Consider the following 72,089-nt stretch of genomic DNA (forward strand, 5'->3'; position numbering starts at 1 on the left):
CGGTGTGATCAGATGCTTTCCCAGTTTACAAATGGCGCTGTTTATATCCTGAGAAACTGAATAATGTCTTTTATTGGTATTTATATATTTTTTTTATTGGATTTTATAAAGTTAATGCACTATATGAGTTTCCCTTTTTCTTGAGGTTCACATTTCCTTTGGGAGCCAATAGGAGGGCTCGTTATTAAAGATCCGGAGATTTTCCATATTGGAATCAGAGATTGGAATGACTTTTACTTTTGGACACGAGTGACTTATTTCATTATATTTATCTATTATTGATTATATTCCTATCTCTTCAGGGAAGCCTACCCCGCCCTCTGCTAATACTGGTATCCTCTACGCTTCCAACCACTCCATCCCCCACAGTTTTACCTATTGTACCCCTCCCTCCTAGATTGTAAGCTCCGAGGATCAGGGCCCTCAACTCCCTCTTGTACTGAACTGTATTGTTGCTGTATTGTCTCCCGTTATATTGTAAAGCGCTGAGCAAATCGCTGGCGCCATATAAATCCTGTATAATAATATAAATAATATATTTTTGATATAATTTTTGGGTTATTGTATGATATTTCACTTTTTTCACATTCTATATCTGTATGGTGATACGTTTCTGTATATTGGGGTACTATTAAGATAAAAAAAAGTATTCTGCGACATGTCTTTGCTAAAAAAAATCCCAATACGTCTAAATTTATTGGTTTACGTGAAAGTTATAGCGTTTACAAATGGCGGTGTATATACTGGACATTTTTTTTTGTATACTAATAGTGGAGGCGATTAGCGACTTATGGAGGCGATCAGCGACTTACGGCGGGACTGCGGCAGACATTCTGACACCTGGGGGGGGGGGGAACTGACTTGGGGTCACTGACATCCCCAGTGACACCAATACAGTGATCAGTGCAAAAAAAACCACTGACACTGTACTAATGGCACTGGGGAGGAAGGGGTTAACATTTGGAGGCAATCAAAGGGTTAACTGTGTGAGGGGAGTATTTTACTAGGGGGCGGGGGGTGTGTACTTCACAGTAACACACTGATCTGGAAAGCTGTGCTCAGTGATCCCGAACAGTGTGCTCAAACTGACAGGGAGGAGAGCTGCAGTGTAAACACTGCAGCCGTGCCTCCTGTCAGTGATTGCCGGTAATGGCCAGGCTCTGGCGGGTAATCACCGGCCAGGACCCGGTGATTGACACCCACGGCCTTGATCAGCGGCACGTTTAGGGAAGTCGTGTGCTTCACGCGTGCCCCCTACCCGAAATGCAAAATCACGCATATATAAGTGATTTTGCATAGTAGTGCCGCCCTGCCGCAGTGTATGTACTGTGGTTGGTGGGCAACTGGTTAATATCCCTAGAACGAGAATCTCCCAAGATGAAATTAGGACGGCTCTAATGAACACAGCGGGGGGGGAAACGAGCCCGGGCCCTGATGGTTATACGGTGGGATACTATAAAAAATGTAATGAGTTATTGGTCCCTAAACTTTGTAGATATATGAATGCGTTGGGAGAAGGAACAGAAATGAGAGGAGAATCATTGCACACATATAACAATCATTCTCAATGAAGGGAAAGATAGCTCACAATGTAATAGCTATAGACCCATATCATTACTAAATACTGATGCCATATTGTTCGCAAAAGTATTAGCTACCAGGTTGAAGGAACTGATGCCGGAATGGGTACATTTAGACCAGGTAGGTTTTGTCCCAGGTAGGGAAGGAAGAGATAACGGTTTGAGGACATTACTCCTTCTACAAAAAGCAAAGAGAGGTAGGCAGTCGACAATAAATCTGTCAATAGACGCAGAAAAAGCCTTCGATAGGGTAGACTGGGGGTTTATGTTAAATACATTGGAGGTGCTGGGAAAAGAGGAACAAATTATGAAGTGGATAAAAGGGCTTTATAATAGCCCTTCAGCAGCAGTGAACGTTGACAGGACCCTGTCTGGGACTTTTGAAATGCAAAATGGAACTAGACAGGGATGCCCACTATCCCCGTTATTGTTTGTATTATCCCTGGAACCTCTTCTGGCAGCGGTAAGAAAGAATATAGATATTACAGGAATAAGGAATTAAGATAGGAGAGGTGGAACATAAGGTAGCTGCATATGCAGACGGCATGCTGTTTATATAGTGAACCCTAGGGTGGCACTACCTAACTTAATGGCACTTAACAGTGTGGAAACAGTATGGAGAGTTATCTCATTTAAAAATAAACCCTACAAAATCTGAGATTTTGAATATTAACGTGTCAAAGGCAGAAAGGAAGAACTCACAAGAAAAATTCCCATTTGCATGGAGGGAAAGAGATTTCAATTATTTAGGAATACAATTAACCCCTGAACAAAGGACCTATACCAGGTTAATTATATCGCACTAATAAATGAAATTAAAGAAGAGCTGACAAGACTCTCAGGAGGGTGGGCTTCATGGATTGGGCGGATAAATCTGGTTAAGATGGTAATAGTCCCAGAAATCCTGTATAAGTTTCAGATGCTCCCTATAAACTTACTCAGATCATTTTTTAGGATAATAAAAAATTGATATCGAGGTTTATATGGGCTAACAAGAAACCCAAGAATTAAGTATGAAACCATATGCTATCAGAAAGAGAATGGAGGACTACATTTGCCTGATATGAGAAAGTATTATTTGTCGGTGTTATTATCACGGGTGGTGGATTGGACACATAATTCACAAGAAAGAAGGTGGGATAAAATGGAAGGCATATCAAGCAAATCACAGTTGGAGAGGATCATATGGAGCCCACGAGAGTTTTGAGCATTGGATAAAAATAGTAGCACATTGACATGGGAAGTATTGAGAGTCTGGGATGGTTTACACAAGTTTATGGGATGGAAATATAATTCATTACTGTTGCCCTTGATGGACACAGAATTTGTTCCTCCGGGGAGGGGAAACATTTCGGGAAAATAGTTTAAAGATAGAAATGCACATTTGGGAGATATAATAGACAAAGGGAAGTTGTGCGCTTTACAATAATTAAAGAATAAAAGGGATTTGATTTTGTCTTAGATAAACTGAGATATTGCCAATTGGGGCATTTTGTCTCAACGAGGTAACAAACATGAGCACGGTGGAAATGAACTATAAATGTAAGGCTAGATGGTATATCACACCGAGTAAAGCACATAAACAACAGGTTGAGATTTCACCTTTATGTTGGAGAGGTTGTGAGGGAAAGGGCACGATGGCTCATATATGGTGGGAATGTCCAGATATACAAGAATATTGGAAGGAAGTATTACAATATATTCAGGAAATAAGTGGGATTACTATACAGAGAGATCCGTTTGATGTGTTTATTTTATAAATTTGAATCTTTGATTAATCTACGTAAGAACAGGGTACTATACCATCTAGTTAGTGCGGCTAAGGACCTGATTCCCAAATTGTGGCTTGCCTCTGATCCACCAAGTATGAATGATTGGGGAAATAGAGTAGAGAACATTTATAGGATGGAGGAGTTGTGTCATATTGAAGAGGTCAAAATGGAAAAAGTTATGAAAACATGGAGTAAGTGTTTGGCCTTTTAAACAACAAAAAGATATTTGAACAGCTTGGAATATAAGTAAATGAGTACTGGGGGGAGCTTTTAAGGATGGCCCACAGAGAAAAAGGGATAGTAGGAAGGGAATACAGATATAGACTGATAACGATGATAAGGTTGGGAAAGTGGTGTGGTTTTAGGGAAATAGGGGGGGAGAGGGGAGGGATGAGGGGGGCAGGGAAAAATATGATATGAGGTAATTGGGATACATGGGAGAAGTTTGTTATCATTTTGGCTTTTGTTTTCTGTTTCCAGATTTTTGTGTATTTAACATAATTTTTGTAATGAAAAAAATCTAATAAAAGAGAGCAGAAGAGGGCACTATTATACTGGGACCACCTACAAAACTACAGTCCCAACTCATATCATTATTAAGCCCTACTCACCAACCAGGGACCAGTCCAGAAATGTGGCCTGCATCAGCACCTTGTCCATCACAAATATTGCAGGCTGACAAATTCCAAAAAAGGCAGAATAAATGATTTCAAAGGGAAATATGTCATAGATTTGGAAATGAAACAACAAACTCCAAGAAATTAACTACTTATCATCAACTAGAGAGAGACAAACTGGCCCCATACTTGGACATTCTACCCGACCCAAAGATAGACAGACAGACCATGAGCCTGTACAGACTGAGCTCCCACAGCCTGGAAATCGAATCAGGACGGCACAGACAGAACTACAATCCCAGGGAGAGTAGACTGTGCCAGCAATGTGACTAGGGGGTCCTGGAGGACAAGGACCACTTCCTGCTACAGTGCCCCAAGTACTCATTGTGACGATCGCAGCATCAGACTCCCAGCCTTTCTCACCAACTCGTGACCGAAGGACTAGCCAATCTAAAACTGTGCTGTCACGTGCGTAACAATACCACGCTCAACTGCACCCTGCACAAAGATTTTCCAGCTAATGGACCACAATCTATGTACCGCAGCTAGAGATGAGCGAATTTTTCAAAAATTCGATTCGGCTGATTCGGCGAATTCCAGTATGAAATTCGATTCGATGCGAATTAATTCGCTACGAAGTTAACTTATAAAAAGGGTTTCTAGGCTTCAGAGAGCCTTTAAATTAGTGCAGAACACTGTACCTTTAATTTAAATGCCCTTGGAGATGAGGAAGGAGAAGGAGAAGGATGAGAAGAAGGAGAAGGAGAAGGATGAGAAGAAGGAGAAGGATGAGAAGAAGGAGAAGGAGGAGAAGGAGAAGGAGAAGGAGGAGAAGGAGAAGGATGAGAAGAAGGAGAAGGATGAGAAGAAGGAGAAGGATGAGAAGAAGGAGAAGGAGAAGGATGAGAAGAAGGAGAAGGATGAGAAGAAGGAGAAGGATGAGAAGAAGGATGAGAAGAAGGAGAAGGATGAGAAGAAGGACAGTTCTGTGACAGTTTCTGTCTATTTCTGACAGTTCTGTGACATTCACTCCATACAGCGGTTTCAACCGCTGTATGGAGGGAATGTCCCAGAACTGTCAGAAATAGTCTATTTCTGACAGTTCTGGGACATTCACTCCATACAGCGGTTGAAACATTGTATCTATTTGTTTCCATAAATGGATCCATTTATGGAAACAAATAGATACAATGTTTCAACCGCTGTATGGAGGGAATGTCCCAGAACTGTCATAAATAGTCTATTTCTGACAGTTGTGGGACATTCACTCCATACAGCGGTTTCAACCGCTGTATGGAGGGAATGTCCCAGAACTGTCAGAAATAGTCTATTTCTGACAGTTCTGGGACATTCACTCCATACAGCGGTTGAAACATTGTATCTATTTGTTTCCATAAATGACATTCTGCAGATACACTTAGAGGAGCTCTGCAGATACACTTTTTGCCGGCTTGGAATTATTCTTATTTTCATCCTACTTCTTCTTCTTCTTCATCCTCATCCTCTTCTTCTTCTTCTGAGGATGAGGATGAAGAAGAAGAAGAAGTAGGATGAAAATAAGATTAATTCCAAGCCGGCAAAAAGTGTATCTGCAGAGCTCCTCTAAGTGTATCTGCAGAGCTCCTCTAAGTGTATCTGCAGAATAGAGGAACTCTGCACATACACTTTTTGCCGGCTTGGAATTATTCTTATTTTCATCCTACTTCTTCTTATTCTTCTTCTTCATCCTCATCCTCATGCTCTTCTTCTTCTTCTGAGGATGAGGATGAAGAAGTAGAAGAAGAAGAAGAAGTAGGATGAAAATAAGAATTCCAAACCGGCAAAAAGTGTATGTGCAGAGTTCCTCTATTTCTGACAGTTCTCTGACAGCTTCTTCACATGTACAGCGGTTGAAACATCTGTATCCTAAATGGAAACTAATAGATACAATGTTTCAACCGCTGTACATGTGTTCCTTCTGTCAGAGAACTGTCAGAAATAGCGGAGCTCACTGCAGGGACACTTTTGCCGGCTGATCGGGAAATATTCGATTCGCGCACCCGAAGTAGGCAAAATTTCGGATTCGACGCGAATCGAATATTTCCTGAAATTCGACTCGAATTCCACTTCGCCTGGTTCGATTCGCTCATCTCTAACCGCAGCCTGAGAGCGATTGTTACTGGGTCAGGTTAATTACGCAATCAACCCTTTCCATTAACAATCGCTCTTAGGCTGCGGTACATAGATTGTGGTCCATTAGCTGGAAAATCTTTGTGCAGGGTGCAGCTGAGCGTGGTATTGTTACGCACGTGACAGCGTGGTTTTAGATTGGCTAGTCCTTCGGTCACGAGTTGGTGAGAAGGGCTGGGGGTCTGACACCACGATCGTCACATATTGGTGGCAGCGGTGGGATTTATAACCATGAATCTGTCCCGCTGGGCCTGATTGCCTGTGCACTTTTGAACCCAGCACACAGAGACCATGTGTCACTCAACAGAGAGCTAGGGGGGATTGCAGGGGGAGAGATACAAGATGGAGGATCCTTAGCAAAATGGATGACCACGTCCATCTCTGTGTGCACAATTGCTACACCTCCCCCCTCAGGTGGTTGCATGGGAGGGAACTGCAATTTTCCTCCTGACGCAACCAACTTCTGCTGCTGGTTCGGCTGATCAGGGCATAGATACATTTTGCCCAGAGGTTCACCTTGGGGTGACCTGGTACAACTGCACTGTGGGAGAACCAGGTTCCTTCTGAGAAGGGTGCTGTTCTCCCCAGCAACACTGGTGTGCCAACCAAGTGAGTTGTCAGGGGTGAGAACCAGTCGGCTGTGACTACCCAGATATCATGGCAACTGCCATGGTGCCCACCTGTTCACAAAACACTTCTGTTCAGAGGTGTCATATGCTAACATATTGAGACGTAGCTTCTTGTCGAGGTAGAGAGTGAAATTTCCCTCTTCAATCTCCTTCCTCAGGCCCAGGGCTACATCTGACTTGAAGGTAGTGGTGCCTGTGTGCACCGGAACCGGACAGGCAAATTCTGGAACTCGCCTTTCAGATGTGTCTACGGGTACCTTCATCCAGGATGAACAGTCCTCTTTACCTGCTAGCATCCAGGACACCATTTCCATCAGTTTCCTGTCTGCTAGGTCAGTCACATGTTCAGCTGAGCCATGATAGTTGCACCCAGGCGTCTTACCGTAGCCAGCTGTACCCAAGACTGACGTAACCTGATTTTTGGCCTGGGGAGTAGGCCAGGCCATAACTGCCTTGGTCTCCCAATTTCAAGACCTCTGAGGGTCTATTCCTACCGGTGGTTCCCAGTGCTGAACCACCGACATGCCCCTCTGACAGTTACCATTCTCGACTGTCAGACTAGGCACGGGCAGTTTGTTCCTGACTAGTGACAGGGGTCCAAGTTGCTCTGCCCAGGCAGGGCCGAACACCGCAAGGCCCCTAAAGTGGGCAAGTTCCACTCCACATTGTAGGTCATTCCTGACCCCTGGGGAGGTGGTTGGTGCATTCTCAACCCCAACTAGCTTTCCCACGAATTCAGGCAAGCCACATGGGGTGGTGAAGGTTGGTTAGACAGCGGGCACCTGCCGAATGCTTCATTACCTCGTGGCTCCTGGGCATTGGGTAGGCCACAACCACAGGGTTGGCGCTCAGTTTTCCAAGGTCCTCACAAAGCCTGGTCATCTGATCCGGTTTGGGGACCGAGACTACCGGTGATGCCCAGACCCTGCGGGACCTCTGGATCCCTGACTGCGATATTCCCTCTGTCTCTTTGGCCCATTCAGTCTGCACCTCCTGTGAGATGAGGTGGGCCGAAGGCATAAGTGAAGGATACCCCCTGCCGTCCAACTCATGAAAAGCACAGTGAGCTCTCCCAGGGTTTCCCTGAACCCAGACACCATCTACCATAGGCCTTGCCAGCAGCTTCTTTACCTGAATGGAAAGAAAAGGTGATTGGAGCTGAAGGCCGCAGCTCCCTCTCTGAGGGCCGGCTATCAACTCCAATAGGGCCCCTCGCACTTTCAATCCCGGTGTGCTGTCACTGCCTATGACATACATGGGTCTGCCTGGTATTTGGGGAGTGAATCTAAGCCAGTAACAGTTGGAGGTGACTTCCTCCCTAGCTTCAGATTTTCCCCACACACTTTGGCAGGCTAGATCGGGTGACACTCTTTCAGTCGCCTAGTCCCCTGCTGGTAGACCATTCATTTCACTGTCCCTGTCAAGCCATTGTTTATCTTTCTCAGCAGGGAGGCTCACAGCTAGCCTGCTGATGAATGCAACATTTTGGTCATTCCCCGTGCTGCCTTGGCAGTGGGGCTACAAGTACCAACCAGCTGTCCAGTACCAGACAAAGACAACTGCTGGGGGGTTATCAAGGTAGAATCCTTTGAGCAGGAGCAAGGAAAAGGCCTATCCAGACCATCCCTTTGCTCAGCACCCAGAGATTGTACCTCTGCCCACTTCACAGCACTGAGGGTGACCCCCAACAATGAAAATGCATCATCATTATCATCAACATTATCAGTATCAACATCATCATCATCATTATCATCATCATTATCAACAGTTACATTTGTAATATCAATGACACATGAGTTCATTACCTCCCCATGCAAGGGGATTTCCTCTCCTTCTCCAGCTAATGGAAAATCCGGTAATCCCAGTTATTCCCAGCCCCCTCCCTCTGTCCATCCACAGGTTGTCCAGACATTACCCCAACATCTGCACACAGTACCTTGGCATGTCCAGAGAGTTCCAGGGGGCCCTTCAGGGTATTCTTGGCAGGGGCATAATAGGACACAAGAGTACCCAAATCGGCACCCAACAAAAACGTGTGTGGGAATTTCATCCCAGACCCCCACCTCCCTCATCCCCCTTCCCGCACCCCAATCAATGAATACCTTTGCACAGGGTATGCGTGAACAGGTTCCCCCCAATGCCAGAGAGGGTAAGGAACTTTCCTAGGATGAGGTTCCTTTGCTCAATTACCTCTGGTTGGATCAAGGTGACTTCTGCTTCAGTATCATGGAAACCAGTTACAGACCCCCACAGTGACTGGCTGCAAGTTGACGGGGGTTACCCACATCTTCCTGCGGACAAGCAGCACTGAAGAAGAGTTGCTGGCCGGCTGACCAGGTGATGTCATCTGCTTCTGCTCAGGACACTGCGTCCTGAGATGTCCGGATTTCCCACAGGTGTAACATCTGCGGTTGTCAGGCAGGGATGGTTTGGCACCAAGTACTGCAGGTGTTGGGTGAGGGGAAGCTTAACTCACTGGAGTAGTAGGGGTTGCTATGGGTAGTTTCCCTCCTTTGCAGCCATTCGGTGGAGCCTTGCGATGGTCAGACACCTGTGTGTGGATGTAGGTATCTGCCAGATCTGCTGCCGCTTTGGCAGATGCGGGTTCTCTCTCCAGTACAAACTGTCTGACGTCTGCTGGGCAGAGATGCAGTAGCTGATCTCATATCATGAGATCCTCCAGAGACTCGTAGGAGTCAGCTTTCAGTCCTTTGGTCCACTGCCGAAATGTGGTGCATAAGCGACTTACCACATCCGTGGAAGAGTCCCCAGGTCCCTTTTGCAAGGACCTAAACCGCTTGCGGTACACTTCTGGGGTCAGCTGGTATTTCCGGACGATGGCTTCTTTTAGAGCTTCATAATTGTCATCCTACCCCTCTGGCAATTTGATAAATGCATCCAGGGCCTTGCCTTGTAGCCCTGGTGTCAGGTACCGAGCCCATTGTGCTTGGGGCAGATGGTACTGACGGCACATTTTTTCAAATGACAGTAAATACGTGTCAATGTCACTATCTTTTTCCATCACTGGAAACTTGGCTGCTGTGCTCACAGCCAGAGAGGTGTCCCTGTGCTCTAGGGCCCCGAGGTTCTGAACCTGTCGCTGCAGCTGGAGCCTAGCCATCTCCAGTTCGTGCCGACAATCAGCTTCCCTCTGCACCGCCTCTCTCTCAGCCTGGCATTCCGCAGCCTCTCTGTCAGCCTCTGCCTGGCATTCCGCAGCCTCTCTGTCAGCCTCTGCCTGGCATTCCGCAGCCTCTCTGTCAGCCTTGCATTAAAGGAAACGCATGTATGCCATAGGATCCACCTCCTTGATGCATTCCATGGCTTCCTACATCTGAAGAGAGTCTCTGCTGGTTACAGGCACTCCGGTGTTGACCCACTCATGCTGTGGTGTGGAGGCGACATGCGGTGGTACTCCAGTGTCCGTCTCTGTATGCCCATCCTGCTAGGCCATCTCTGAGCCACTGGGATCGGAGGTGGCGGGAACCCCTTCATCTTCAAGTTCTCCCGAGTTATGGTCTGTTAGGATAGCAAGCTCCTGTAGGTCACAAATCAAATCTTCACGAGTTTTGCGACCAACGTCAATTCCTCGTGAGGTACATTCAGTACTCAAATCACATTTGCTCATTTTCTTGTGTTCTGCGTCACCAGGCATAATTGCAAGCAAAGGTAGAATAGAAAGCAGAAAAAGGAAGGAGCTGTTGCTATGTCTCTCAATATGTGACGATCACAGCATCAGAGCCCCAGCCCTTCTCACCAACTCGTGACCGAAGGACTAGCCAATCTAAAACCATGCTGTCACGTGCGTAACAATACCACGCTCAGCTGCAACCTGCACAAAGATTTTCCAGCTAATGGACCACAATATACCCGACCCAGTAACAGTCGTTCTCAGGCTGCGGTACACAGATTGTAGTGCATTAGCTGGAAAATCTTTGTGCAGGGTTCAGCTGAGCGTGGTATTGTTACGTACGTGACAGCGTGGTTTTAGATTGGCTAGTCCTTCGGTCACGAGTTGGTGAGAAGGGCTGGAGGTCTGACACCACAATCGTCACATATTGGTGGCAGCGGTGGGATTTATAACCATGAAACTGTCCCGCTGGGCCTGATTGCCTGTGCACTTTTGAACCCAGCACACAGAGACCACGTGTCACTCAACAGAGAGGGAGGGGGGATTGCAGGGGGAGAGATACAAGATGGAGGATCCTTAGCAAGATGGATGACCACGTCCATCTCTGTGTGCACAATTGCTACACTCATCAGTGAGGGACACTCACTTTCAGAGACCCTCCACTCTCATCCCGGACTTCACTTCAACAGAAAAAAAGAGAAAACTCCACATTCTCCTGGGAGAAGAGGAACCAACGTGGAAAATAGCTCCGCATTTGTTACAGCATGTCACAGAATAAGAGGGACATGAAAAACTGTGAACTTATAAATCCTCTACATATGCTCCCCCCTATCCAGTTTATATTACTCCCCCCCCCAACATTGCCCCTCCCTTCTTCCCACCTATCCCATGCAAACTCCTCAAATGTTTTGGCAATTCTAAAATGTATATGCTCCTGACAATAAAATGTATTTGAATTGAACTAAATTGAGAGACAGAGATGGGAGGAGGAGAGGGAAAGAAAGAAAGAGAAAAGGAGAGGGGAGGAGACAGAATGAGAGAGGGAAAAGGGGACAGGAGGGTTGACAGAGAGGAGGGGAAGAGAGAGAAAGAGAGGGTAGAGGAGAGGAACAGAGAGAGGTGAAGGGGAAAAGAGAAAAAGAAACAGACAGGGAAGGGCAGGACAATGGAAATATAAGAGACAGAGAAGGGAAAGGGAAGAGAAATATTGGAGAGGGAGAGAGAAGGAGAAGGGTAGAAAGAGAGAGGAAAATGAAGAAAATAATGAGAAGTGAAGAAAGAGAGAGGAGAGGGGAAGGGAGATGGATAGGAGGGGATGGAAGTGAGAGAGTAAAGGGGTAAATAGAGGGAAAGAGAAAAAAAGAGAGCAAAAGGAACCGATAGAGCAGGAAATTGGGGGGGGGGGAGGTAGATGAGAGAGAGGAGAGAAGATGGGAGGAAAGGGGAGGAGAAAAGGGGAGAGGAAAAATGGTAGAGAGAGAAATAGTGGAGTGGGAGAGAGAACAACATCTGAGATACTTAGGTACATCTTCAGAATGGAAGGCCAGCAGTGACTGAATGTCCTACACAATTCTGGTGGGTTTGCTGAGAAAGAAAGAGATGATGAACCAAATTCATGCAAGATATATGGCAAAGTGGTTGACTAACTAATATATATCCTCCACATTACAGAGCAAGGCATGCCTTTCTAAACCTGGCTGACAGCATTGCTTGGAATTTCAGTGCAGCAGAAAACGTGTTAGCTCAAACAGGAATTTAAGAGCTCACTGGACTTCTGGCAGGATCAACATGCATGTTTCTGTACAGAGAACAATCAAGAGCACCACCCAGTGCATATAAGGAGTAACTAGTCATATATGTACAAGTTACATCCACCGTGTACCAGGCAGGGGCCTTGTTCATCCATTGGGGATAGTCCAGACTTGTCATCTAAAAAAAATTAAAGAAATATTTTTGGAAAAAATATAGAAATTATATGTGAAATGCAAAAATGAAAATTAAATTTATAATGACAAACTGCATGTGGTCAGTTCAGCAGGACAACTTCTCTATAGAATAACTGAATATCCTGCATTAAATGATGTTATAATGATATATAAAATGCTAATAAATTATAAGGTCACAGACACGAGCTTTATAGGTGTTTTTTGTAATTCAGAAAATAGTCCTAAAATAGACAATCCTAGTCATTAAAGCAATATATAAAGGGATAGAGACCTGCACCAACCAAGAAGGACACAACCTTCAATCAGTTCACTTCTATAGGTTGGTTAACAAATCAAACTCAGTTTCCTACACTTTACTGCAAGTTACTGCACTAAACATATATCAATTGGACTTGGCAATGTCATAGCACAATGGATCTGTCAACCAATTAAAATATTTAATAGCGAAATGCTAAGAGTGTAAAAAACAAGACTCCTGTTATTATCATTGTTCACTAGAAGGCCATTTATATCAGACTCTTAAATTCTGATTTTACCTTAATACTTGTTACTACAAGCCTTAACCCCCACCAGTCTGAGAATTGCTAACAAGAGTTCCATCATCTGCAAAACTCCCAACTTTCTGAAATGAAAGGGGGACACATAGCACAAAGTATGTAACCATAGAACACCCCCCCGCCACACCTGCAATAATTTAGAGGTTGGATGAAAGGTTTAGTGTGTTACAAGATTCCAGGTAAGGAACAGAAGGACAAAGGGTTTAGTTCCAAAGAAGGGGCAGTCTCTCTAAATGTGGAGAGCTGCGAGTTATTCTCTGGACATGGATGGGAAAAAATAGTGATGGTGGGACAGTAGGAGAGTAATGCCTACATACTTAGCCCAGAACTGGCAGTGTGGCATGCCCCTAACGTTAGAATTGTGGAGCTGACTACTACAAAATACATATAGGATCTTATGATGCCTTTTTTTCAAGATAGTCACATACCTGAGAATTTTGACCATATATGATGTTCTTTCAGAGGCGCCATCACTCACCAATCTTCTTTACCCAATATCTACCTCTGCACCAACATTTAAAGAGAATTAATGGTCAAATATGATTAGTGCCTCTGCCATGTCATCCTTAGGTGGCTCTGGAGTCATCTCTGACTGGGATACAGAAGTGTCTATGATCAATGGGCCAGACGTGGAGCTGAAGCTAGACATGATGGATTCCCTGCTCTGTGAGGCGTTCAGGTGCAGGGCCTCACACAAGAGTTCTTCATATACCACAGAAGAATAGCTTTCTATGTTATCCTCATCCTCTCACCTTTTGGATGAATCTGGGCTTTTCTGCTATCTAGCTTTCCCTTGTACATTTTAGCACTTCCGTAGTCTGACTCCTTATGGTATAGTCAATGGCCAAAAGATCACTAAACATCCTTCATATCCCAGAGGCAACCTTGGTCAATGCTTTAGGAGGATTATCAATCTGGACATTGTTTTGCCAAGCAATAAAACCTTTTTTATTTTTCATTGTCTGGAATGGCATCCTCCCATGGAAGCTCTCCTGTAAGTAAACAATAGATGACTACTCCAAACACCCACGCATCAAGGCTGTCACCCACAACCAGGAAATATGAAGTATCAATTTTGCACATTTGGAGTCATGTAAGACACAGTGCCACGCCTGCCTCTAATCACTGTGCCATTGACCTTAGCAAGGCCAAAGTATGTGGGCTTGATGGAATGGCAGTCCCGGTCAAACACTAAAACATTGTCTGGCTTCACATCCATGTGTACCAGTCCTTTCTCCACAATGAATTCAAGAGCACTTGAGATCTGCACATCCTACCTCTTCACTGCGTCTTCTGCAATTCCCACCTAAAAAAAAAAAAAAAAGGAATTCAGAATACTTATCAAGAAATGACAGAAACAATTGAGTACTGACGTGATACTTTTTTTTATTTGCACTAACATACAATTTTGAGGACAAGCTTTTGACTTATAGTACTGTTTGGACCTTGAAGAAGGGGACATACCCCGAAAGCTTGTCCTCAAAATTGTATGTCCCCTTCTTCAAGGTCCAAACAGTACTATAAGTCAAAAGCTTGTCCTCAAAATTGTATGTTAGTGCAAATAAAAAAAGTATCACGTCAGTACTCAATTGTTTCTGTCACAAATGCACTAATACGGCTACAATCACCTCAAGCTATCTATAAATGAGAAATTCAGAATATTTAGCTAGAAACAACTGAATTATATGTATATCTATAACTATTTTAGTTTTAGACTAGGGATGGATTCTTTTGTCATAAGTATGTCTGTATGTGCGCAGAACAAGTATGAGAAGTCAGAACAAAAGGCAAGTGTACATTTTTCAACATGGACACCTCTACTAATGTCAACTAAAGGAATTTCCTCTCATTCACTTCCTGTTGCAACTCTAGGAGAGGGCATGAAAGGAAATCTTTTCAAAAGCATACAAATAGCATAAAATAATTTGACAGGAATTTTAACTTTTCTTAACTCTATCCAAACCAAAGAAAAAACAATTCTTAATACTTAAATCTTAATGTACTTACATGTGTTATAATCATGGAGAGTAGATCACCAAGACGTGCCAGTTCTTGGGCAAATACAAAGTGGTTGGTGGTGGTGAAGGCATTTCCACAGCATCTGATGATGTTGAGGTGAACTGAAAGTAAGGATGAAATACTGAACTCCCAGAGGAAAGACATCTGAGTGGTTCTGTTTTTCTCCATGACCTTCAATGCCATTTTTCTACTTTAGATCAAGAATTGGAAATGTTAAGCTGGTAATTTCTGTATGTTTCACTTGAAAATCATTCTAATATGATCTGTTGCATCCAGATGTAGTCCTTTCATAGAGATGTAATACATTCTATCATTGGGCCATATAGGTTCACTCCATATTCCTGCTGTTCTATATATAGAGTGTTACACAGGATTCTACTTTACTTCTCCTTTTAATTTAGAGTAAGTCTACAATTAGTGACCTCTTGGAAAAGTCTGTCTTGCAGATCAAATTTACATACAATACATATACATAAATATTTGTAGAGGACATTGCAATGGTGATTAGATTTATTCACTGACCTGTTTTCCTGTCGTTTGCCAAGAATACTTTCCCAAATCCACCTTTTCCAAGTTCCTGCAGAATGAGGAAGTGTTCCTGTATGTCTACCTTCTTTATTCCTTGTGAATTGAAGGAGAACAATCTATACAGAAGATGGTCCACATCATGGGCAATGGAGGCCATAGTGTTCTAGAGAGCAAAAAAAAAAATCAAACATGGTACATTATTAGGCAGTAAACACATTTTTGATGAGAAACCATAGAAATGTGTCCAATGCGAATACGGTTACCCTCAGTTATATAGCTATAAATATGAAATGCTCAATAGACCTCCACATCTGTATGTATGTGACTCGGGAATAAAGTTTGAATTCTAAAGTGAGAGTTCAAACAAAACAACAGAAATTTATGGAGTAGAGTTAAAAAAAAATAGAAAACCAGCAATCTATTTATATACAAGAAAATTATCAAGCAAGGTTATAACTAGACCAAGAATAAAAAAAAGTATCTAAAAGCCAAGACATATAGCTATACATAAATAAGTGCTGGGATATATCCAATAGTTACCAGTTCAGTTGTGTGTGGGGGTCCTCTTAGTAACTAGTGGTCAAAAGACTCATTTTTTGCTAAACGTCCTTCAGGAAGGAATGTAATAAACATTGGCCAGCATTGATGGAAAGGTGTATCTGCTGCCAGAAGTAGCTTGGTGGCCACCAATATTTCTGGCAGATACTTCCATCATATAAAACCATCATATAAAACATGGAAAATTGTTGCTTCACTTTTTGTACCCAGTACAAGATAGGAGACGCCATGCTAAAGGCCATCAGAAGATATTAGTGGCACTTCTCTAGAACACTCTCTCTAAAACTATGAAGTCTCAGAATGGACCACAATCTCTTTTCAGGAACCTTAAAAAAAACATTTTCAGGAACTTTCCCGGTCAATGTGACCTTTATGTTCTCAGCAAGAGCTCATAGCATTACACCTGTGAAATTTTTATGTACAATGTTGTACTCCTGTTGAATTAAACAAAAGGGTCCACATGAGTTACAATATAAATGTATGTGAGATCTCCATTGACAGATATAAATAATTTTATAATAGAAAATATATTTTATTTAGAGTTTGATCGATATGGTTGTGTAATACGTTGTCTTATCTGTCCAGGTTGTGAAGATAGATGGGAATTGTATAATTGTATGTAAGCTGCCCAGGGGGGATATTCTATTAATTACAGGTGATACTGTATGCTAGGTGTGACAATAGACTGAGACTATTTGGTGCCTGGATTGTTATGTAGACAAGGGGGTCCAGATCTCTTTGTTTTCCAGATACCCATTTCAAAGGATCCTCTTGGTTAGATATGCAATAAGGGTGTCCAGCCTTTCAGGAATGCCTAACTTGACCATTGGAGACCCTGTAATTTTCCCTCCAAAAAGATGTGCTGGAAGGTTGCTATAACTATGAACGTTCTCTGAGATCTATTATCTCTAGTGATATAATTTAGTAAAGCATTTACATTTTGGGTAACTTAATTTGTGTCCATTTGTCAGAACACTCAAGTGAGGGTTTTCCATGTAGCACAGATAAACTAGGTACCTTTTGTTTTATTAGCTGGTATTAGAAAAACTCCAAATCAAGGAGGGAGAACTCAACAAATATGGATACACCACAGAATATTTAAAAAAATATTTAGATATCCCAAAATTATATTGGAAAGTCCATTAAAAACAGATCAATATAATGGGAGGATATCATGAGTGGGAAATCTTGGGTTTGATTTGTTTCTTTTTTGCTCAACTTACTTCAGTTTCTTGGATTTGTGTTTTTGTTGGTGACATATTTTTATTAGGAAGGCACAGAAAGCTGTTTTGTTTTTGTAAAAGTGTTTACTTATTTTTATTTTCTTGGATTTTTTTTTATAAGGCAATAAAGCTTGACTTATTTTTTTGTTTTTAAATAATATCCCTAACAGTGTTTTTTTTGTTATTATTTATGTTAATGAACACGTATTTTGCAGGGAAGTGAGAGTTACAGCAGTAGTGTATGAGGGGAATTTAAATGTTTTCAGCATTCTCAAAAACGGAAATTCATAGAAGTTACATCCAATTATTTTAAATAAATATGAGTTTTGGTCTTTCTGTGTGAGGTTAAAACATGTTCTAGGGTATGGAGCTGTGTATGTGTGATCTGTTTGGCAGATACATATTCATTGGATTGTGTTTTTAATATCTGTTGCATCTAGAATACTTTATTATAAGTTCAGATTGACTTTTGATGTCCTGCACAGCTAACATTGTCTGTTGAATTGGTTGTGGTAGTCATTAGGATAACACTGCCAGTGTTTACTGTTCCTATTGTCTTCCTGGGGGGTCCACCTGTACTATTGTCCATTGTATGCTTACTGTAGGTACTGCATCCCATCACTTTTGTTGATCATGTTCCCTCTGTTTTTTTCTATTTTACTTTATTTTTTAGTGGTGTACTGTTGTATAGTTACTAAAATGTTTGTGTATTATGGAGAAATTGAAGGACAAGACTGGTAAAGTTGAAGATAGGATTGTAATTATAAGAGTAATGAAGGATTCCATAAGCCCATGGCACCAGACACAGGAGGATGTGACATTAAAGCTTTTAGAAATAATTCAGTAAATGTGATGGAAAGACAAGACTAACATTTGCTGCTGTTGGATGGCTGAGCAATGTGAACATTAAAGGGTCAAAAAGAAGAACTTTGAATGAGTATCCAGTATTTTTAGATTGAACGGTATCATGTAGAAGGGTGTAGACAGGACCACCCATTGCTTGAATTTTGGGCAGGTCATCAGAAATGTTCAGATTTTCTCTCACTTTTATCTCAGTCCTAGTGTCTATGGTCTCCAGGGCAATTGGTTTGATCTCTCCAGTGAGGAAACAGACAGCAATAAAACCATTACAGGGGTTCTAACCCCTCCCTACATTATCCAAAATTGGAGACAAAATAAAAATTTTCAGATGCACAGTGGCTGTGTATCCAATCGCCTACTGAGTAGTTGTATAAGCTAGGACTTAGCCATTGGGTGGTTCAGTGGATATGCAGCTGGCTATAGGATAGATACCAGAGTGTGGTTGTAAATGGGGTTCACTTGGAAAATAGACCAGTCCCTAGTGGTGTATCACAAGGCTCCATACTAGGTCCTTTTCTGTTGAATCTAATCTAATATAAGTGATATAACTAAAAGTTTGCTGGGTAGGGGATGTCTCTTTGCTGATGACACAAAGGTGTGCAATAGGGTTGCTATCCCTAGAGGTGTCTGTAACATGGAACATGATTTGGCATTGCTGGAAGATTGGTAAAAAAAAAGTGGCAGTTCAGTGTTTCTAAATGTAAAGTTATGCACCTAGGGAAAAATAATCCATTGTGATAGTACAACATTGGGGGTACAGTGTTGGCCAGAATTACAGAGGAAAAGGATTTGAGGGTACTTATTTCAGATGATTGCAAAATGATCAGTGTGACCAGGCAGTAGGGAAAGTGAATATAATTCTAGGATGCATCCTTAGAGGGGTCACCAGAAGGAGAAAGGAGGTCCTGATTTCCCTATATAGATCTTTATATCACTAGAGGGGTCACCAGCAGGAGGAAGGAGGTCCCAATTTTTCTATATAGAATTTTATATCTCTAGAGGGGTCACCAGCAGGAGGAAGGAGGTTCTGATTCCTCTACATAGATCTTTATATCATTAGAGGGGTCACCGGCAGGAGGTGGGAGGTTCTGATTCCTCTACATAGATCTTTATATCACTAGAGGGGTCACAAGGAGGAGGAAGGAGGCCTTGATTCTCCTTTATAGATCTTTAGTTAGACCTCATTTAGAATATTGTGTCCAGATCTGCAGACCTCACTTACAAAAAGATATTAATAAAGATAGAACGAGTCCAGAGACAGGCAACAAAAATGGTGAAAGTTCTGGGGGATAAAACATATCAAAAACAACTTCAGGAACTTAACATGTTCAGTCTGGAGGAAAGAAGGGAAAGGGGAGACTTGAAACTGAAACCTTTAAACACATCAAAGGGGTGAATAAGGTTCAGGAGGGCAGGGTTTTAAACATGACACCAAAATCTAGAACACGGGGACATGACCTCCAACTAACTGGAGGAAAGTTTAAAACTAATCTCAGAAAGTATTATTTTACTGAAAGAGTAGTTGATACTTGGAATAAACTTCCAGTAGAGGTGGTGAGCCAGTCAACAGTATATAGCTTCAAACATGCTTGGGACAAACATAGATCTATACTCAGACAAAAAAAATGACAAACCCCAAAAACAACCCCCCCTGAAAAAAATATCTTAAAAAAAAACCCGGAAGACTCGATGGACCACTCAGTCTTTTTCTGCCATCACTCTGTGTTTCTATTCTGTGTTTCTATCCGGAAGGTTTAAAGCTGGATATATTGATCTACACAATAGTGAGTCCTTTTTACTAAACATGGACATTGAAATGTGATGGTCACACCCACCCTTCTTTAGAGGTGTAACTGAGGCAGGCCATAAAATGATGCGACTTTCTTTCCTGCAACCATGGGTCAGTGTTGATGGGGAGTCCCTCCTACAGAGCCATTGTGTTCTCTCTGTGTGGGGGTGTAGGGAGCAATCCCTGCCGGGAGAACACAGTGATTACTGCTAGCAGCTATAGTTGCTGGTAATAATTGTATGTAAAAATCCAAAAGGCTGGTTGTGCCCAAATCATACATCAATTCAGCTGGGTACAATCAGCCCGCCCATTAATGGGTGAAATCTTGGCCGGTTCAGCAGTGACCTATGGCTGGCTTAAGAATCATGAAGCCACATGACTTAAGCAGGATTAATTTTTTTTTTAAAAATCAATTTTTTTTTAAAGACAGAATGGGGTCATATCTATGATTTCACCCTTAGTGATGAAAAAGTAGCAAGATGGAATTTTTTTTCAAGAGGAATCAAATTCTAATCGTGAATTTGATTTTCTTTTGGCAAATTCAATTTATTACAAAATTGAATTTTAAAAGCAAACAAAAAATTGGAAGCTCCATCAAATCACTTTCATTAAAGTCTCTGATGCGTTATCAAATATGCTGACAACATTTTTACAAACATTCATACAAATGATTACCACTGTATGGCCAGCTTTACTCTTTCTGTACAGCTTGCAGTGTACAATGTGCCAATCCTGTCATTGATCCTCACATAAAGTATTCCTAAATCAAGGACAGGCAGCAGGAGAGATATCAGCACTAGTAGTAATAATAATAACCATCATGATATCGGGCATCCTATAAGGTTTTAGCAGAGGATCATCTCTGGGATTGGTGACTCCATTAGACATTCAGGGTCCATGTCAGTCTGTAGTAGAATTCAGAGGACAATACATCTACACTGCTAAGACAAATCAGCAAACACCTCTTACTGCACAGAGGGGGATGGGTGACTAGTGATGATTCTGAGGTCCGACTTCAGACTTTCTATATTGGAAACTTCATAAATTAGTTTCCTTCACAACCTCCCTATAGGGGCCCCCTCCTACTCCAGGGCCCCATAGGAGATACATGTTATACCAATAACCATCATATTACCATATGAATGTACGGGTCAGTCTCTGGGGGGATGGTCAGTTACATTCTGTAAATGTTCTTTCTATTCTGTAAGTAGATTATCAGTGTCCAAGTTTTTAGTCTGTAATTTGATTTATTAACACTCATCTTTGCTACAAACGTATGAAACACCAAAAAAATCTACATTAACAATTTAAAGCAAGTTTGTATGCATGATTACAAAGCAAAGTCACCATGTAGACAAACTTGATATTCAGACCTCGGCTGGAAGAAAAGTTTAGTTACCGGACCTCCTTGAAGTTTAATTCAATCCCCCTGATGTAGATCATTACTTCATTATAGATCAAAGAAACTGAATTATGTTTCAAACAGATATGTGAACTTGTTTGGTTTTGTTTTATAATTTCCAAATTTTGGTCTATTCATACATCATTTCTGGTGAAGGTTTGCTGGATATTCATTCATCTGAATTTTTTATGTTTTCTAAGGAGAGTCACTCTCTTTGGAAAACGCAGTAATGCAGGATAATCGTGTTTGACAAAGATAAACAAGATTTGCCCATCAGCGTCTACTGTATGTACACCATAATAGATTTCATTAGAAAAGAAGATTTGTTCACATTTTATTTTAAAGAGAATTTACCCATCAGCCCCGGCATACAAAATAATGGAGTCATGTGTTGGGGTTCCATTCCAAATGAACAACACACGGCACTGCAGATCATACATATCACGTGTTACTGTAGGGAAGGGTTAACACCCATCAGTTTATTTTTTCAAAATTTAATGAAAGTTCCTTTTCACTTCAATAAAGATAGACAGATCTTCCAGAGTATACACCAGGGGTTCCCAACCTCAGTTCTCATGTACCCCCAACAGGTCATGCTTTCAGGATTTCCTTCACCTTGCACAGGTGCTGTAAATAATTGTCAATGGCTGGAATTTATGAGAGCTCTATTTTCCTAGGGAGACCAGAACATGGCCTATTGGGGGTATGTAAAAACTGAGGTTGGGAATCGCTGGACCAAACACATCTTGCCAAACCCAAAAGTAGTCAATTCAGTCTGGTGAGTGTGTATTCCTGGTGGGAGAACATTTGGTTTCAACATATTTGAAAATGTAGTTCCACTTGCATCTTTTTAATGCAAATTGTTAGACAATTTTTTGTTTAGCTGGCTGGTAAGTTCTGCTCTGGGAAATGATGTTTGTTGTTTGCAAAGCCCTTCCATGTGCACCTTTCTTTAGAAAGCTAATTATAAATTGGAGTGGTTACCATTTTTCTTTAGTTTGCTGGAATTGGAGCCGGGACACGCAGGCTTCCTCCAGACATACTGACCATAATTTATTTATTGCCTCCAACATGGAGGATCTCCTAGACTACAGTCTATGACTGACTGCAGACTGCGGCTTCCACATATATTTAAATGTTGTACAACTAAAACCTCTGTTTATAACACAGATAATTAGACTGAATGGTTTGATTTTTACTCATTTGCTGTAAATGTGCTGGGAAAGTTTATTTTTGTTTGCTTGTTCTGTACAAATATTTATTTAATGTATTTATTATATTTTACACTATTTTATTTTTTAATCTTTGTATGTGTTGTATTTATGTTCCTTCTTATACTGAGTGAATCATGCACATTTAGCATTCATTGAGGGCCAAAGTTGGACACACCTAGTCCCAACAATGGAGGTCAACTTCCATAAACATGGCCATTGTGATGGAAACAGTATTGGCAGTTACACCTCAGCCAGGTATTCTGCCTCCTCTTTAACATGTCAATTCAGAAGCCCATCACCATTGAGATGCTCAGTTCTGTCCTGGGGGGTAAAAGTTCTCAATTCTGCAGTCATTGTTCAGGTTTAAAGCGAAACCAAAGTATATATTTTAGTTAATAACACAATCTCAGGTGTCCTACAATTACCATCATTTTTAAGCTGTTGCTGTTTGAATTTGTACTTCATTTCAGATTTTCAGGTGTTTCTCCATGCAGTAGGTATCCCTGATGAACAATAAGTAACATATAGGGAAGGTAACAGGCAAGTGTGTTGCTTTTATACAGTCAGTTCAGAATTGTAGATCTACATTGAGATGAAGGGAAGTCAATCAAAATCCATAAAATGGAACCAGATTCTTCACATGTAATGAGCAAATATGACCACCTTCTTGTACACATTCACCCAGAACATCATCAGTATGAAATTTTCCATGACTTGATATACACATGGCTTGTTCTAGCTCAATGACCCACCAAGTAGTGAAGAAATAATCGGGATGTTTGGAGATGAATATCTAGAAAAAAATCCAGACATAGCAGCTCCAATATTTCTATCCTGACAGGTTCTGCAACCTATTCTATGCCGATCACATTTTTATGCTTATTTATTATTTTTATTTTCAAAAAATCCTTTTTAAATCCATTGGTGTACAATGTTACTGGAAATAAGACATAATGGTATAAAAGAACAGCAAGAACCTACTGCTGATGTACAAGGAGATTTTTTTCTCAATAAATGATCTGTTTAGTACTCTCTCTTGTATTAGATGTTCAGTCTACAATCAATCAGGTAAAAAATTTAATCTTATAAAACAAAAATAATTTGCTATTGTATAGTTCAAATGTTGAAAATTGTTATTTTACAGCTCTGTAAATTATTTGGGTTTCATCTTGTTTTACCCTATCACCTATTCCCTAGAATACCTGTTTATATGCAAATTGGAAATAACAATCTGGAGTCATTTACACAACATTTCCATTAGAAGTCAGCTGATGGAAAGCCTCCAATCTCTGCCTTCCCCGCCCATCTCCCTTGTATAAAGTGGGCCTCTCCCTCCCCTGATCAGTAACTCTACTTACAGAGACCCTGTCCCATCTACTACAACACAGCTGCAGATTTGGTGACCGTGTCCCATTTTGATCAGCAAAGGAACCGAATATTCAGGAAACCTAATCCATCATCATCTCAACTGAATCTTCCACCACATTGAGGTAAGGTCACTTTCATCTAACCAATCAATGGATCTTTATTATTTAATGAACATTCTGATAATAATCCTGCAGAGATTTATGAGGTGTATATTAAATATATAAAAACCTAAATCATTGAGAAGGAAAATGCCTTGAAAATGTTTGTAAGGTTCCTGAGAAGGGATGTGACTATTGAGTGTTTGGATGTTCTGACATCACTCATGGTTATTGGGGGTCATTCTGGGACTTCACAGTTTTGGCGGGAATGTTTTCGGGAAGTTTCAGGGCAGGTTCACTCATATCTTCTGTTATCTTTTAGCATGGCCTCTGCTGTCTTGTACTGGGTACAAAAGGAGAAAACTATTTTCTGATTAAAATTACACTTCTTAATTGGCTGAGCTCTGTGTACATCCTCCTGATTTTGTGCAATGAAACTGGAAACTAGGCATTCTGGTATGTTTAGTCTTTACTTTGCAGTTTCTTCCAGGAATTTTAGGGTCACTAAGGTGTTCCTGGCAGCAGATACACCTTCCCATCAATGCTGAACTATGTTTATTATTTATTTTATTACTGTATTGGATGGGAAATACATTTTGGTTATTTTTGACAGACCTACTGATTCAGTCAGTGTTTTTGTGTATGGCCCCCCCAATGGAGTAAAATGAATATTTTAATTTTGTTAAGATACAAGTCCCTCCATTCATTAAAAAGCTGTGCATTGTGCCCAGACAACATGGTGATATTAAATAATTCTACTGTACAAGAACTGTTGGAAGACCCTAATGAACCTTGTGTTCTTATATAGGGAAGATCTACTGAGCCGGCTCATCACCATTCCCTCTTACAGGGCTTAGCTGCCTCTACTGCCCTTGGTCAAGCTTGAATCCAGTGAATTATGTTCATAGTCCCCAAAGTGTCCATTCTATCCCGTTTTGATCAGCAAAGGAACCGAATATTCAGGAAACCTAAGGAAGATGTACTATAAATACAGCTGGAAGCCATAGAACAATATGTAGGAATTATCTCAGAATTTATAGGAGGGTCAGGAACTTGTAGAGCTCTAGCTATTCTGCTTCAATGTTATGTCTACCACACAAGTCTGTCCAGATGGAAGACATTATTTCACTGATCGGTACAAAAGGTGATGATTATTACTTATATGTGTGTACATATTCCAAATGAAAGGAAAACATTTTTAGACTTTAAACTTTTATTAAGTGTACTTAGTATTGGTAATGATATACAGTATGTTATGTTTCAAACCCCCTTTGGCAGATGTAAATAATCTTGTATATATTTTAGACAGATCACACATTTATTAACTCCAACCTGTCTGGTTAGTTATCTGCTTCTGGGATGTGGGAATATAATGAACTGTATGTGAAATAAAGGTCATGGGGTGTTCAACTAGATCCAGATAATATGCTAAATAATAGCTGGGAGGATGCCTACAGCCAGGTCCATGATTTGTTTATATAAATAATAGGGGTGAGCCATCCTTTGTCTCCAGATAGCAGCTTCAGAGCCTTCCATTGTTACATAACCAATGGGGGTGGCTGCCTTTTATTGTGCGTACCCACATGGAAGAAAAATATATTTGAAACATATAAAAATATTCTTCCCAAATATATTGCCATATGTTTGAAATACTACAATTTTGGCCATATTCAATATATTTCAAAATATATTTCTGTAAATATGTATGTATATATATATATTGAATTGTAGTATTTCAAATATATGGCAATATATTTGGAAAGAATATTTTTAAAATATATGTTGAATATATATTTTCTTCCACATGGGTACGTTGACCTGGAGAAGCTCTCTAACACCTGAATATTTAAAATTTCCCATCCCAAACTCTTTTCATGCAAAATGTTATTTAGCTGATTACAGAAGGGGTGAGGGTATGGTACATAGAATACATGAAAGTGTCCACTAGTCTAATTAGATTAGGCTAATGATAGCTACCCACCGAGTCATATATATAATGATGTGGAGGGCTACTGAGTATTTCATATCTATGGATATATACAGAAACTACCGGTAACAGTATTCATATGGGACAAATGTCTTCAGTTTTTCTTTAAAGATTTGTTTTCTGCTTAGTAACGTAACACATTTTTCCCTTTTTGCTCTCCAAGACACTATGGCATCCGCTGTCCATGACGTGGAACGTCTTCTAGATGGACTTATTTCCTTCACATCACAAGGAATACATCAGATAGACGTACATGAGTACTATCTCATTGTGAAAGAGATTGGAGGAGGCGGATATGGCAAAGTATTATTGGCCAAGGACAAGAAAATGGGTGAGTGAATGAGCCAACTAGCGAGGAGCTGGACTGCATGGGGTTTGGTTTGGCAGGAGTTTCTGCAGACTCCAAGGAAATTTGTGTTTACCGCTGTTCAAGGTAGAGAGTTTTTTGTAGTTATTGTTACCTGTAATGGCCTATGGCCGTGTCGCTGGGCAAGTTGACTTACATTTGATGGTGATGGATCTCAGGGGTATGGCAAGCTGCTTGGTTAGCCAAGTGGCCGTAGCCGGGATTGTTTTAGTCTTTATACCCCACAAAGGTTTTGAGGAATATTTTTTTTTTATGAGACTTATCGATCTTGGCTGTAAAAGCTGAGAACTGTTATGCTGTAACTAATTGTATAACCCATATTAATGTTTTCATGTCATACATTTTTTATTGATTTATTTTTCTTTGTGTGAAAATCAATACAATCTTATAAATAAAGTAGAATCCCTGAGGAACACTATTAATGAAGAATAGCAGATACAGTATATGGAGTGAGCAAATATGACCCAATGCCAGAATTTATTACATCTCTATAAATAAAAAAAAGTTTAAAACATGAAAGAGGAACTTCACTCTCTGAACAACACTGACTATTTCCTATCCTTATGCTGCTAGCATTAGAAAAGAGATAGGAAAGTGTATTCTATTTACTGGTTTTAAACTATTTTTTACATGTCTTTAGTCATTTCCTAGTTTCTATGCCTAGGCAAATGATGTCATACATTCCTGGAGTCTTCAGGAGGGGTTTTCTCAGCTAAGCACACCCACCTGCTTGTATGCCTGAACTAAAGGCAGATAGATTCCAGGAAGTAGTTGCTACATGAATCATCTGCCCCTTGCTCAAGGTGACCACAGACTGAAATTCTAGGGGGAGTTTTTAAATGTGATTCCTCAGCAAAATAAAACATGGAGACATGGATGGATGGGGGAGTTTGCTTTGAATATTAAAAATGAATGAATTAGTCCTTTTGGATTGCGGTGCTCAGATACAGCGTAGTTCCACTTTAATATATGTTGGAAGGTTTTTATTTTGGACAGTAAGCAGTCAGTGGGCTGGCTCTTGGGAGGAGCTTTACCCCCCTCAAAGTATTTTGATATGTGCACATCTGTCTGGAGGAGTGACGTTCCTAGCAAGCTGTATTTGCCTGCAAACCTCTCTAGATAATGATCCCATGTGATGCGGAGCCTCCAAGATGGAAAATACAGAAATCCAATGGATGATAAATGTGGGTCAGGAACAGTCAGTCTGTGGAGGAATCTATGGTAATGGTTCTGGATGTCCTCCAGCCAGGATATGAGGCGGAGCTCTATCTGACTGGCTGCAGCTTCTAATGCACATTGTGAGAATCTCACAGTGTGCAGTGGAATCAGAGTAAGCCATTTCAGTCCAGGAGAGGGTCCTGTACAACTGTATGCTGGTAAGGCTGAGGTTTAGGTTTAAATGAAGCAAAATATATTCTCAGCCTGGGATCAGCAGATCTTATTAACATGTTTGAGAATCTCAAGTGAAGATAAATAAATACTAGCTACAAATTTCCAGTTCTTCATCTAAGTTAGATTCTTTTTATTTTCACAGATCAAGCAATGGCAATGAAGCTCCTGGACAAAAAAAGAACCAGCCAGCATTCCTTTCTTCGGGAGTTTAGTATCTCATTCTTGCTATCATCTCATGCCAACATCATCGGATGTTATGGGACCGCCTTCACCACCGACGACTACTACGCCTTTACCCAAGAACTGGCCCCGGTTGGTGATCTCTTCTCTCTGATCATACCACATGTAAGTACATGTTTCTTAGTTTTATGTAGAGGAGAGTTCAAATGTCTTTCCGTTTATTTTATGCTGTCTGTTTCCTTTAAGGGGGAGATTTCCCTTCACTTCCTGTCCCAGAGATGCAACAGAAACTGAGAGGAAACTCTCTAAGTTGACATTGAACTTCTCCATTGGAAATTTTACATTTTCCTCTTTTTCTTAAAACTCCAATATGTTGAATGTCCCATCACTTATTCCTTTTTTATTATATCTTTTATTTGTTTTTCCAATACAAAAAGAACAATTTAATTACAAAAATATTTCACATATACATACTTCCATTTTACCCCAAATTAACCCCACCCACCCACCCTCCCCCAACCCAATAACCCCATCCACATCTTTACTCTTTACTCTTTCCTAATCTATATCTTCTCTCATAATTGTCTATCTGTATCTGAATCTACTCTCTCCTATTACTTATTCCTAATCACAGTAGTCACCCGAACATTTATAAAAGGTGCCGTATCCCCCCTTTTCTGGCTAGCCAGGCTGCATGCTACGATTATGGGTCTAGTATGGATTTTTGAATTTTTTGGGTGACCTCACAATTTTATTTTTTTTTTAATTTTAGGTGGGAATTGAACAAGATGCAGTAAAGCGGTGTGCTGTGCAAATGTCTGATGCCCTTGAATTCATATCAGAGAGAGGACTGGTACATTTGGACATCAAGCCAGAAAATATTTTAGTTTTTGACTGGGAGTGCCATTGTATCAAACTGACGGACTTTGGCCTTACTAAAGTCAAAGGGACTGTAACTAGAAAGTGTGGCACCACCTTTTTCATGGCTCCAGAGATGTGTAAAGCAGCCATGTCAGATGGGTTAGCTGTGGACAGTAGCCTTGATGTATGGGCGTTTGGTGTCATCATCTTCTCCCTACTTACAGGAGAGATGCCATGGCAGGAGGCCATCCTTGATGATGCAGATTATAAAAGATTTGTAAACTGGCAGAACAATTTCCAGATGGAGAAGCCTCCTAAATCATGGAGAAGAATTCCCATTAAGCTAAGAAGGATGTTTGGTGATCTTCTGGCCATTGACCACACAGAAAGATGTCACACTACAGAAGTCATAAAATATATCGATGTAAGCTGGAAAAGAAGAAAATCCACATTCAGCTACAAGGAAAGAAGATGACAATCCTAAAGAAAACATATCTTCCGTACAACCCAAAGAACCCTTGTGTAAAGCTTCTCACCATAACACCCCACAGAGTAGTGTTTCCATAAAGTCTACTCTCAGCTCCATGTCTTACGTCTTATCTACAGACAATTCTAGAAGTCCAGAGCCACAGAAGGACAACATGGCAGAGACACCAATTTGCTGAAAAGGGATGAGCTCAGTGTTCAGTCCAAAGTTCAGACTAAAAAGTGGCTGTTCAGGCATTTGTCTGAAGGTTTAGGCCATTTTGAGTGGACAAATGTGACTGCTTCTGTCTGGCAATGGTTGCTAAAAAGTAGCGAGTAGATCCAGCTTCATCCTTACCAACCACTGAGATCACCAGGCTTATTCACTTACATGGCCGGTAACTTCTAGCTACATGGCCATGGGCAAGTTTTTATATAGCTGATGACAGCTCAGGATAGTGGTGGACATCGTGATTGACAATATATTTAAGAGGGACGTTTTGGGGATTTTCATTTTGAATCACCTCAATACTGGGCACATTCACCCCCTTCCTGCCCAGGCCAATTTTCAGCTTTCAGGACTGTCGCACTTTGAATGATAATTACTCAGTCATGCAGCACTGTACCCATATGAACTTGGTAATATTTCTTGGAGACAGAGCTATCTTTTGGTGGTATTTAATCACCACTGGGTGTTTTATTTTTTTGCCCTATAAATGGAAAAAGATTGCAAATTTGAAAAATTGTTTTTCTAAGTTCCTGTTATACAGTTTTGCAAATATGTATATTTTTCTTCATACATTTTAATAAAAATGTATACTGCTACATTTCTTTGGTAAAAATAACCCAAATCAGTGCGTATTATTTGGTCTGTGAGAATGTTATAGTCTACAAGCTATGGTACCAATCATTGATAATTGATCATACCTGATGTACTGACAGCCTATCTCATTTCTTGAGGCCCTAACATGCCAGGACAGTACAAATAACTCCCAAATTACCTCTTTTCTGGAATGTAGATGGTCCAAGGTATTTAGTAAGAGGCATGGCAAGTTTTTTGAAGTTATTTTTTTCACAATTTGTTTGGAAAAAGAGGAAATTAAATATTTTTTTTCCACAAAAATGTCATAATAAATTATTTCTCTCACACGGCATAGGCATGCTTCCATTTACACCCTAAAACACATTCTGCTGATTCTCCTGAGTATGGCGATACCCCATGTGTGAGACTTTTTCACAGCCTTAGCCACATAGAGGCCACAGAGAGGCCCAACATCTAAGAAGAACCTTCAGGTGTTATCCACTTTAAGGCCAGGCTGTCTTCTGACACTTTTTTTGTTTACAAGTAAAAATCTGTATTTTTGCTAGAACTTCGATCCCCCAAACATTACATATTTTTTTAGTAGAGGCCATAGAGAATACAATAGCGGGTTTTGCAAATTTCTATGTCACATGGTATTTGCGCAGCGGTTTCTCAAACGCAATTTTACACACTAATGAAAATATACACTTTATTATATTTTATTGCACACAAACACAATATAATAGCAATATTTTTGTAAAATATAAAGTATGGTGCTGCGTTGAGTAAAGAGATACCAAACATGCTGCAGTTTAAAATTGTACACGCTTGTGAAATGGCACCAAACTTCAGTAATTAAAAATCTCCATAGACAACGTTTTGCAAGCCTTTGCACATTACCAGTTTAGAGTTACAGAGGAGGTCTGGTACTAGAATTATCGCTCTCGCTCTGACATTCACGACAATACCTCACATGTGTGGTGCAATCACCATTTACATATGTGTACAGGACCCCAATGCATGCTTTCGCCTTTGCACAGGGGGATGGGGGCATTTTAATATTTTTTATTTATTGGTGGGACACTAGTACATTGTCAGATGTTTATGTGCATTTGTACATTGTGACAGATGTTGATCACCCACCGGGACACCGACTGATGTGGATGTTGCGGTTGGAACCCAATTGCAGATGTTTTGTACTCTGGTACACTGTGACAGATATTGATGTGACATTGGTATACTGGGATAGATGTTTATGTTGCACTGGCACAGATGTTGATGTGACACTTGGACAGGGACAGATGGTGCTTCATGTACTGTGTGGGGATGGCAGCAATCTTTGCGTTCTCTGTATAGAGCTTTCACAGGTCCGCAGCATCCCCCCCCGCACTGAGCTCTCACTGAGCTCGGCGGGTAAAGCCAACACAGAGACACATGTCTTGAATGATGACTGTGATTGGACAAAGCCAACATGTGCTGAGGAGGGCCAATCACAGCGCCCATATCCCGGTCTGTGATGTGCTGTGTCCGACAGACACCTCCATCACAGGAGCGCACCGTTCTCTCAGAACAGGAAAGCTCCCACCCGGCCATTTATGTGCAGTTGTTGGGTGGGTAGCAGTTAATAAAGGACTTGTCAAGCACTGGGGTGTCTTTTGTATCTTTATCTTTATTGTGGTTTGTCATTTACATGAGTAGGGTCACTGTGTACACTATACTCATTCACATAGGATGGATGTATTTGGGCCCCATTATTGTTATATGATCAGGTGGTAAAAGGATGCTGTGATTGGCCTTTTACCTCACCATGTGATCAGCTGTTTCCGTAGGACACAGCGATCATGGACAGCACCACTGGGGGTGCGCGTGGGGAAGGGGGGGGTGTATTCTGGAGGATGTCATATGATGCCCTCCTATAACTGGAACACCGCGTTGTAGCCATCATTTGGCTGAAAAAATGAGGGTGAAGTAGTGCTGACAATAGTAAAACCATCAATATAAAGAACCCAATTAATTAAAAGGGGAAACATAGCAAGCATAACAAATATATATAAATTAAAGTGGACCGATCTAGTATAGAAATTGTCTGGAAATAATATTGAATGACAATAAAATCCAAATCAAACAGTAAAGTTACATAATTACATATTACAGTTAATACCAAATTAAAAAAGAAAAAAGCGCCACTTACAAAAAACACCAAAGTGTCAGCAGCATATCCCACCCCTTGATGACGTCGGTGTGACGAAACCGGTTGGGCGTAGCCTACTTGATGTGGACGTTAGAGAGCCTTGCTGTTCTGTTCTGTATGGGAGAGATCTGCGGTGAGCGTTAACTGTATCTCAACCCTTTTTTGCGATTGAAGTCGGTGTCTGTTGGACACCTTCATTGTGAGTTTCCTTATACCTTTTTTATTAAAGAGATAAATGAAAAAAAGTATTGCACCATTATGTTCTCTTTTTTGTCCCTGAGTGTACTGCATGCTCTCATGGAGGTATGAGAGAGTGGAGAAGTTCATCATAAGAGCTTGGACTGCAAAGTTGTTTGGCTGTGATTATTATTATCTGGAAGTATCTGAAACATCACCATATCTATTTGGACATCGGGTTCATTGCTCCCAGAGCACAAGCGCTGTTGCTGGTTTATTATCTGACCAGCCATTAGCTCTGGTGAGTTCATTTAATCTCCTTTGGTAGTGGATTTCTCACAATTGGTTCAAGTCACTGAAGATATATATATTTTTTTGGACACTAATTTATGTTTGGACACTATAATTTATTTAAAACACTAATGTTTTTTGGATGATGATATACACTTTTGTATAAGTTTGTTATTAGCGCATACCTTTAAATTTGGATTACATATTACAGTTAGTGTGGCTGAAAAAAGACAAAAGTCCATCTAGTTCAACCATAGAAAAAAAAAGTTATAATCCTACACCCACAGTTGATCCAGGGGAAGGCAAAAAAACAGCAAAGCACGATGCAATTTGCTCCTGCAGGAAAAAAATTCCTTCCTGATCCCCCGAAAGGCAATCGGATATTCCCTGGATCAACTTTCCCTATAAATGTTACATCCAGTTATATTCTGTGTATCCAAGAAAGAATCCAGGACTTTCCTACAGCAATCCACTGAGCTGGCCACAACCAACTCTGGAGGGAGTCTATTCCACATTCACACAGCTCTCACTGTGAAGAAACCTTTCCGTGTTTGGAGATTACATTTCTTTTCCTCCAGACATAAAGAGCACCCCCTTGTCCTCTGTGATGATGTATTATACATGGTGCTCATATCCCCCCTTATGTATTATACATGGAGATCATAACCCCCCCTTATGTATTATACATGGAGATCATATCCCCCCTTATGTATTATACATGGAGATCATATCTCCCCTTATGTATTATAGATGGAGATCATATCCCCCCTTATGTATTATACATGGAGATCATATCCCCCCTTATGTATTATACATGGAGATCATATCCCCCCTTATGTATTACACATGGTGATCATATCCCCCCCTTATGTATTTATACATGGAGCTCATATCCCCCTTATGTATTATACATGGAGATCATATCCCCCCTTATGTATTTATACATGGAGCTCATATCCCCCCTTATGTATTGTACATGGAGATCATATCCCCCCTTATGTATTATACATGGAGATCATATCCCCCCTTATGTATTATACATGGAGATCATATCCCCCCCTTATGTATTATACATGGAGATCATATCCCCCCTTATGTATTATACATGGAGATCATATCCCCCTTATGTATTATACATGGAGATCATATCCCCCCTTATGTATTATACATGGAGATCATATCCCCCTCCCTTATGTATTATACATGGAGATCATACCCCCCTTATGTATTATACATGTAGATCATATCCCCCCTTATGTATTATACATGGTGATCATATCCCCCTTATGTATTATACATGGAGATCATATCCCCCCTTATGTATTATACATGGTGATCATATCCCCCCCTTATGTATTATACATGGAGATCATACCCCCCCCCCCCTTATGTATTATACATGGAGATCATATCCCCCCCTATGTATTATACATGGAGATCATATCCCCCCTTATGTATTATACATGGAGATCATATCACCCCTTATGTATTATACATGGAGATCATATCCCCCCCTTATGTATTATACATGGAGATCATATCCCCCCTTATGTATTATACATGGAGATCATATCCCCCTTATGTATTATACATGGAGATCATATCCCCCCTTATGTATTATACATGGAGATCATATCCCCCTTATGTATTATACATGGAGATCATATCCCCCCTTATGTATTATACATGGAGATCATATCCCCCCTTATGTATTATACATGGAGATCATATCCCCCCCTTATGTATTATACATGGTGATCATATCCTCCCTTATGTATTATACATGGTGCTCATATCCCCCCTTATGTATGATACATGGAGATCATATCTCCCCTTATGTATTATACATGGAGATCATACCCCCCTTATGTATTATACATTGGGATCATACCCCCCCCCCTTATGTATTATACATGGAGATCATATCCCCCCTTATGTATTATACATGGAGATCATATCCCCCCTTATGTATTATACATGGAGATCATATCACCCCTTATGTATTATACATGGTGATCATATCCCCCTTATGTATTATACATGGAGATCATATCCCCCCCTTATGTATTATACATGGAGATCATATCCCCTTATGTTTTATACATGGAGATCATATCCCCCCCTTATGTATTATACATGGTGATCATATCCCCCCTTATGTATTATACATGGAGATCATATCCCCCTCCCTTATGTATTATACATGGAGATCATATCCCCCTCCCTTATGTATTATACATGGTGATCATATCCCCCTTATGTATTATACATGGAGATCATATCCCCCTTATGTATTGTACATGGAGATCATTTCCCCCCTTATTTTTTATACATGGAGATTATATCCCCCCTTATTTATTATACATGGAGATCATATCCCCCCTTATGTATTATACATGGAGATCATATCCCCCCCTTATGTATTATACATGGTGATCATATCCTCCCTTATGTATTATACATGGTGCTCATATCCCCCCTTATGTATTATACATGGAGATCATATCTCCCCTTATGTATTATACATGGAGATCATACCCCCCTTATGTATTATACATTGGGATCATACCCCCCCCCCTTATGTATTATACATGGAGATCATATCCCCCCTTATGTATTATACATGGAGATCATATCCCCCCTTATGTATTATACATGGAGATCATATCACCCCTTATGTATTATACATGGTGATCATATCCCCCTTATGTATTATACATGGAGATCATATCCCCCCCTTATGTATTATACATGGAGATCATATCCCCTTATGTTTTATACATGGAGATCATATCCCCCCCTTATGTATTATACATGGTGATCATATCCCCCCTTATGTATTATACATGGAGATCATATCCCCCTCCCTTATGTATTATACATGGAGATCATATCCCCCTTATGTATTGTACATGGAGATCATATCCCCCCTTATTTATTATACATGGAGATTATATCCCCCCTTATTTATTATACATGGAGATCATATCCCCCCTTATGTATTATACATGGAGATCATATCCCCCCTTATGTATTATACATGGAGATCATATCCCCCCTTATGTATTATACATGGAGATCATATCCCCCCTTATATATTATACATGGAGATCATATCCCCCCTTATGTATTATACATGGAGATCATATCCCCCTTATGTATTATACATGGAGATCATATCCCCCCTTATGTATTTATACATGGAGCTCATATCCCCCCTTATGTATTGTACATGGAGATCATATCCCCCCTTATGTATTATACATGGAGATCATATCCCCCCTTATGTATTATACATGGAGATCATATCCCCCCTTATGTATTATACATGGAGATCATATCCCCCTTATGTATTATACATGGAGATCATATCCTCCCTTATGTATTATACATGGAGATTGTATCCCCCTTATGTATTATACATGGAGATCATATCCCCCTTATGTATTATACATGGAGATCATATCCCCCCTTATGTATTATACATGGAGATCATATCCCCCTCCCTTATGTATTATACATGGAGATCATACCCCCCTTATGTATTATACATGTAGATCATATCCCCCCTTATGTATTATACATGGAGATCATATCCCCCTCCCTTATGTATTATACATGGAGATCATATCCCCCTTATGTATTGTACATGGAGATCATATCCCCCCTTATTTATTATACATGGAGATTATATCCCCCCTTATTTATTATACATGGAGATCATATCCCCCCTTATGTATTATACATGGAGATCATATCCCCCCTTATGTATTATACATGGAGATCATATCCCCCCTTATGTATTATACATGGAGATCATATCCCCCCTTATATATTATACATGGAGATCATATCCCCCCTTATGTATTATACATGGAGATCATATCCCCCTTATGTATTATACATGGAGATCATATCCCCCCTTATGTATTTATACATGGAGCTCATATCCCCCCTTATGTATTGTACATGGAGATCATATCCCCCCTTATGTATTATACATGGAGATCATATCCCCCCTTATGTATTATACATGGAGATCATATCCCCCCTTATGTATTATACATGGAGATCATATCCCCCTTATGTATTATACATGGAGATCATATCCTCCCTTATGTATTATACATGGAGATTGTATCCCCCTTATGTATTATACATGGAGATCATATCCCCCTTATGTATTATACATGGAGATCATATCCCCCCTTATGTATTATACATGGAGATCATATCCCCCTCCCTTATGTATTATACATGGAGATCATACCCCCCTTATGTATTATACATGTAGATCATATCCCCCCTTATGTATTATACATGGTGATCATATCCCCCTTATGTATTATACATGGAGATCATATCCCCCCTTATGTATTATACATGGTGATCATATCCCCCCCTTATGTATTATACATGGAGATCATACCCCCCCCCCCCTTATGTATTATACATGGAGATCATATCCCCCCTTATGTATTATACATGGAGATCATATCACCCCTTATGTATTATACATGGAGATCATATCCCCCCCTTATGTATTATACATGGAGATCATATCCCCCCTTATGTATTATACATGGAGATCATATCCCCCTTATGTATTATACATGGAGATCATATCCCCCTTATGTATTATACATGGAGATCATATCCCCCTTATGTATTATACATGGAGATCATATCCCCCCTTATGTATTATACATGGAGATCATATCCCCCCTTATGTATTATACATGGAGATCATATCCCCCCCTTATGTATTATACATGGTGATCATATCCTCCCTTATGTATTATACATGGAGATCATATCTCCCCTTATGTATTATACATGGAGATCATATCTCCCCTTATGTATTATACATGGAGATCATACCCCCCTTATGTATTATACATTGGGATCATACCCCCCCCCCCTTATGTATTATACATGGAGATCATATCCCCCCTTATGTATTATACATGGAGATCATATCCCCCCTTATGTATTATACATGGAGATCATATCACCCCTTATGTATTATACATGGTGATCATATCCCCCTTATGTATTATACATGGAGATCATATCCCCCCCTTATGTATTATACATGGAGATCATATCCCCTTATGTTTTATACATGGAGATCATATCCCCCCCTTATGTATTATACATGGTGATCATATCCCCCCTTATGTATTATACATGGAGATCATATCCCCCTCCCTTATGTATTATACATGGAGATCATATCCCCCTCCCTTATGTATTATACATGGAGATCATATCCGCCCTTATGTATTATACATGGAGATCATATCCCCCTTATGTATTGTACATGGAGATCATATCCCCCCTTATTTATTATACATGGAGATTATATCCCCCCTTATTTATTATACATGGAGATCATATCCCCCCTTATGTATTATACATGGAGATCATATCCCCCCTTATGTATTATACATGGAGATCATATCCCCCCTTATGTATTATACATGGAGATCATATCCCCCCTTATGTATTATACACGGTGATCATACCCCCCTTATGTATTATACATGGAGATCATATCCCCCCTTATGTATTATACATGGAGATCATATCCCCCCTTATATATTATACATGGAGATCATATCCCCCCTTATGTATTATACATGGAGATCATATCCCCCCTAATGTATTATACATAGTGATTAGAGATGAGCGAATCGAACCAGGCGAAGTGGAATTCGATACGAATTTCAGTAAAAATTTGATTCGCGTCGAATCCGAATATTTGCCTACTTCGGGTGCGCGAATCGGATTTTTCCCGATCAGCCGGCAAAAGTGTCCCTGCAGAGAGCTCCGCTATTTCTGACAGTTCTCTGACAGAAGGAACACATGTTTAGCGGTTGAAACATTGTATCTATTAGTTTACATTTAGGATACAGATGTTTCAACCGCTGTACATGTGAAGAAGCTGTCAGAGAACTGTCAGAAATAGAGGAACTCTGCACATACACTTTTTGCCGGTTTGGAATTCTTATTTTCATCCTACTTCTTCTTCTTCTTCTACTTCTTCATCCTCATCCTCATCCTCAGAAGAAGAAGAAGATGAGGATGAAGAAGAAGAAGAAGAAGTAGGATGAAAATAAGAATAATTCCAAGCCGGCAAAAAGTGTATCTGCAGCGCTCCTCTAAGTGTATCTGCAGAATGTCATTTATGGAAACAAATAGATACAATGTTTCAACTGCTGTATGGAGTGAATGTCCCAGAACTGTCAGAAATAGACAGAAACTGTCACAGAACTGTCCTTCTTCTCATCCTTCTCCTTCTTCTCATCCTTCTCCTCATCCTTCTCCTTCTTCTCATCCTTCTTCTCATCCTTCTCCTTCTTCTCATCCTTCTTCTCATCCTTCTCCTTCTCCTTCTTCTCATCCTTCTTCTCATCCTTCTCCTTCTTCTCATCCTTCTCCTTCTCCTTCTTCTCATCCTTCTCCTTCTCCTTCTTCTCATCCTTCTCCTTCTTCTCATCCTTCTTCTCATCCTTCTCCTTCTTCTCATCCTTCTCCTTCTCCTTCTTCTCATCCTTCTCCTTCTCCTTCTTCTCATCCTTCTCCTTCTCCTCCTTCTCCTTCTCCTTCTCCTTCTTCTCATCCTTCTCCTTCTTCTCATCCTTCTCCTTCTCCTTCTTCTCATCCTTCTCCTTCTCCTTCTCCTTCCTCATCTCCAAGGGCATTTAAATTAAAGGTACAGTGTTCTGCACTCATTTAAAGGCTCTCTGAAGCCTAGAAACCCTTTTTATAAGTTAACTTCGTAGCGAATTAATTCGCATCGAATCAAATTTCTTCCTGGAATTCGCCGAATCAGCCAAATCGAATTTTTGAAAAATTCGCTCATCTCTAATAGTGATTATATCCCCCTTATGTATTATACATGGAAATCATATCCCCCTTATGTATTATACATGGAGATCATACCCCCCTTATGTATTATTCATGGAGATCATATCCTCCCTTATGTATTATACATGGAGATCATATCCCCCCCTTATGGATTATACATGGAGATCATATCCCTCCCCTTATGTATTATACATGGAGATCATATCCCCCCTTATGTATTATACATGGAGATCATATCCTCCCTTATGTATTATACATGGAGATCATATCCCCCTTATGTATTATACATGGAGATCATATCCCCCCTTATGTATTATACATGGAGATCATATCCCCCCTTATGTATTATACATGGAGATCATATCCCCCCTTATGTATTATACATGGAGATCATATTCCCCCCTTATGTATTATACATGGAGATCATATCCTCCCTTATGTATTATACATGGAGATCATATCCCCCCTTATGTATTATACATGGAGATCATATCCCCCCCTTATGTATTATACATGGAGATCATATCCCCCAGGGTATGGTGATGATCAGGATGCTGGTAGGCGATATGATGGAGATCAGGATGCTGGTATGAGGTATGACAGTGATCAGGATGCTGGTATGGGGTATGACAGTGATCAGGATGATGGTATGGGGTATGGTGGTGATCAGGATGATGGTATGAAACAGAGATCAGAGGCGATCCTGAGGATCGTTGCTGATTTCCGATCATTAGTGGTTTAGGAAAAAGAGATGATCAGTGGAGCACATGTTCTCCGCTGATCATCTCAGCACACAGATGGACAGTATATGAAGGAGCGATATCAGCCCTTCACTGGCGATCTGTGTTCTCCCTCCAGATTCTCCAGCCCAAGCTGGAGAATCGGAGGAACTGCAAACTAAGCAGCGATAATTTAGTAAACGGTGTTTGACTGATCTCTTACTGTAATCTCACGAGATTATAGTAAAAGCAGCCATTCCAGCATTTGCAGATCATTCTCCCTTCATTCAGATAAGAGATCTACACTGTTTCATAAAAGGCATTCACAGGAGAACTGTGTTCTCCGAGAATGCCGGAGAACTGAGCAGCGGTCATTTACTACTGCTTGATAAATGAACAGCTAAATATGGCCATGGGAAACAATTACTTTTGGCACCAGGGAGAATTTTGAAACTAAATTAAGGGTGTGGCTATGAGGGCAAGATATGCTCCAAAGGTAGCCAAAATATTTCTCAATAAATTGGAGGAGTAAGAAGTGTTCTCTGATCCATGGCCGCCATTAAAACTGTATAGATCTATTGATATCATCATCATTTGGGAGGGAACAATGGAGAAGTTTCAGTTCTTCACCCAATTGAATGAGAATGCCTATGATATTAAGTTGGAACATGGAACAGAGAGAGGGTGGAATTTTTGGACCTAGAAATTTTTAAGATGGGTAATAAATTGTCCACTGGGATACATTTCAAGGAAGTGGATAGAAATGGGTACATTGCCACACGGAGCTGTCACCACCCAGGATGGATTAGGGCCATCCCAAAGGGGCAGTTTGTATGCTTTAGAAGAAATTGTGATAGTCAGGTAGACTTTATGAAACCGACGGATATGCAAAGATTCTTGCAGGAACTCTATAAGAAGAAGGATTTAGAAAAGGTCCGTAATGAGATAAATTAAATGAACAGAGAAAAACTCCTCTAGAATAAGTAGATTAATAATAAAAGGAATGAGCTTACCTTCATTACAGACTTCAATTTACAATATAGACAGATTGAGAAATTGTTAAGAAATTTTGGCCCATTTTGTTGAAAGACCATACTTTAAGAAAGATTCTCCCTACGAAGCCCACGTTTATTTACAATAAAGCTAATTGCAAAAAATGTGTTAGTTTCCCCTAAGAGAGAGGTTAAGTTCTTGGAAAGGGTAGTGTTCTATGACTATATCTAGGTGTGGCAGATGTTTGTCTTGTAGGGTCATCAAAAATATGAATAAAAATAGAAAAGTGGAGAAATTTCAGTTCTCTGCTGGAAGGATTTATAAGATTGACAAATTCATTACATGTAATGTGAAGTTTGTAAGTTACCTTATTTCCCGTCCTTGTTGATTGAAGTATGTAGGGAGAACCAATAGATGGTTATATAAAAGAATCAATGAACACATTAATAATATCAAGAAAGAGTTTAGGCATCAATCATTTTAGGGTATCCCATAATGAAACAAAATGGATTCATGAACTTGATACTTTGGTTCCATGTGGTCTAAACACTGATATTGATTTAAATAGCTTTTTAAACAATTTTTAGTCATTTTAATTTTTATTAATAATTAGGTTTTTTGAGATAGATGTAGTACTCTTTTCTGACCACAAGATGGTTCATGGAGTAATTATATCCCCTGGGCACACATTTCTTAATTATTTATAATATTTTTTAATATATATTCATTTAGATTTTAAAAAAATATTTTGGGGAAGTCTTATTATTTTTTCATCAGATATTGAGTATATGGGGACATTCAAAATATTGTTTTTTCTTGGGTGATATCCTATTTTCCACCACTTAAGGACCTGTGGTTTTGGACAAGTGTATTTTTTTTTTTTTTAATGTAAGTTATAAATGTATTATGGAGGTTTAATGTAAGTGTTTTTCATGCAATCCACCTTGATGGGGTGATTATGGTGACCATTGTAAGAAGGGGTGAATTAGAGTGAAGGGTTAATTGATTAGCACTATCCTCCGGTCTGTGGGTATATAAGAATATTCTAAAATGGTCCTTCCTGATAACATGATTCCACAAAATACATTGAGGCCTGGCTGTTGTCATATCCAGTCCCTGATTACGTCACTTGGACCTGCAGTGCTTGGAGATTTAGCCACAAATACGCACTGTGCAACTGCCGGGAGCGGCACTTTTAAATGTGAGAGTATTTTTATTCTTTAACCTTTTTGGATTTAATAAAATTTACTACACTATGGGAAGCATCTTTGTTTCCTGAGTGAGTGTATTGTCATACCGGTTTATTCGAGAAGAAGATCCTGGTGGCGTCTGCTTCCTCCTTGATTTTGGGATATGCATGAATTATTATGGATCTGGTAAGCATTTCATTTTAATGCACGTGGTGGTGAATCGGCAGCAAGTGGAATTTACACAGGTGTTGGGCCCACAAGTGGATGAAACAATAAGTCGATGGACTTTTATTTGTGGACACTTTTTAATTTATGAATTATGTTTGAGATTAATTAATCATGTTAGCACTTTGATGTATTTATTGGACATTATTTAGATCATGTTTTGATTATTATTTAACAATATTAGCACTGTGATGTATTGGGAATGCATTTATTTTTAGTGGGTTGAGCGCCTTTATATAAAAAAATGACACAGTAGTTTAAACTGTAAAGAGCCGCTTCCCTTTTTTCACATTTAGGTTTGGTGTGGCACCCCATTTGATCTAATTTTACACATCCTTATGGTATGTTTAGTCTTTGCATGGTAGTGTCTGCCTGAAATATTGGGGCCACCAAGTTGTTTCTGGTAACAGATTCTCTTTTCCATAAATTCTGGCCAAAGTTGACTACATTCCCTTCCAGACACTCAAGCAAAAGATGAGTTGTTTGATCCCTCCAGTTGATGAGAGGCAACCACACACAACTGACCTGGTAACTATTGGATATATTCATAGATTACTATATTTCTTGACTTTTCCATTTGTTTTTGTAGTTGATCAAGTTATACCCTTGCTTGATAATTCTCCTGTTTTATAAATAGATTGCTGGCTTTCCATATTTATGTCCTTTCAATGTACTCCGTAAGTTTCTGGTGTGCTTGAGCTCTCACTTTAGTGTCCAAATATTATTTCTGAGTCACATACCTTTAGATGAGGAGCTCTACTGAACATTTCATATTTATAGGTATATAACTTAAGGTAACACTATACATATTTGATACATTTCTATAGTTTCTTTTCAAAGATTTGTTTTCTGTCTAATAATGTAACAATTTTTCTATTTGGTCTCTCCAGGACGCTATGGCCTCCATTGCTCATGATATGGAATATCTTCTGGATCGAATGGTCTCCTTCTACACACAAGGACTACAGAAGGTTGACCTACAGGAGCACATCCTCATTGTGAAGGAACTTGGAGAAGGTGGATTTGGAAAAGTATTTTTTGCAAATTTCAGGCATACAGGTCAGTGAATTAATCTAACCACCATTTCAATATCCTCTACAAATATTTATGTATATGCATGGAAAATTGATCTGTGAGATATAGAGGTCACTAATTGTAGACTTGCTTTAAAATAAAAAGAGCAGCAAAGTAGAATCCCCGAGCAACACTATTAATGAATAATAGCAGGTACAGTATATGAATTGAACAAATATGGCCCAATGATAGAATGTATTATATCTCTATAAATACAACATTTTTAAAAGATTAATAAATGCTAGCAAGATTTGTTTCAGGGAACCAAGCATTGGTCTGACTCTTTTCAATCATTTTTATTAAAGGAAAAAGGAAACGTAGTATACAACATTGTTTCGTTGGGCAAAGTATTGTTTCTAATTAATAGCTTGACAATAGAGAATACAAGTGACAGTTATAAGACATTGTAGCATCTTAATATAATATAACAAGCAGTATAAATAATACAACAAGGGTAATGTTGAAACAACCTTAAATTTTCAAAACATAATTGACCTTGAGTTACGGGACAATGATAGATTCAGAAATGAGCTTGAGGAGGGATCAAGGATTAGAATGAGAAGGAAGAAGAAAGTATTATGAGATGGACAAAAAAAGCACCAAACTCTAATAAGGAATATGTGATTTGTACCAGAATGACCAGTAGTCCCATGCCTGTAGAAGGCATTGAGGCCAATAGAAGGAACTAGAGTCTCCGGGCGCGTAGCCTGACTTTCCCACGTCTGTGCTCTACCTCCCCACTGACCCTCTGCCTCTTCCTGTGATGTCACATCCTGCCGCTGTGTTCCAGGCTGGTTACTAGGCTCCTTCCTGCACAAACGCCGCTGGATCGGCTCTACAACACCACCATTCTGTAGGATTGACCACTACAGTATCTCTCACCATCTCCATCAGCCCAGCTACTATTGCACCAACCACCGGTGGTCCCTGCAGGACCTTTTGAGGAACGGTTATCTCTCATATATACAGAGGAGCTTGTTTTATTACTTCCTTTGTGAGTGTTTTTAATCCTTTGCTATTAAATACAGTGTTATTACTACACTCAGACGGGCGCCTCCTGTCTCTTTTCTTCTACCCTTGCCTGTTTCTGACTTAAGTAACCCTTTCTGTCGGGCACTAAGAGTAGTAGGAAAGTGTAATGGTCCTGAACCCTTTTAATTACATCTAACACTGTTGGCACATTGGAAGTTTTCCAATGTTTAGTAATATTGATTCTAGCTGCTAGTAGAATGTGTGTGACTACTTTATGGGACCTTCTTGGTAAAGTATCAATATTAAGGTTAAGTAGGGTTATATCAGGCGAGTAAAAAAAACTTGATTAATTAAACGGAATACAGGGGACCAAAAGGGTGTTAAATGGGGACATTCCCATAAGATATGTATTAGAGAGCCCGAGGAACCGCATTGTCTCCAACAGACTGGTGATGTATCAGCACTAAATTTGGCAGTCCTGATAGGAGTGAGGTATCTACTTTGGACTACGTTTTGAGTTAATTCCCATAATGATGTGCATTTGATGGCCTCGTATATAGACATAAGATCAAATTTCCATTGCAATATGGGGTATTGGTAACCTAGGTCACATTTACATTTTTGAAAAGAGATGGAATGGTGAAAGGCATATTTTTTCTTGTAAAACGTTATAAAAGATAGATATACCTTTTGTGCCCTTTGAGGTAGGTGAGTAGTATGAGATAATGGCTTTAGGTATGAATGTACGTAGCTGGGGATTACATTTAAGACAGTGTGCAATTTGGATATATTGATAATGAGTTTCGGGTGGTATGCCCAGAGCTGACCTTAATTGTGGTAAACGTTTGAGTTGGTTTTGTGAAAATAAATGGTCTGTGGATAAATTAGTGTAGTTGGGCCATATCTGAATGTTTACGTTTGGAATATTGGATTGACTCTTAGGAGCAGTTGTGTAAATACCAAAATGTATTGATAGGTACATATCTGTCTGGAGGAGTGGGCATTCCTAGACAGGCTGTATTTGCATGCAGACTACCCTAGATAATGATCACATGCGGAGCTCAGTTCTATAGGATTAAACTAACAGAAATTCAAAGAATGAAACAGGCGATGGACAGTCAGGCTGGGGAGGATATGGTGCTAAAAATGCTGGACGTCCATCCAACCAGGAAATGAGGCGGAACTTTATCTGACTTGCAGCTTCCAATGCACATTGTGAGAATCTCACAGTGTGCAGTGAAATCAAAGTTGGAAATCTGAGTACAGGAGAGAAGCCAGCACAGCTGACTGCTGGTGAGGCTGAAGTTTAGTTTTAAATGAAGCATAATACTAATTCTAACACTGGTTAGAATGATTTTCAAGTTAAACATACAGAAGTAACAGATTAAAATATCTAATTCTTGATCTAAGTTAAATAATTTTTTTTCTTTTTTGCACAGGTCGAAGAATGGCATTGAAGGTCCTGGATAAAAACGGAACCACTCAGCGGTCTTTCCTCCGGGAGTTCAGTATTTCGTGTTTACTTTCAATTCATTCCAACATCATCGGATGGTATGGCCCCACCTTCACCACTACCGACCACTTTGTGTTTGCCCAAGAACCTTTTGGTGATCTGCTCTCCATGATTATACCACATGTAAGTGCATTAGGATATAAGTATGGAATTGCTTTTTCTTAGGTTTGGATAGAGTCAAGAAGATTTAAATCCTGGTAATTTATTTTATGTTGTCTGTATCCCTTTGGAAAGATTTCACTTTCACTTCCTCTCCTAGAGATGCAACAAGACGTGAGAGGAAACTCTCTTAGTTGGCATTAGTAGAGGTGTCCATGTTGAAATATTTTCACTTTCCTTTTGTTCTGACTACTCTTACTAGTTCTGAGCACATACAGACATACATATGGTAAAAGAATCCATCCGTAGTTTAAAACTTAAAAAGTTATGGCTATACATATAATGTAATTGTTTCTGGATAAATATTCTGAATTTCCTGCTTCTGGATAAGTATTCTGATTTTTTCCTTATATTCTCAATACTGTATTTAACATTTACTGTATCTTGGTTTTATTTATTTATTTATTTTAGTTGGGAATTCCAGAAGACGCAGTAAAGAGGTGTGCTGAACAGATCTCCAATGCTCTTAAATTCATAACAGCAAAAGGACTGGTACACAGGGATTTGAAACCAAACAATGTTTTAGTGTTTGGCCAGGACTGCCATTCCATCAAGCTTACAGACTTTGGGCTTGCTTAGGTCAAAGGGACGGTGATTAGAGGCAATTGTTGCACCGTGTCCTACATGATTCCAGAAATGTATGAGGTTGACACTTCTGGTGGCTTGGTTATGGATGGCAGCCTTGATGTGCGGGCTTTTGGAGCAGACATCTATTGTTTACTTACTGGGAAGCTTCCATGGGAGGATGTCATTCCCGATGATGAAAAATATAAAACTTTTGCTAATTTCCAGATGCACAATTCTCCTAAAGCATTGACCAAGGTTGGCTCTGGGATACAATAGATGTGTAGTGATCTTTTGACCATTGACTATACTGAAAGAAGTCAACCTACAGATTTGCTGAACTACATGAGTGAAAGCTGGAAAGCAGAAACCACAAGACAAGAAAATGAGGATCCCATAGAAAAATATTCTGTTAAAACTGATGAACCCTTGTGTGAGGCTTCCCATCTGAACACCTCACAGGACATTGAGTCCATCATGTTAACTAGAGATGAGCGAATCGAACCAGGCGAACCGGAATTCGAGTCGAATTTCAGGAAATATTCGATTTGCGTCGAATCCGAAATTTTGCCTACTTCGGGTGCGCGAATCGAACATTTCCCGATCAGCCGGCAAAAGTGTCCCTGCAGTGAGCTCCGCTATTTCTGACAGTTCTCTGACAGAAGGAACACATGTTTAGCGGTTGAAACATTGTATCTATTAGTTTCCATTTAGGATACAGATGTTTCAACCGCTGTACATGTGAAGAAGCTGTCAGAGAACTGTCAGAAATAGAGGAACTCTGCACATACACTTTTTGCCGGCTTGGAATTATTCTTCTTTTCATCCTACTTCTTCTTCTTCTTCTTCTTCTTCATCCTCATCCTCAGAAGAAGATGAAGAAGAAGTAGGATGAAAAGAAGAATAATTCCAAGCCGGCAAAAAGTGTATGTGCAGAGTTCCTCTATTCTGCAGATACACTTAGAGGAGCTCTGCACATACACTTTTTGCCGGCTTGGAATTAATCTTATTTTCATCCTACTTCTTCTTCTTCATCCTCATCCGAAGAAGAAGAAGAGGATGAGGATGAGGATGAAGAAGAAGAAGTAGGATGAAAATAAGAATAATTCCAAGCCGGCAAAAAGTGTATGTGCAGAGCTCCTCTAAGTGTATCTGCAGAGCTCCTCTAAGTGTATCTGCAGAATAGAGGAACTCTGCACATACACTTTTTGCCGGAAACCGCTGTATGGAGGGAATGTCCCATAACTGTCAGAAATAGACTATTTATGACAGTTCTGGGACATTCCTTCCATACAGCGGTTGAAACATTGTATCTATTTGTTTCCATAAATGGATCCATTTATGGAAACAAATAGATACAATGTTTCAACCGCTGTATGGAAGGAATGTCACAGAACTGTTAGAAATAGTCTATTTCTGACAGTTCTATGACATTCCCTCCATACAGCGGTTTCAACCGCTGTATGGAGTGAATGTCCCAGAACTGTCAGAAATAGACAGAAACTGTCACAGAACTGTCCTTCTTCTCATCCTTCTCCTTCTTCTCATCCTTCTCCTTCTTCTCATCCTTCTCCTTCTTCTCATCCTTCTCCTTCTTCTCATCCTTCTTCTCATCCTTCTTTTCATCCTTCTTTTCATCCTTCTCCTTCTTCTCATCCTTCTCCTTCTCATCCTTCTCCTTCTCCTTCTTCTCATCCTTCTCCTTCTCCATCTTCTCATCCTTCTCCTTTTCCATCTTCTCATCCTTCTCCTTCTCCTTCTCCTTCTTCTCATCCTTCTCCTTCTTCTCATCCTTCTCCTTCTCCTCATCCTTCTCCTTCTCCTTCTTCTCATCCTTCTCCTTCTCCTTCTTCTCATCCTTCTCCTTCTCCTTCTTCTCATCCTTCTCCTTCTTCTCATCCTTCTCCTTCTTCTCATCCTTCTCCTTCTTCTCATCCTTCTCCTTCTCCTTCTTCTCATCCTTCTCCTTCTCCATCTTCTCATCCTTCTCCTTCTTCTCATCCTTCTCCTTCTCCTTCTTCTCATCCTTCTCCTTCTTCTCATCCTTCTCCTTCTCCTCACCCTTCTCCTTCTCCTCATCCTTCTCCTTCTCCTCATCCTTCTCCTTCTCCTTCTTCTCATCCTTCTCCTTCTTCTCATCCTTCTCCTTCTCCTCATCCTTCTCCTTCTCCATCTTCTCATCTTTCTCCTTCTTCTCATCCTTCTCCTTCTCCTCATCCTTCTCCTTCTTCTCATCCTTCTCCTTCTTCTCATCCTTCTCCTTCTCCTTCTTCTCATCCTTCTCCTTCTCCTTCTTCTCATCCTTCTCCTTCTCCATCTTCTCATCCTTCTCCTTCTCCATCTTCTCATCCTTCTCCTTCTTCTCATCCTTCTCCTTCTCCTCATCCTTCTCCTTCTCCTCATCCTTCTCCTTCTCCATCTTCTCATCCTTCTCCTTCTCCTTCTTCTCATCCTTCTCCTTCTTCTCATCCTTCTCCTTCTTCTCATCCTTCTCCTTCTCCTCCTTCTCCTTCCTGATCTCCAAGGGCATTTAAATTAAAGGTACAGTGTTCTGCACTAATTTAAAGGCTCTCTGAAGCCTAGAAACCCTTTTTATAAGCCATCTTCGTAGCGAAGAAATTCGCATCGAATCGAATTTCATACTGGAATTCGCCGAATCAGCCGAATCGAATTTTTCAATACTTCGCTCATCTCTAATGTTAACCATCAGCTCCACGTCTCACCGTTTGATCATAGACACTTCTGTATTCCAATCTGAGATGACTCTAGTGCCACAGAAGGACAACATGGCAGAGGCTCTAATCATGTTTGATGAGGAGTTTTCTTTACATGTTGGTGCAGTAGATATCGAATGATGAAGAATTGGTAGCAGATGAATCGCCTGAAAGAACTTCTCATGGTCAACTTTCTCAGGTATGTGGCTTTCCTTATTAAATTAGGGAGTTATATGATTCTATATGTATTTTATAGTAGTGAGCTCCACAATTCAAACTATTAGGGGCATGTAACACTGCTAGTTCCGCACTAAGTGTGCAGACATTACTCTTTGCACCACCATATCTACCATCTAACACCAATTCTTTTTAATAAAGGCATGGTATATCCATCCAAAGCATGGCTCCCAACTTTCCTCATTTAAAGGGATTACCCCTTTTTTGGAACCCGATCCCTCTGTTCTCCTCAGTTGTCTCTCTTCTGATGTTCAGATCAAAAAATACTAATTAACTAACTTCAATGTTGTAACACCTTGTAGTTATGAGTATTAACGTGAAATCAGAATTAAAGAGGATGATATAAGTGGCCTTCTAGTGAACAATGGTAATAGCAGGACTCTTGTATACTCCTTAGCATTCCACTATTAAATATCTTGTTTGGTTGACAGATCCATTTTGATATGACATTGGCAAGGCAAATATTACATGTTTACTGCAGTTACTCTCAGGAACCTGAGTTTGATGTACTTTACCAATCTATAGCAGTGAATCAGTTGAAGGATGGTTATTTCTTGGTTGGTGTAGGTTTCTATTCCTTTATTTACTAGGATTGTGTCAGGAAAGACCTACCCAGAGTGCAGGTGAAGTTCCACGGTGCACAAATATGCACATCGCAGAGTCCTTGCAAGCCAAACAGATGTGCAGGCACTTGGACATAGGCATGTGCACTCGCACATGCGGGCACGCACCTGTCACTAATGCTGGCGCCAAAAGGGCTTTTTAAACTGTCTGCTGTAGCTGTCTCATTGCCATATGGTCTTTCCCTGCTCGTGTTCCCTGATTCCCGTGATTGACTCCTGATACCAAACCAGCCTGTTCCTGATCTCTGTTTGATTGCTTCCTGCCCTGACCTCTGGCTTGTATTTAGATTATTCTTCTGTCTGATCAATCTTCCATTACTGAACCTGGCCTGTCACCCGACTACTCTGCCTCCTGCCGCTTTAAGCCTGATCTGCCTCACCAATACTGAACCAAGCTCGTCTGACCCTGCATCCTCAGCACGCATCCATCCATCCTGCATGGCCACATCCGCACCCTGATCCTGGCCTACAACTCCTCAGCTCACCTTCTATTACCAGACCTATCACAGGCACTCATACCCTACCGTGCCCCTGCGACCACTGTCTCACCATCAGCGGTCCTTGAGCCGAAGTTGTACGGGGAGCCTGCCTCTTCACGTCAGGCTCACTAGCTAGGTACTTGACAGAATGTCTCTTCTAGGGCTATTTTCCAAATTACACAACATGCCTCTAAAGCCCGTGTCTGTAACCTTATAAATATATATGAAATGCTTATTAATTCTAACATTATTTACTGCAGGATAATCAGTTTTTCTGTAGTTCTTCAGAACTAACCACAAGCTGTTAGTCACTATAAATGCCATATTCATGTTTGATTTTTTTTTTTTTAGATAATTTCTATATTTTGTTATATTTATTTGTTTAGCTGACAAGTCTGGACTAGGCCCACTGGATGAACAAGGCCCCTTCCTGGTACATGGGAGATGTAACTTGTACATATATGAGTAGTTACTCCTCCTATGCACTGGGTGGTGCTCTTTTTCTCTGTATAGAAAAAGACATGTTGATCCTGCCAGACGTCCTGTGAGCTCCTAAATTCCTGTTTGAGCTAACAACACTTTGTGCTGCCAGCCAGGTGTAGAAGGACATATTGTGCTCTGAGATGTGGGAAGATACACATGGGTAAGTCAACCACTTTGCCATACTTTATGTATTTCATGAATTGGGTTCATCATCAGTGACTCTGTCTTTATATTAGTAATTGTGTCTCTTCCTTTCTCCACAAGTCCACCAAACCCCGGTGTCATGTAAAGATATTCCAAGCGAGGAAGGAATCAGAGCTTCAGCCAGTTCATTGAGGTATACTGTATGTTGAAGAGACTTGGAATTAGAGACTGCAACCTTGTCTGACTCCATGGACCTGCTGGAACTGTTCTGTTCTTTTTCCTTCATCTTTAGGCTGCATCCGTTCTCAGTATATGAGTTCTTGATGACATCATATATTTTCCCTCCTATTCCACTCTCCATTAGCTTGTGGAACAATCCTAGGGTGCTACACAAAGCAGGCATATGTTTTCCCAGGTTTTGTAGTGTGGACATGGTTCTTGGTGAGGGGTGCAGGGTGTAGATATGGGCTCTGGAGTGATGGTTTTACATGAACCCTAGAAAGACAGAAGGGGCGCACACATCTAAATGTAGGCTGTTTATTAAAATAAATTGATAAAATTAATAAAATGCATTCACTGCATACATTATACAGCATGGATAGCCACATTACTTCTATATCAGCTATGCAATAAGGGAGGCATCGAGTCCGCATGCTGGCAGTGAAGAATCCCTATATTGGCAAGGCCCTGCCATTTCGACTACAGATGACGGCTGTCATATGGAGAAGTCACTACTGTCAACTTATTAGTCAAGAACCACTCCTCGCTGCTGACAAAGTTATATCTGAGTGTGTTTTCACATATCACAGCATCAGTTTCACTGGTGCTTATATCAGCATTTAATGTGTGATCTCTCAAAAAATTTTTTTTTTTTTTTTTGAGAGATAAACACAAATTAAATGCTGATATAAGCACCAGTGAAACTGATGCTGTGATATGTGAAAACACACTCAGATGTAACTTTGTCAGCAGCGAGGAGTGGTTCTTGACTAATAAGTTGACAGTAGTGTCTAGTGGAAAAACTAGACAATAGTGACTTCTCCATATAATTTCCTTTAGACACTGGACTTCAGCCAATCTTCTCCACACCCATCATTTCCTGACAAGAAAAGGGTTTAAATCCTTTGCTTCACTGCATGAGACGCATGCCCTACCAGCCTCTGAAGGCTTTAGATATTTACAACTTAAGCATTTTTACGCTCCATACACCACAACAACCCACCCCGCTAACCCCATGACTCCCATTGAAGGAGCCTGCCATAAAGACCCACATAGGTGAGGCCTAATCTCCTGTACATACTCCCTCCTCTCAACTTCTGATCCTATGCCACCCCCCTTATACCCACAGATAAGAGACAGACCTTGGTTGCAGACTAGATCCTTCTAACTGGGATCATATTTGGTCCAACACTAAATCTTTGCAAAATGTAGAAGCCTTGAAAACCAACTAGAAGGTCCTAACCCGCTGGTACTTGGTCCCAACAAGGATCACTAAATTTACACTAAACTACTCTAATGGTTTTTGGGGTTGTGAAGAGGCATAAACTCAATACCACATCTGGTGGACATGCCCAATAGCCAAAGGCTTTTGGGCCAACATCTTCTGCATCTTATCTAGACTTTATGAAAGCTCACACCTGACCCGTTCATAGCCCTCCTTAACCAATGCCCCCCTCCCCCCCCCCCCCCAGTATCACCAAATTACAATTTAAACTTCTTCTGAAAGTCACCACAACCGCTAGGCAGATTCTAGCTAAATCATGGAAATCTCCCTCCTTAAGTATAGCAAAGCACAGAGTCACACAGGCCATGATCCACGCCAAAATGGAAGCAACAATCCTAGATGCCATCCCTAAGTTTCTGAGAATGGGTGGAACACTTCCTCCCATCAAACTTCGATGATTCACTTCTCCTTCCCTAACACACCCTTTATGCAATATTCAGACTTGACTCTTAGGCTGGCCATACATTATACAATTATCTGCAGATTTTTGGTTTAGATTTACCAAAAACCATATAATAGGAGGACAAACCTAAACAACACTTTCAGTTGTATCCAATTAGGCAGGCCCTTGCACTACATAGTTGAAGGTAAATCTAAAGGAAATTGGGCAGAAAATCTGCAGATAATTGTATAATGTATGGCCAGCCTTAGTCAACTACCAAAACAACCTATTCCTTACGCTACCATCTAGGGCAGCGGTTCTCAACCTGGGGGTCGAACGACCATTTCCCAGGGGTCGCCTAAGACCATCGGAAAACACATATTTCCGATGGTCTTAGGAACCGAGACACCGCTGCAGTCTCCGGCGATGTGTGGGCGGGATGATACGCTGCTGTCACCCGGCCACACCTCCAAGATCGCTCAGCAGCTCCGCCTCCTCGCCGCTGATTGGCCACCGGAACTGTAGCTCAGGAGAGGCACACAGGCGGCCAATCATCGGCGAGGAGGTGGAGCTTGGAGAGGAGGAGCCAAGCGGCAGCGCGCGTACATCAAAGAAGACCGAGGGAGCGAGTGAAGAGGAGAGCGGCCAGAGAAGGAAGACAGCTGACAGGTAAGTGAGAGAGCGAGCCCAGGCTGGAGCAGGGGTCAGCAAAGTAAGTATCATTGGTGTCAGTGGGAGGAATAGTGCCCCATCATTTGGGTCACTAATACCAACGATGGGGCACTACTCCTCCCCCCACTGACACCAACGATGGGGCACTACTCCTCCCCCCACTGACACCAACGATGGGGCACTACTCCTCCCCCCACTGACACCAACGATGGGGCACTACTCCTCCCCCCACTGACACCAACGATGGGGCACTACTCCTCCCCCCACTGACACCAACGATGGGGCACTACTCCTCCCCCCACTGACACCAACGATGGGGCACTACTCCTCCCCCCACTGACACCAACGATGGGGCACTACTCCTCCCCCCACTGACACCAACGATGGGGCACTACTCCTCCCCCCACTGACACCAACGATGGGGCACTACTCCTCCCCCCACTGACACCAACGATGGGGCACTATTCCTCCCCCCACTGACACCAACGATGGGGCACTATTCCTCCCCCCACTGACACCAACGATGGGGCACTATTCCTCCCCCCACTGACACCAACGATGGGGCACTATTCCTCCCACTGACACCAGCGATGGGGCACTATTCCTCTCACTGACACCAACGATGGGGCACTATTCCTCCCACTGACACCAGCGATGGGGCACTATTCCTCCCACTGACACCAGCGATGGGGCACTATTCCTCCCACTGACACCAGCGATGGGGCACTATTCCTCCCACTGACACCAGCGATGGGGCACTATTCCTCCCACTGACACCAGCGATGGGGCACTATTCCTCCCACTGACACCAGCGATGGGGCACTATTCCTCCCACTGACACCAGCGATGGGGCACTATTCCTCCCACTGACACCAGCGATGGGGCACTATTCCTCCCACTGACACCAGCGATGGGGCACTATTCCTCCCACTGACACCAGCGATGGGGCACTATTCCTCCCACTGACACCAGCGATGGGGCACTATTCCTCCCACTGACACCAACGATGGGGCACTATTCCTCCCACTGACACCAGCGATGGGGCACTATTCCTCCCACTGACACCAGCGATGGGGCACTATTCCTCCCACTGACACCAGCGATGGGGCACTATTCATCCCACTGACATCAGCGATGGGGCACTATTCCTCCCACTGACACCAACGATGGGGCACTATTCCTCCCACTGACACCAACGATGGGGCACTATGCATCCCACTGACATCAGTGATGGGGCACTATTCCTCCCACTGACACCAGTGATGGGGCACTATTCCTCCCACTGATACCAACGATGGGGCACTATTCCTCCCACTGACATCAGTGATGGGGCACTACTCCTTCCACTGACACCAATGACATGGCACTACTCCTCCCACTGCAAAATTACAGTTATGAAGTAGCAATGAAAATAATTTTATGGTTGGGGGTCACCACAACATGAGGAACTGTATTAAGGGGTCGCGGCATTAGAAAGGTTGAGAACCACTGATCTAGGGAGTCACACACCCCCATCCTCCTACCCTTCCTCAAATACCCCTGCTTTTCCCCACCTGACTACCTACCCTCCTGACTTGCCCTCATTGGTTTAAGTTCTCCCCCCCCCACTTCTGGGGAGCCCACTCCTACATTTACAATGTATCCATATCATCCTCCTACACAAGTCTGTTTTCCCTTCTCTCCTCAAAATGTTATGTTTCTGTACCCATGTTCTTCTCCCCACCTTTGTAAGGACATCATTCCTACTGTAATCATTACCTCTGTTACTCTATATTGGGAATGTCCAATTTTCTGTATTTTTTGTCTTCAACACCTTGTTTAAGAAAAAAAAAATTAAATTATTTGAACAAGAAAATAGCCAGGTTATAGTCATATATCCCACCAACTCCATGTACTACATGAACATTGAGCCTCAGAAGAGCTTTAAACATACAGTAGATCCTAACTAACCTAAAGATCATTCCATTTTTTGATAAAAACTCACATTTGTCTGTTATGGATTGAAGGTTTCCAGCTGGAGCCACCTCTGGGTGGAACACAGTCACTGCAGGTATGAAAGGTGATTCAAGCAGAATGCCCAGCCACAGAGATCACCTTCAAAAAAACAGGCTCCCAAGGAATACAGAGCGTGAGAGAAAGCCTCCAATGGTGGAGTAGGTCTTTTTTCCAAAAAGTAGAAGCATATAAAAAAGGATGAAAGCAACTTACATGAAATTCAAATTCCAATATGGCCACCGGGTATCCCACAAACAGCCTTATGGTATGTGCACAGTGGTTAGGGGCACCTTCTAACACGTTTCATGTCCAAACACTCAAGGGGAGTGTGCCCATGGAAACAAAACAAAAATAGACCATTGGTGCATACTCAGCTGCTGGCAGCGGTCATTTTCTGGGAGCTCGCTCAGAGCGAGAATAGAACGCTCGCGATAAGCGCCTGCCATGGCCATTTTGTTGGTGCTCAATCCATAGAAAAAAAAACAAACACAAACATTGCAAAGCGGACTTCTAACCGAACAGAGGTGGAATTTTCATGACAAGGAACAGAATAATTCCCTTTATTCAAACTATGCATATAAATTGGAACGTTACATCAAGTCCAACGCATGAAACAGAAGTTAGAAACTTTATTAAAATGTATGTTTGTTGCTATGTGTATAGCGCCACCTAGCAGCTCGCCAGGGGAAGGAACAATGATTAATTATCCCCATTTCAATCAAAGTGTTAAAATGTAAGTTTATTCTTTAAAAACTATAATTAGAATAGTATTAAAGCAGGTAGACATATCTAATCAAACAGTTTTATTTTATATAATAGGAAACTTAACATTCTAAAAATTAGAGAAAAGGTGAAACAATCTGATCAGTAATAAGTGAAAAATACCCAAATGCAAAATAGTAACCTTGGTGATAAAAATATTGATGATCAATATGGTAATCCATAAATTGTCTCATAAGGACATAGTAACCAATATACCAAAAGGTGGAACCAGAATAGGAAAAAAAAAAAAAATATGTAGAAGTAATAAAAGAATCATCCAAATAAAAATATATATGAACTAAAAATGCTTCACTACAGCAAATAAAAAAAAAAAAAAATTAAACTCTTTACAGAAAAAGAATTAGGATTATCATAATCAACTAAAAGGATATAACCAATCAGCTTGTGTCTATGAAACAGTTAATATCTAGCTCAATATTTAACCCATGTGGTGACTGGGTATGTAACAGATAAATCCATTTGGTTTCTAGCATCGACACTGCCCTCTTTATGTATGACTCTCCCAGTTCTTTATAAATACTGTATAATAATAATAATTATTAAAAAGCGCCAATAGTTCGCTCAGCGCTGTACATGTGACAGAACATGTGACAGAACAATACCAATACAATGCAAAACATGAGGGGATCAAGGGCCCTGCTCTTTCGAGCTTGTCGATACTTGTAAATTTCAGAGAGTGCGGGTTCCTGTTACGTTGTTGGCGGTAGTGCATTGATACCGAATGGCCTTTTTGAATGTTAGATAAGTGCTCACATAGCCCATCTCAGTGCCTACTGTTTCCCACATGAACATTCCAACAGATACTGTAATGAACCGCCTGGCGGTACCTCTAGCAATCCACGAAATAGGGTTCCCCAGAGCGCAGAGTCTAAGTCCCAGTCTATTTGTTCACCAGGACCCCTGATGGTGGGGATGGACTTGGAGCAGACAGAGACCAGGTCACGACCCCTGAGTACACCCACCCGTGGTAGAGGGATCCACCAGAGGTATCTGCAAACTGAGAGCCTGATGTGAAGAGGTGGATGGGGCCCAAGCAGGATGGATGGATGAGCAGAAGCATGGTCAGACAGGCCAAGTTGGTAACCGCGGGGGCAGCGCAGTACAAGGCAGCAGGCAGAGAATGGTCAGGTGACACGCTGGGTCAGCAACAAGAGGTCAGAGCAATTTAGGGGCATCCAAGAGAGGTCAGGCAAGCCAGGGGTCAGAGCAAGAGAGTACAGCACGGTCAGGAACAATCCGGGTCAGCAATGATAAAAAATACCAATGAATACAGAAGCAGGAACACAGGATAGACCAAACAGCAACCAGTGTCAGCGCAGAGCGGATTTAAATACCGCGCCCTGCGCTGTCATTGGTGCCAGGCGTGGCCCCGAGTGCGCATGCGTGAGTTCCGTCTCCACCACGACTGGCCTGGACCTAGTGCCTGCAGAAGAGTGCGAGCCGGCACACTGCGGAGCCACACGCTGCGGCTCCTGACAGATACACTACGTAGAAACTATAGCAAGTGATGGTAGATTGAATGTCATAGGACCTGCTAGTCGCATTGGAGCGAAACGTTTTTTTATAGGATTTTTATGGATGCCATTGCTGGCACACAACATGCACCTGTTGCACGGGAAGAAACCCTTCCTCTTCAGAAAACTAAAAGTGGGTTGCTTCAGAGGATTAACTATGTTGGGGGCCAATTTATTTCTTAGCGAAGGCACTTTACAGTAAGTGATTTCTGGATGGTCCGGTAAGGTGTCTCCCAACACAGGGTCATTTTTCAGGATATTCCAGTTCTTTTTAATGATCCTTGCTACTTCTTTATATTGGGTGGAAGTTAGTAATAAAAAAGGAAAGCATCTTTCAGTCTGAACTCTATCCTTTGGGATAAGGAGATTAGTTCTATCGATATCCCCCACCTTGTTAATTTCAGCTTCCAATAAATTCGTATCATAACCCTTCTCAATGAACCTTTAAGTTTGTTCGATTGTACCCTATAGTCTTCGTTTATTGCAGTTTCTGCGAATACAAAGGAATTGGCCCCTGGGTAGGTTATCAAGCCATCTGGGTAAATGGCAGCTATCATTAGGGATATAACCGTTTCTATCTGTACTCTTAAAGAACGTGGTAGTAGAGATTCATGAGCCATTACTACAAAGAGTGAGATCAAGAAAATTAATCTCATGGTAATTATATTGAAAGGTAAGTTTGATATTCAGCTTGTTAAAATTAAGGGTGGTGAAGATAGTCTGTAGTGTAAATTCATCACCTGCCCAGAATAGCAGAATATCATCAATATAGCGACGGTAAGAGTGTAGATGGGGCCAGTCTCTAGAGTAGATCATATCCTCTTGCCATGAAGAAGTTTGCTAAGCTTGGCGCAAATTTGGCACCCATGGCAACACCAGTGACCTGCAAGTAGTATTTATCATCAAACCAGAAGTTGTGCTTCATTGCAAAATCCAGCAGTTCCAATAAATATTGTTTTTGTAGTTGTGAAATGTCATCAGCTTCATTTAGATAAAATTCGGCAGCATTTAGACTGTCTTCATGTTGAATGTTGCTATATAGCGCGGCTACATCCGCTGTAACTAAAAAAGTGGGGTTATGCAATTGGATATCTTTAATATCCATCAAAACGTGTTTAGAATCTGAGGAAAGATGGAGAAACGGTTGGAGAAAGGAGTCTATATATTCTCCAATGTGGATGACGGCTGACAGACATTCTATATTCCACCAAGAAGTTGTCCATTGGAATCCATGTCCTTACAGTTTCATATCCAATTCTGTCAGAGAGAGAAAGGGAAATTAGTATGATAAACAACATATTACATATTACATATTAAAGAAATGCTGAAGCTTCCCAAGAGTCTACCGAAGTCAGTTAAAAGTTTGTGTAAACAGACAACGCTGACTTATTAGGATCCATAATCATCACTAAGGAACTGGAAGTGAGGGGGAGCTTGAAGAACTAAAGAATGCCACTGAAAGCAAGATTCCTCCATTGGAATGCTTCCTGTATACCAGCCTCTCTCAACCAGGGTGCCTTGAGGTTCCTTCTGGGTTGCCTTGGCAAAAGGTCTACAAATTGCCCAAAACTTGTATACAGCAGGTGGGACAATCCTGCCTTTTGGTTATACAAAACCACAGGTTTTCATTGTGCACCATTACGACCTTCTAACCACTAGCGTCCTGACAACCAGTGACATCAGTTGATAAGGAAGATGTCAGCTGCCTGCACAGCATCCTAGTTTGACCCTCCCCCACCCCTCGCCATCAGTGCTGGAGTCACATTAGCTTAGTGATGGAGAAAAACTGAGGGAGAAGAGAAATGAGAATACTAGTCAGTAGAAATGTGCAGAAGTATATTTGCTTTGGAAGAATAAATCCCCTCTAATGTTGGGTGTCCTACATGTGTGGATGTTGCTGCGTTATATAAAAAGTATTAGAATATTTCACAATTTAGAATGGGGTGCCTCGGGACTGTCCATTTTAAAGGGTGCTTTGACTGGGAAAAAAAAGTTGAGAAATACTGCTGCACCCAATGCTCGGGCTCACATTCACAAGCTAAAAGTAAAGTCCTAAGTGTCGGTTTATGAAAATGAAAAGCAGAGATCCTGAGGATCACAGCTGACCTCTGGTGTGCCAGTTTTTGAACCGGAGACAAGGAGTGGAGAACATTTTCTTCACTCCTCACCACAGGACACACCCTTCTGTCATTCACTTTTACAGAGATGGCCAGTTATGAAGGCGAGATTTGAAGATCCCAATGGCCATCTCTGTAAAATATCTCCAGCCCAGAACTGGAGAATATGGGTGAGAAGCTGCTGTGAGGAAGAAGACTTCCTTCCTAATATCAGCACCAGTGGGGTTAAACATTGATACTGATGTAATTCTAAAAAAAAAAAAAAAATTATATATATATAAATAAATAAATGCATTTACACCTGAGCAATGCAGAATTGCACTGTGCGCTTTTGGCTGCCATTCATTGTTAAAGGCACCCCTAACGCTGTTAGCAGACATGCATATTGCTGCACATTTTGACATTTGACAAATACGCCATCAAACGTAGCAAAATGCATATTTAGAAAACACACAACACTCCATACCCAAAAAAAGGGTTCAGTTTGGCCTTAATGCATATTTTGGTGAAGTTGTTACCCCCGGATCACATATGCAGCCATGCGGGCTGCGTTGTGCATGGACATGAGAGCCCATTCATTTGAATGGGCTCTTATGCTCGTGGCACACAGGGAAGAAGTCCCTGCACTTCTTCTGTAAATGCAGCCCGCACGGGAACCTCGGTTCCCAGATGGGTTGCGTTTCCAGTGCGGCCGGCGTGCCGTTAGAACTAATGGCACCCGCCCATGGGTCCGCATTCCTCTGTGCGGGTGGAGGAGATCCTCAGCGACACCACCTGCATATATGTGAAGCAAGCCTTAAACATTTGGATGATTTTTTCACCACACTTTAAAAATGTGAGTTGAAATTGCTGTGCATTTTGGTGCTTTAACGTGTTTTGGCTAATATTTTTTTTACCTCCGTGTGTGTTCTGGAAACAAATGCATGTCATGTTTGCGGTGCCATTATTTGTTAATGGCACCCAAAAGTGGCCATTAGATGTGCAGTTTGCCAAAATATGCATAAAAAAAACAAATCAAAAAACACACTTTGACCATTTGCCAACCGCCCTATGGCCGAATGGTGGGCGGCAAATGTCATCAGCGTTTCGGGTGGACGCCATATGGCATCCTCCCGCACATGCACAGATTGGGCTCCTGCAGAGCGGCGCGATCTGTCACCGGCCATATACCTCGGACACGGCCAGTGGCAGATCTATTGGCCCCGTTGCCGGTACCATGTGACCACTCACACTCGAGTGAGTTGTATACAATTGATGGCTTCATTCATGCCATTCATTGTATACTAGTGCCTAGCTGTGAATGGTCACAGCTAATCACATGCACATGTCATATGATTAGCTGTGGCCAAATCACAAACAAACCAAACCAACAAACCAACCAAACACACACACACACACACACACACACACATTCAAAAAAAACTTGCCATGCCTCTTATGAAGTACGTCGGACTGTATTTTGCAAAAAGTGGTCATGGGGGGGGGGGGGGGGGGGGGGGGGGGTTCTCTGTACTGTCCTGACATTTGGGGGATATCTGTACTTTTCTGACATTCTTGGACCTCAAGAAATTAGATTGGCTGTCAGTACTTCAGGATTGATCAATATTCAGATCTATACCATAGTTTGTGAAGTCTATAACTTTCCTACAGACTAAAAAATACATCCTAATTTAGGTTATTTTCACCAAAGACGTGTAGCAGAATACATCTCGGCCTAAATTTATGAAGAAAAATTATTTATTTGTAAACTTTTAGAACAGAAACAAAAGAAAAAAGTGTTTTCAAAATTTTTAGTCTTTTTTTGTTAATTTAGCAAAAAATAAAAACCCCAGCGGTGATTAAATACCACCAAAAGAAAGCTCTAGTTGTGTGAAGAAAATGATAACATTTTAGTTTGGGTACAATGTTGCATGACCGTGCAATTGTCATTCAAAGTGTGAGAGCGCTGAAACCTGAAAACTGGCCTGGGCAGGAATGGGTAAAATTGCCCGGTATTGAGGTGGTTAAAGAAGTGCAAAAACACATGCTTAGAAGAGTGCCAAAATGTACATTACAAAAAAAAAAAACACCACGCATGTTAGTTAAAATAACCTGTGCCAAAATGTGCATTAAAGTGCCTAGGGCTAGGTTCACAGTAGTGTCCATATGGAGAAGACAGTCCAGGTATACTCTTGATGGGATGCAGGTCCTCTGTGGTCGTGAAGTTGGTGGAGGAGTGATGTTATCGCTGCCGTTTGGTCCTAGGATAAAGAAGGTCCACAAAACACTTAGTAAGCAAGCTGCAGGCTTCTGAATACAAGTTTTATATTTGATGGGAAGACAGCATTGGCCACACCAACCAAACGTGCTTTGTTTCCCAGCTTTATCAAACTTCCTTGCCTAACAAGACCCTGCCACCAAACCATTCATTTCAACAAAAATATTTCCATAGAATAAATTGTATAAAATGTATATTCAATGCATTTTATTCATGTTATTTACCTGTAAAGCCTCCTTTGTGTAAAGCCCTGGGACTGCTGCTGGGCCCTGCTATCTTGGTTGTGATGTCTACAGTCCCAGCAGACTCCAGCTGTTATTCGAGTGGCAGTCTTATAGTATTCCCCTTCACTCCTAACGGCTACATAAAAGGTTATGAAGGGAGGCAAGAAGAAAGGCAGAGGAGCTGGGCCAGCACAGACAGCAATTAGACACCCCAACAAAGTGGATAAGGTTATGACATGCTAGGAGAGGTCTGCAATAGAAGTTATTGTACAGAATTTATATAGCGCTAACAGTTTGCTCAGCACTTTACAATATAACGGTAGACAATACAGTTCAATACAAGAGGGATTTGAGGGCCCTGATCCTGGGAGCTTACACTCTAGGAAGGAGGGGCTAGTGGTACGAGAAGTAGTAACTGTGGGGGATGGACTGGTTGGAAGAGTAGAAGATTCAAGTATTAGCTGAGGGCAGGATAGGCTTCCCTTAAGAGTTGGTTTTCAGAGATCACCCAAAAGTGAGCAGAGTAGGCGATAGTCTGATAAATTGGGGTAGAGAGTTCCAGAGGATGGGGGAAGCTCTGGAGAAGTCCTGAAGACGAGCATGAAGAGGAGACAAGGGAGCTAGAGAGCAGGAGGTCTTGCGAGGAGTGGAGAGTATGGTTTGGGTGATAGACAAGATTGGTGATGTAATTTGTGGCAGAGTTATAAATGGCTTTATACGTTGTTAGTGTTTTGAATTTAATCTGTTGGGCAATGGGAGGACAGTGGAGGGATTGGCAGAGAGGGGTGGCAGATACAGAACGGACAGTAAGGTGGATGAGTCTGGCAGCAGCATTCATAATAGACTGGAGGGGGAATAGCCTGTAATTTGGTAGGCCAATGAGGAGGGAGTTACAATAGTCAAGGAGAGATAACAAGGGAGTGAATAAGTTGCTTAGTGGTTTCAGAGGTTAGGAACGGGCGTATCTTGGAGATGTTGCGGAGGTGAAGTCTACAAGATTTGGACAGTGATTGGATTTGTGGCTGAAAGAACAGATGGGAGTCTAGGATTACACCTAGTACCCTGGCATGAGGGGAGGGACTGATTGTGTTATTAATCTTGGAGAAATCAGGGGAGGGGGCACGGGCTGGAGGGAATATGAAGAGCTCAGTTTTGGAAAGATTGAGTTTGAGGAAGTGGAGTGACATCCATGCCGATATGTCACTTAGTAGGCTAGTAATGCGAGAGGAGACTGAAGGCTGAAGTGTGAGGTGAGAGGTAGAAAGCTAGATTTGCGCGTCATCAGCATAGAGATGGTACTTAAAGCCATGAGAGTTTATCAAGTGACCAAGGGAGGAGGTGTAGATGGAGAAGAGAAGGGGTCCAAGGACAGAACCTTGAGGGACCCCTACAGAAAGGGTGAAGAGGAGGCAGCTTTATAGGTAACGCTGAAGGAGCACTGCGATAGGTAGGAGGAGAACCAGGAGAGAGCAGCGTCTGATGCCAAGAGAGTGGAGTTTTGAGGAGAAGGGGATGGTCAACCGTATCAAAAGTCGCAGAGGTCAAGTAGTAAGAGTATGGAGTAGTAGCCATTGGTTATAGCGGTTAGTAGATTAGTGAGGTTTAGTAGGGCAGTTTCAGTGGAGTGTAGTGAGCGAAAGCCAGACTGTAAAGGGTCAAAAAGGTTGTGGTCAGAGAGGTGGGAGCTCAGGCAATTGTAGACTAAGCATTCTAGGAGTTTAGAGGTAAATGGCAGCAGGGAGATGGGTCTCAAGTGGTTCAGGTTGGTGGGGTCCAGGGAGAGCTTTTTAAGTATGGGAGTGTTGTGTGCATGCTTTAGGAGGGGACGGGAAGGCACCAGTAGAGAGGGAAAGATTGAAGATGTGAGTGAAGGAGCAAAGAATGGAGGAAGAGGGTGACCGTAGTAGTTGTGAGGGTACAGGATCCAGGGAGCAGGTAGTGAGACGGGCTTCATAGTAAACCTTAGTGACCTCTTCGGTAGTAGTAAGGTCAAAAAGAGGAAGGTGTTGAGGAAGGTTTAGTATAAGGTATGCTAAGTGGGATAGAGGTCTGTGTAGTAGCAATGCCCCTATGAATTGCGTCAATCTTGTGAGCAGTGAGTGAGGTAATGGGTGGAGGTGGAGAAAGTAGAGAGTTAAAAGTAAAGAGACAAGGACTGGATGACAAGCTATTAATAAGAGTGACAAAGTAGGCTTGTTTGGCAGCATGAAGTTGGACTTGTATGTTAAGAAAGCAGATTTATATTGGGTGAATGCTTCTTGAGATTTGGTTTTATGCCACAATCGCTCCAGCGCAAGACTATGTTTAAGATTTCTGGTGTGGTCAGTCTGCCAAGGTTGTAATGGTCGTGGCCTGATGCTTCGCGTTGTTAGAAAAGAAAGCGAGTCTAATGCGGATGAAAGCAAACTGTTGTAGACAGCAATGGCCAGGTCAGGGCAGGACAGGGGAGAGATTCTGTCAGAGTTTGTCAGTTGCAGAGTGGAAAGGAGCAGGGTTCAAGTTGTGAAGGTTTCTGCGGGTAATGGTTTGCTGCTTGGAGGGATAGGTGTTTGAAGACTAGGACACTGAAGGTGATGAGATTGTGATCAGAGAGAGGAAAGGGGGTGTTTGAGGTTGTAGGGAGTGCAAAGATGGGACAAAACAAGGTCTAATATATTCCCATCAGAGTGAGTGGAGGACTGTATACACTGTGCTAATGCAAAAGATGGTTAGGTTGAATAGTTGGGATGTATCTGGGTTGTTGACATCAATAAGGAAGTTAAAATCTCTGAGAATGATAGTGGGTAGTTCAGAGAAGAGAAAGTAGGGTAGCCAGCAGGAGAAATCAAGAAAGCGGGACACGGGTCCAGGAGGCCAATAGATTACTGCAATCTTCAGAGAAACGCGAGAAGACAGCCGAATGCATGGAGTCTCAAAAGAAGAAAAAGGATAAAGAGGGAGGGTTCAGGAGGACTTGAAAGGTGCTCAGTGGGGATAGAAGCAAACCAACCCCACATCCTTTCTGACCACTGGGTCTGGGTGAGTGGGTCCAGAGGAGGCCTCCATAGGAAAGTGCTGCGGGAGAAGCAGAATCTGCTGCTTGGAGCCAGGTTTCTGTAATTGTTAGTAGGTTAAGGGAGTGGGAGACAAAGGTCATGGACAGAGGTGAGCTTATTACAGACAGAGCGGGCATTCCACATGAAAAAGGGAGGGTGGTTTTTGGGAGCACGGGGACCGAAATTAAATTGAGGGGATTGCGGCTATTCCTGGAGGAAAGAGGGTGCCTGGTGTGGGGGTGAGATATTGGAGGATCAGGGTTTGGGGTGATATCCCCAGAGGTTAGGAGAAGGAGGGTGAGGAAAACAGCATGGGAGTGGGATGTACCAAAGTGTACATGCCTTCCAGTCCTGGTGTTTGGGTCAGCAGGAGGTGATGAGAGCAGTAATAGGGAGATGGTAGGGGTGAGATGTACAAGTTTTGGGGTGGAGAAGAGGGGTAGTAGAGTATATCAGAATCTCTGGAAGTAGGGTCACTGATCAGAGGAGGGAGAGGCCTGCTTTATACAAGGAAGATGGGCAGGGAAGTAGAGAAGGAAGGATTACCATTGGCTGCATTTTAATTTTAAATAACCCCAAAATGTTCTGATTTGCATATAAAACAGGTTTTCTAGAGAATAGGTAATAGGATTAAACTCAAATACTTTAAAATGTTACTGAATTTTAAAAATGAACCCTTCCACCATATTAACAAATGGCAAATTTGATTTTATTTTTTATGATTTGTTTCTCTACCTGATTCTAGATTACGACAAAAGGGAAAGCTAACCAGATTACTCACTAATATCGGGAGCTTCTTGCCTGTACATTACCTATAGGTAATTGCTGGTTCTTTTATACCATTATGTCTTATTTCCAGTAACATTGTACACAAATGAGTTTGGTTTTTATTGTTAAATTCCTTTTGAAACTAGAGTATAAAAATAGTTTGCATGAGGTTTAAAAGGACCTGTCAGGATATTAATATTGGAGCTGCCATGTCTGAGCTTATTTCTAGAGATTCATCTTCAAACATCCTCATCATTTCTTCACTACTTGGTGGGTCAGTGACCTAGAACAAGCCAGGTGTATATCAAATAATGGAAAATATACTGACATAATATATAGTACACTGTCTTATTCATTTTTTTTATATAACCCTTTAATATTTGATTCAGGCACAGAAAACACCCAAATAGTACTACATATCTACATTGGGTCAACATCTTGCTGATAATTTTTTTACCTCCTTTCCCCATTCATAATATTGATATTACACCAAAGTCAGAATAGTTATTAGAATCCAATTATTGCAGCGAACAGACCAGAATGTTCTGGTGGTTTGATCCCAGGTTCTATTCCCAAACAGGAACACAACATTTTCCATTTATTAGAGTCAGAGCAGTGTGTGTGTTTTTGGTGGTGGTTTTTATTCTTGGGTAGAACATCGATCAGGTGAGCCAAGAGATACTCCAGTAACCATAACTTGATGAGGACTCGACTTCAGGGTGCATGAACCCCCTTTGTTGCCAGTTTTATACTTCATACAGGAATGCAGTCCTGAATGTAGAGTAGTAGCTCATGTTCTCTTAGAAAAGTCTTTAGACCTAGAAGCAGGATACTCACCTTTTCCTGGTTTCCAGGCAGTCATGTGAATGGTCAGTCACAGGGGTGGACTGACCATTTGGAAACTCGGGCACTGCCCGAGGTCCGTAGCGGGCCCCAAGAGATGCCCCTTGTACCTTTTTAATAGGCTTTTTTGAGTTTTGGCAAGGACACAGGGGCCCCATGATCCCCTATTGCCCGGGGGCCCCATGAGTTGTCAGTCCACCCCTGGTCAGTCATCTTCAATACCCCAGCAGCCTGCATCTGAGAGGCTTTCTGAGAACGTTCCAGGAGTTTAGAAGAGAGGTCCTCCAGCACAGCTGTATCTGGGACTCCACTAAAGTGCTGGAAGTTCCAAGTGAATTTAAAAACGGGGATGTCACATCCTTCAGGCGCAGTCTTACTCCCCCAGGAACAACAGCCCCCTGCTCTGGACTCTTTATACCTCCATCACTCCAGGGAGATATTAACATGCAGTCTGGGGGTCATTCTCCAACCCACTATGTCCCAGGGACAGGGGGGAAGTAATTGAGCACATACCTTTAGAGCCCAGAGCAGACCTAACTAATCAAGCAGTGCTCTCCCTGGTTTAAAAAAAAAAAAAAAAAAAAAAAAAAAAAAAAAAAAGGGGAAGAGGGATTTAAACAGAACAGTAGCTCTATGGGGCACTACATTATTTTGTTTTTTTCATGATCATAATTTCTTCTCTTATTAGTATCTGTTTTAAATCCAATGTATAAGAGGTATGGTCTATAGCATCATGCCAAATAATCTCAAGATTGTTTTCTTTGGTCAACTTTTGCATCAACTATGAATTTATTAAATATATCATGCATATTATATACTCACATACATAGATTTAGTAGATTATCCATTTTCACTGTGTATTGAACTTGCTTCCCAGAGCTTTAGCATTTGATCTTTTAGGGCTCGTTCACACTAGGCTGTTTTGCCAACGCTTGCCAAACGCCCCTATAGCGTTTGGCAAGCGTTGGTCCGGTGTTTGCGGAGCGTTTTTAACGCTCCACAAACGCCGCATGCGCGGTTTAGCGGCGGTTGCTAGGCGTTTGCCGAGCGTTAATAACGCCCCACAAACGCCTATAATGCATTTGAGTGGTGTTACCGCTCCACAAACGCGTCACAACCGCACCGCAAACGCCGGCCGGGCGTTTGCGGAGCGGCACCATAGACGAGAATAGAAGGCTTCAAAGCCTCCTGACTCGACCAGAGGCGTCCGTTTTGCCGCCGGAATCCCGAAGGCAGCCGCCAGCATCAGGACTATGAACACACGGGCTCCGCTTCCATCCAGGTAGACGTGCAGATTGATGAACACCCAGCAAGAGCGTGTATTTCTTTGTCCCCTGCAGAGCTAGGTGTATAGCGCCAATGCGCCTGACCGGTAGTGACGTCACTGACGTGTGATGTCAACGCGTTTTGCCGATGGGCGTATTTTACTCGGCTTAGTCAGGACCAATAGAATGCATAGCTGGAGACTCCATTTATCAGGCGAATCACCGCCCATATATGCAAATACACATCCAGCAGAGCATTTCATTGGTTAAAAAAAAAAAAAAAAAAAAAAAGTAGTTATGGAAAAAACTTATGAATGGTATTTGGGCTTCAGTTCATATATTACACTGGTACCAATGTTTTTGCATTGTAATTTTTGATGTATAGCCCTTTATGTCTACAATATTTGTGTATAACCCCTGCATGGTGGTGTCTCCTATGTGCCTGTGCTGCATATATACTAGACCTAGTGTACTTGTATTTACAGCACAACAATACTCATGGCCGGTCATAACGTCCTTTTAAATATTAATTTTAAATTCTTTGGTATGGTCTCATCTCATAGTGATGGCTAACTGTGGTATATACCGTATTTTTCGCTCCATAAGACGCACTTTTTTCCCAAAAAAAATATGGGGGGAAAATGTCTCTGCGTCTTATGGAGCGAATACTGACCAGTCCTCCACCTGTCACCGCCGCCGTGTTAGTGCCAGCGGCTGTCCCATCCCAGTGCAGCCTGTCCCCTCCCACTGCAGGCTGTCACCGAAGTTCACCTTGCCCTCTCTCAGCGGGCTGTCCCCGCAGCTCTTCATAGCAGGCAGTCCCCTCGCCGAACCCAGCCAGCTTGCTCTGCAGTCCGGTCCGCCCTGCAGGCGTGACCTGTCCCCGGAGCTCATCCCCGCTCCTGGCATGTCTATGTACTGAGCTCCCAGCTCTGCAGTCCGGTCTGCGGGTGTGGCCTGTCCTTACAGCGCCTCCCCTTTCCTGGCATGTGTCCATAGTGTGCTCCCTGCTCTACAGTCCGGTCCTATCTGCTGGTGTGGCCTGTCCTCGGAGCTCAGTGCGCCCCCTGCCTTCTATAACCTGCCTTCTGCAAGTTAAAATGACAGATGCTGGGAGTTGTAGTCCTTTTCCTTGGTGTATGGTGTCAGAACATTTGATATTCTGGGTGGAGGGGCCTGTTGGGACTTTATAGGATGTACTGTGTCCACAGTCTCTGGGCATCCCCTGTACTGTGTCCACAGTCTCTGGGCATCCCCTGTACTGTGTCCACAGTCTCTGGGCATCCCCTGTACTGTGTCCACAGTCTCTGGGCATCCCCTGTACTGTGTCCACAGTCTCTGGGCATCCCCTGTACTGTGTCCACAGTCTCTGGGCATCCCCTGTACTGTGTCCACAGTCTCTGGGCATCCCCTGTACTGTGTCCACAGTCTCTGGGCATCCCCTGTACTGTGTCCACAGTCTCTGGGCATCCCCTGTACTGTGTCCACAGTCTCTGGGCATCCCCTGTACTGTGTCCACAGTCTCTGGGCATCCCCTGTACTGTGTCCACAGTCTCTGGGCATCCCCTGTACTGTGTCCACAGTCTCTGGGCATCCCCTGTACTGTGTCCACAGTCTCTGGGCATCCCCTGTACTGTGTCCACAGTCTCTGGGCATCCCCTGTACTGTGTCCACAGTCTCTGGGCATCCCCTGTACTGTGTCCACAGTCTCTGGGCATCCCCTGTACTGTGTCCACAGTCTCTGGGCATCCCCTGTACTGTGTCCACAGTCTCTGGGCATCCCCTGTACTGTGTCCACAGTCTCTGGGCATCCCCTGTACTGTGTCCACAGTCTCTGGGCATCCCCTGTACTGTGTCCGCAGTCTCTGGGCATCCCCTGTACTGTGTCCGCAGTCTCTGGGCATCCCCTGTACTGTGTCCGCAGTCTCTGGGCATCCCCTGTACTGTGTCCGCAGTCTCTGGGCATCCCCTGTACTGTGTCCGCAGTCTCTGGGCATCCCCTGTACTGTGTCCGCAGTCCATTGGTTCAGAATATTTTTTTTCCCCAGTTTTTCTGCCTCTAAAACCTAGGTGCATCTTATGGAGAAAAAAAATACGGTACCTAAAATGTCTAACTTGCATAATTTGCAATAAAGCATACATTTTTGGGTATCGCTTTCTGTCCATGATGTAACCGCTTTTTTTGTGAATTTCTTTTCACATCCCCCCCTTTTTTTCTGCCGTTTGGTTACTTGGCAGATAGAATACATTCAGCAATAGTGATAAATATGTGTGGCCTCATGCTCTCGTTATTAGTATACAATCAAGCCCCCATCCATGCAGACTGCTTCTACAAACATTGGTGAAAGAATGGGTCGCTCTCAGGAGCTCAGTGACTCCAAGTGTGGTCCCGTGATAGGTGGCCACCTGGGCAATAAGTCCATCTGTGACATTTCCTGGCTACTAAATATTCCACGCTCAACTGTTTGTGGGATTATAAGTAGAGATGAGCGAATTTCTCAAAAATTCGATTTGGCGAATTCCAGTGTGAAATTCGATTCGATGCGAAGATGACTTATAAAAAGGGTTTCTAGGCTTCAGAGAGCCTTTAAATTAGTGCAGAACACTGTACCTTTAATTTAAATGCCCTTGGAGATGAGGAGAAGGATGAGAAGACGGAGAAGGATGAGGAGAAGGATGAGAAGACGGAGAAGGATGAGGAGAAGGATGAGAAGACGGAGAAGGATGAGGAGAAGGATGAGAAGACGGAGAAGGATGAGGAGAAGGATGAGAAGACGGAGAAGGATGAGGAGAAGGATGAGAAGACGGAGAAGGATGAGGAGAAGGATGAGAAGACGGAGAAGGATGAGGAGAAGGATGAGAAGACGGAGAAGGATGAGGAGAAGGATGAGAAGACGGAGAAGGATGAGGAGAAGGATGAGAAGACGGAGAAGGATGAGGAGAAGGATGAGGAGAAGGATGAGGAGAAGGATGAGGAGAAGGATGAGGAGAAGGATGAGGAGAAGGATGAGGAGAAGGATGAGGAGAAGGATGAGGAGAAGGATGAGGAGAAGGATGAGGAGAAGGATGAGGAGAAGGATGAGGAGAAGGATGA

At 41.7% G+C, this 72,089-nt stretch overlaps 1 protein-coding gene across 1 annotated transcript; it reads left to right on the forward strand.

Annotated features, from left to right (window-relative positions):
* The first annotated feature begins 26,116 nt into the window (after window positions 1-26,116).
* LOC149431245 (serine/threonine-protein kinase SBK1-like) lies at window positions 26,117-46,971 on the forward strand. Its single transcript, XM_089665766.1, has 6 exons — window positions 26,117-26,279; window positions 27,850-28,052; window positions 28,660-29,172; window positions 43,565-43,733; window positions 46,160-46,356; window positions 46,804-46,971. The coding sequence occupies exons 1-6, from the start codon at window positions 26,117-26,119 to the stop codon at window positions 46,969-46,971; spliced, it is 1,413 nt and encodes a 470-aa protein (XP_089521892.1).
* Window positions 46,972-72,089: the final 25,118 nt, after the last annotated feature.

This window comes from Staurois parvus, unplaced genomic scaffold (genome assembly GCF_062004578.1).
Source record: "Staurois parvus isolate SC_StPar_1 unplaced genomic scaffold, SC_StPar_1.0 ptg002329l, whole genome shotgun sequence".
In the NCBI taxonomy this organism is placed as follows: Eukaryota; Metazoa; Chordata; class Amphibia; order Anura; family Ranidae; genus Staurois; species Staurois parvus.

Excerpts from the sequence above, each read along its gene's own strand:
- LOC149431245 (XM_089665766.1), top strand. The coding sequence starts at position 26,117 with ATGGCATCCGCTGTCCATGACGTGGAACGTCTTCTAGATGGACTTATT. Across the intron at positions 26,280-27,849 it reads GGCCAAGGACAAGAAAATGG|ATCAAGCAATGGCAATGAAG; the intron begins GTGAGTGAATGA and ends TTATTTTCACAG. Across the intron at positions 28,053-28,659 it reads TCTCTCTGATCATACCACAT|GTGGGAATTGAACAAGATGC; the intron begins GTAAGTACATGT and ends TTTTAATTTTAG.